This window comes from Silene latifolia, chromosome 7 (assembly GCF_048544455.1).
Source record: "Silene latifolia isolate original U9 population chromosome 7, ASM4854445v1, whole genome shotgun sequence".
NCBI lineage: Eukaryota > Viridiplantae > Streptophyta > Magnoliopsida > Caryophyllales > Caryophyllaceae > Silene > Silene latifolia.
This window is the reverse complement of record NC_133532.1, coordinates 39756594-39825190: the sequence shown is the minus strand read 5'-3', so window position 1 is coordinate 39825190 and position 68597 is coordinate 39756594. Positions and strand designations below refer to the sequence as shown.

At 38.8% G+C, this 68597-nt stretch overlaps 5 protein-coding genes across 5 annotated transcripts; 3 read left to right on the top strand and 2 right to left on the bottom strand.

Annotated features, from left to right (window-relative positions):
- Window positions 1-30514: 30514 nt before the first annotated feature.
- Window positions 30515-30922, top strand: LOC141589987 (protein FAR1-RELATED SEQUENCE 5-like). The gene has a single exon (XM_074410605.1). The coding sequence runs from the start codon at window positions 30515-30517 to the stop codon at window positions 30920-30922; it is 408 nt and encodes a 135-aa protein (XP_074266706.1).
- Window positions 30923-31069: 147 nt separating this feature from the next.
- Window positions 31070-31438, top strand: LOC141589986 (protein FAR-RED IMPAIRED RESPONSE 1-like). Its single transcript, XM_074410604.1, has one exon. The coding sequence runs from the start codon at window positions 31070-31072 to the stop codon at window positions 31436-31438; it is 369 nt and encodes a 122-aa protein (XP_074266705.1).
- A 7266-nt stretch (window positions 31439-38704) lies between these two features.
- Window positions 38705-40612, bottom strand: LOC141589985 (uncharacterized). Its single transcript, XM_074410603.1, has 2 exons — window positions 39558-40612; window positions 38705-39436 (listed from the first exon to the last, which is right to left on the bottom strand). The coding sequence occupies exons 1-2, from the start codon at window positions 40356-40358 to the stop codon at window positions 38705-38707; spliced, it is 1533 nt and encodes a 510-aa protein (XP_074266704.1). The 5' UTR covers window positions 40359-40612.
- Window positions 40613-42975: 2363 nt separating this feature from the next.
- Window positions 42976-43332, top strand: LOC141589984 (uncharacterized). Its single transcript, XM_074410602.1, has one exon. It carries the CDS (start codon window positions 42976-42978, stop codon window positions 43330-43332), a length of 357 nt encoding a protein of 118 aa, XP_074266703.1.
- Window positions 43333-45397: 2065 nt separating this feature from the next.
- LOC141589983 (uncharacterized) lies at window positions 45398-46201 on the bottom strand. The gene has a single exon (XM_074410601.1). The coding sequence runs from the start codon at window positions 46199-46201 to the stop codon at window positions 45398-45400; it is 804 nt and encodes a 267-aa protein (XP_074266702.1).
- Between the last annotated feature and the right edge of the window lie 22396 nt (window positions 46202-68597).

Genomic DNA, 68597 nt, shown 5'->3' with positions numbered 1-68597 from the left:
AAGCAGGTATGAGACATCAAAAAAATAAAAAAATAAAAAAAAAAAACGTCTTTTACCTGCAGAAGGACGGGGCTTCCCAAATACGGTAGATCGCGGTTGGATTTCCTACTATCCAAGCCCAAAATAATCTCCCCTAAGCATAAGCAAGATGGGCTCCTGCGCAGCTCCATCTGCTCAACAAGGCCCAAAAGACGGGGATCACCTCTCAAGTCTTCATCAACATGCCCTTGGAAGACATACACATGCAACAAGCAAAAGCCAAATGCCCTCCGCCTAGCAACATGGGAAACGGTGGGGTCGGCTCTGTTGATGAATCGATCTATGAAGTCCAACATTCTCACGTCTTTCGAGGTAACTAGACGGTCAACCTCAAGTCTAGTCAATCCAAGCAAGTCTCTAAATTTGCTCTTATACCCTTGCGATGTAGAAGGAATGGTAGGCAAATGTTCGGGATCCCATCCACCAATAGCAGCAATTTCTTCAGGAAATGGGCAAATATCACCTCCAGGGAACGCAAAAACATGGTAATTCGGGTCCCAATAGTCAAGGCAAGCATCCAAGAACGGTTTAACAACCTTGATGAGTTTTAAACTCAACAAAGACCCAAAATTATAAGCACCCATATCATGCTTCTCCATATTCGAAAATTCGTTGGTCCATTCCTTCAAGCGGATCTCCAAAGTATTCATGATGAAAAATTTCTTTTGAGAATTTTATGAAATTAGACGAAGAAGAGACGGAAGAATTATGTGAATAAAAGCTCCATCGGCGTTTCTATTTATACTAATTTCTGTTTCCAAAAATCCGTCAGAACAGGACAGCTTGGGAACAGGCGCAGCTCCTGCTGCGCCTCTTCAAAGGGACGCAGCTCATGCTGCGCCTTTTCCTCAGCTTCACTTCTGTGATTTCCGCGTTGGATCTTTCCTAATTCCATGACGAATAATTTCCTATTCCTACGGGTTATTATTTTTTGGTAAATACGAGAAGATTACCATGTTTCAGGTTTCCTAATTTCACGGGCACGCATTTCGAGGCGACATCGACATTTTTGCCATTTTATCACACTTGTATATTTTCATTTTAGAATAATTTTCGTTTTAATATTTCTCATTTAATTCATTTATTTTACCAAATCTTAACATTTCTATATTAATTTCAATTTCTTAATTTCATTTCTACATTTCTAACTTATAGATTTTTTTTTCTTTTTTTTAGGGGGTAACCCTCCCTCTGTCCGGTCATTTCCTGCAAAATTTTTGCATTTTTGCATTCTTTTGAGTCACTCGTTTTGCGCTAATTAAGGCCATATGTATATATAAATGTATGCTTTGCGTGTTTTCTATGTAAATTTTGGCGACATGACGGCGTAAACCGTCATCTACCAAACTGTTCAAAAACTAACTGCAGATACAAGCAACACAACCCAGCAGCAAAGGCACTCAGGCCGTCGTATATACACCAAACAAAGGAAATGTGCAACAAACTGGGGGCTCGAGCCCCAAACAAAGTCCAAAAAATGTTCAAAATGATGATCCAAATGTACAAATGTACAAAATACAGCCAACAAAAAGCATCACAAAACTACTGCTGGGCGCCCTCCAACTCTGCAACTCTTGCCGCAAGAACGACGATCTCGGCGTCCTGAACCTCGAGCTCCCTCAACAAGCGAGCTGTCTCCTCCTGAGACTGGGTCAACTCTCGCTCCAGCTCACGGTCACCCTGTAAACAATAAATTGGCTCATGTCAATCGATTCAAGCAAAATCAGAAAATCAAAAATTAAAAATAAAATAGGCGTAAGGTTCATACCTGACGACCTCGACCGCCGACAAGTGCCTCGACGGCAGTAGCTCGCAGCCGGTTGGCCACCCTCCACAACGCCACAAACCGAGACGGCGCAACCTGCATTTTCAAAAGAAATTCTCAACAATTGAACAAACTCAATCAAATGTTTTCTTACACAAAAGTTATACAAGTTAGAGGCTCACCCTCCGAATCGAGATCTTCGCCGGTCATCCAGGATGGATCCGTCATCACTACGTCAAAGTCACGCAGCTCGGAGATCGTCGTCCTCCCGGTCGCGTCAGTGTACTCGAGGGTCTCGGGGTACTCTGGGGGCTCGATGCCCGCCGCCTCGACCTCCTGCAAAGACAAATGGTTCTCGTTAATCGATGATCTTTCAATATAATTCTCAAAATCGAATCAAGAGGAAAAATAAAAGATGCTCACCACTACCGGCCAGTACGCCAACCTCCCGTAAAGGAACGCCGAGTAGTCCTCGCCAAGAAGAAGAAGGGCGTCACCACTAGCACCAGCCAAGTCCGCCTCCCTCTCAGCCTCAGAAGGCTCCCTAAACATCGTCCTGGAAGGATCGACGGGAACCGTCAACACGTCCCGAGAGCACTGACGAACCAAGCGCTCGCCCAAGTACCACACAGGACCCATCGACGTCCTCAACAGCAGTCGGCTCGAGCTCCTAGGCCGAAGGACCTCAGCCAAGAAAGGAGGCGCTCCAGCGTACTCCGCCCAAGGTCTGGGCACCCACTGTGACAAGATAAAGAAGGATCATTCCTATGATCAATTAAAAGCAAATATAAGAAGCACGATTGAATATAAGTGAGATACTCACGCTGTCCAGCTGAAGAGCGTTCACGTCCCGCCGGTAGACATTGTGAGAAGAACGCTTGCTCTTCGTCCGGCACATCACCCAATCCCTCACCACGAGATAGGCCCTGTCCAGCGGCTCCGTCCTCCTGGGCGCGAGGCTCGGGAAGTAGGAGTACACCTACGCTTGTAAAGCAGAATAATCAATGACGATCTTTTGTGATTTGATAAAGAAAGGAATTAACTTTGGTCTAAAGGAAGGTTCATACCTCCAGCAGTAGTCCAGGTCCGACAGCACCAGGAGAAGTCCCCTTCTCCATCAACTCCGGACGAACCATAGCCTCATGAAGCGGATGAGGACCGCAAAACCAAGATGACCCGGTCCCCAACGCCCTAGGGAGCTCGGTCGAAAGGAAGGGAAGAAGCTTCGTCGACGGCCTCTCGCCCTTGTCTCCGAGGTAAATCGAAGACAGAAACCACCAGAGCCACAAACGAGCCCTCTGCTCAGCTGTGCAGGGAGGAGGAGCCGTCTCCCTCCCGTCAATCGTCACCAGCGCCGGGGTCTTTCCCGCAAAGTAGTCTCGAACGTAGGAACTGGGTATCAAACCCGAAGATCAGAACACCTTCGGCGACAAGTTCCAGCCGATCAATCTCCTCGCCTCGGCCGAGTCCGCCCTCATGGCAGTGTCTAGCCACTCCACCTCCTCGGTCCCGCACGGCAGACCAGAAATCATGCCGTAGTCCTCCAAAGTGACTCCCACATCACCGAAAGGCATGTGGAACGTGGAAGTCGTATCTCAGAATCGGTCCAAGAAAGCGCGGACCAGGCTAAGGTTAGCCCGCAGCTTCCTCTTCGCGATGTCCCTCCAGACCTGCACCAAAGGACCGAACGCTCCACGCTCGATCATGGCCCGCACCTCCGTCGACAGCCGCTCGTAGTGCTCCATCGCTGTCGTGTAACCCGAGAACGGCCGGATGTTCCCGGCCTCCTATTGTGATTTGAAACAAAAGTTATCTTTAGTTTTGAATGAAACTTGGAAAATACATGAGCAAATGAAATGAATAAAAGAGGATGAGTAATGAGTAGTGAATTCCTATTTACCAAACTCTTCACCGTCCTGTAGAACAGGTGACCCTCTACAGCCCACACAGGTGCCTGCTCTCCCAAGTCTCAGCCCACGCAGGAGCACCTCTCAGCTGACGACCTCCTCGCCCGACGTTGGCCCGTCTCGGGGCCTCCTCCTCCTCGACAACCTCCTCCTCATGGACCTCGTCCCCAGCAGCCATCACCGCAGCGGTGAAGGCCTGCTCCAAAGCCTCCTCGACAGTAGCAGCGTCTATCTCCATGGGAGCTCTCCCATAAGTAGAAGCCTCATCACCTGCAACATTAAAGCAAATTTAGGCCGCGTCACGTGACGACAAGCCTTGATTGAGGGATTTTCGAGCCTTCGGAAGCCCTGAAATCGCTCTCTTCTTACCATCCTTGGCCATATTCCCACCAACCCGATCACTCGTGTGGTAATTTGCGTCAAGTCAAGTCTAATTTGAAGCCTAGTCTCGGGTTCGAGCCGAAACTTCGGCAGCATTTCGTTATAACGGCGATTATGCCCTAGAAAAGTGTCCTGAAGAAGCTGTCACAAACCAAAATTCCGAGATGGTAGAAAGTTTACCCATCATTCAAGGATCCCAAATATCAAGTTTCATCACAAATGGGCAATCCTAAGACTATTTTCGAAGCAATTTACGGTTTAGCTGTGAAACCGTCTCAAATTTCATTCAAAGGCTCAAAACTCAACAAAAATTCGAGACAAATGCATGGTTATGTTCCTAATACTACCTACTATCCATTTCTAATGTCAATTTGACAAGGCAAATGCGTTTGGGGGAAAAGCCCCAAAATTTCGATCAAATGGGTCATAAACCCTAATTTTTTCGGCTCAAAATTGGACAAATATGGATGATTAATGCAAGAATGAGACACGTACCTCGATTAGTCATGATTAATGCAAACTTTTGGATCAAACCTTGGCGGAAATGGTGAAGATTTGAGAGAGAAATTGTGTGAATTGTGTTTCGAACAAATGAGCATAAGCCTCCTGATTATCGCGTTTTTACGCAGAAAGAACACTTTGGGGAATAGACGCAGCAGGCGCTGCGCCTCTTCCCTGTGTTCCCTCCATACGGATTTTCAAAAATTCGTTATGAGTTTGTTATTTGTGGGCCCATCTTTGGTGCGCCTCTTCCCCGATGCTATTTTATTCTTTTGGTCCGTTTGACGATTTTCTTTCGTTCCGGCCCGCATTTCCAAGCCAGCAGCAGACTGTCGCACGTCATTTATTGCTTCCAAGACCTTTTGCCTGTCGCAACGAGCATTTATTCCTTTACAAAATTCGACACACCTTCATTATGTCCCCAACGAGAGTAAGCGGATACACTTTCCCTCTCATGACAAGAAGAATAATTCCCAATCATGTCTCCAGCGAGAGTAAGCGGACGTACTGTCCCTCTCAAGATGTGAGGATTAAAATCTACCCAAGCAGATTTCCCCTCAGCAGTTCCCGCCTGTGTCCTGCTACTCGCAATTATTTCTCGAAGACTACCCAAGCAGTTTTCTCTCAGCAGCTCCCGCATGTGTCCTGCTACCCACAATATTTCGTGTTTCCCCGCGAAGTTCGACGAAGGTGTCGTTCTCCAAAAGTTCCCAAACCAATAGAGTTCCTATACCCAACTCTTTAGGTAACCCCTTTTCAGTTAAGTCTCCTTTCAGCCTTACCTTTAAAGAGAATTATCCTTTCAGCCTTCCCTTTAGAGAGAACTATCCTTTCAGTCCTCCCCTTTAGAGAGAGGTATCCTTCAGAGTTAGCCTTCAGAAATATTAAGAAGTTTCTTCATAATCTCTGTGACCCCTAATGCCTTCAGACACCAAATTATCTTCAGACCAAAGAGTTTTGCCGAAGCGTCTTCAGTTCCGTTTCACCCAGAAGTCTCAGGTATGATCTCTTCTTATGGCTGGCGAGCTTCCTTACGTAGTCTAATGGACTCTAAATGACCCTCCCCGATAGTCGACAGACTCTAAAATGTTCCCGACGACAGGTCCTTGGTTCAGACCCCTTGAGCCGCCTCGCGTCGCCATAGTCGTCAGGTTGTAATCTTCGATTGACCTGATGGCTATACTTTGACTTTCGCCTTGTCCAAGCCTTAGTCAAAGTGAGGGCTCTGTAGATAACTCATTTCTGCACCTCTCGCAAACCACCCGGTGATGATTGGGTTGCATGTTTGGTACGCGGAACGATTTGTGACAGTTCGTAAGATTATCGTCAAGTGATTGCTCAAATATTAATATCTACCTTTTAGTTGTCATCTACGTGCCGATACGGTCGTTTTGACAGTAATTATAGTACATTCGGAGTCCGGGCCTAAAACCGTCTCCATTTTCTGATAACCGTTAAATCCCGAGTCAGAATGTTCTGGAATATTCCGGATATTTCTATTCCATATTTCATAAATTTTATCTTTTGGCAAACAATTTCCCGTAATATTCACATAAGATATTAAGGAAAACCGAATTATTTCCGTCCTACCATAACTCAAACACGGAAATCTTTCTTCCGCAGGAGGGAACCCCTTGGGAACAGACGCAGCAGGTGTTGCGCCTCTTCCAAGAGACGCAGTGGCTGCTGCGCCTCTTCCCAGGCCCTTTTCTGCGTATTTCTCGTATCTTTTCATATCTTTTCGAGATTCACTTCCAAAGAGTCTCCGAAACCCTAATTTCTCCACGTGATTAGTATAAATAGGAGCCTTCGCTCCTCATATTTCTCACACGAGTGTCCGCCCTTCTCTTCTCCCTTTGCATTCTAGACTTTGTTCTTACTTTTTGGCGTCTACGTGCTTGAACTTTCGACCACGTAAGATTTATGTCGAAAATACCATTAAAACCGATTTCTAAAACCATGCTTTAAAACCTCTTTTTACGGATTTCCAGTAGATAACCGTTGAGAAAGGACGCAGCAACTGCTGCGCCTCTTTGAAGGAGCGCAGTTCCTGCTGCGCCTCTTCGTGAGGCTACCGCAGTTCCTGCTTCCTTTCTTCTTCGTTCGTCCTCTGTTATTCGTCAAAGTTCTTTTATTTGTTTCGTTTGTTTGTTAATTCTTCACCATGATAGCATATAATTCACATGTATATTATTATTCATCATTAACATGTTTTAAATCATCACAAATCCGACTTAAATCCCTTATAATTCAATATTTGCGGGTTTTCGTCATTAAATTCAATTCCGGGTTGTAGAGATTCAATTCATCAAAATTGGGTTTCTGGAATTCGTCTTTGATATAGTTTTCATCTGTCTTTTGTCGTATCTATCATATATTCGTCATTAATCCATCATATTTAACTTATTAATTTGTTTAATTTGTTATTATTTTTCACTCCTGTAATTAATCCATCTTATGTTAATTCGTTTAATTCCGTCTTATTCATGTTTTATTGTTTTATGACCCTTCATCATATGTAAATAACCTACTAATCACTTTCATCCGAGTAAATAATTTAATCGATCGTTAAATTCACCAATTGATATTAACAACACGCAATTAAAACTTCACGACCCAGAATTCGGTCGAGAACAGACGCAGCGTCTGCTGCTTGCTATTCAAAGGACGCACTCTGCTTTGCGCTTTATTCGGTTGAATTCTGTCCCTGAACTCTGTTTTTCCTTGACATAGTTTAATTAGCTTACGTATTAATTGACTATTACCCGTATTATCACCTTCTGATTTGTTCGTATTTCATTCTTTTATTCTTTTTCTTAAATTATCCGTTTTAAAGATATTTTCGACATAAATCGCCTAACCCAATGTAATTATTGTAATTTTCATTATTGTAATTTATAATTATTGTATTTCTTTTATCATTTGTATATTTTCACATGTAATTGTGCATTAAATCCCTACTTCGACATTAATTGTATGCTAATTACGTGTTTACCGACTTAGTATTAATTCTCACATGCTAGGATTAAAACTTGGATGTTGCATCGCATGCATATAGCCGACGATATATCAAGTATGAATAACTTCCCTAATCATTAGTAGAGGCCGCTATCGAGGCGGGCGGGATTAGGTGTTCGATCAAAAGAGCTTCCTAATACGTACCCTCACCCCTTACTCCAGATATCTGTGAACACCCGTGTTCATTGGCATCCACGAGAGTCATTCTAGACATAGAATGCTAAGGGTAACGATTGCTTAGTGTTCATGTCTCTACTTTGTGTCTTGACATGACACGAGGTATTCGAACGGTTCCAATTTCCCATAAAAATTGGTGGCGACTCCATACAAAAATGCAAACGCTTGTTTCTCTTTTCCTCCCAAGCGCCCCCATGGGCCCCCGCTGTCCACAATATCACCTTACATTTTAAGATTTTTTGAGTTTTTGGATATTTTTTTAGCTCTATAAAGGTCTGATTACCGAATATGGTGTTGAGGAAAAAAATAATTTTTATTTTAGGCTAGAGTTTAACTTAATTCTCAATATGGTGCTCATGAAGGTTTGTATTACTTTCCAAACCAACATAAACACCATATTGGGAATTAAGTCTTAGTAAAACCTTCAAATTGGAAAGACATTACTTCAGTTAAATATTTTCTATGTATTTTATTTCATATGATTTTATTTAGGGATATTCTTACTTGTACCCCTTAGATATAGACTAATCCCGCTTATACCCTTACTTTTCCGCAAAACCCACGTGTACCCCCAACTATCTAATTATACATAATCCGTAACCATTACCGTACACTGTCAACATTGGCGTTAAGTCACACGTTAGCTAATTAAAATAGCTGACATATTTGTTCTCATCCCCTCCCACAAACATCATTTATTCCCCGCAAATTCCTTCATTTTATACAAACCCGCTTTAATTTCCTTACTGCAACATTCATTTTCTTCCTTTCTTCCCTATACTTCATCTTTATAACATTCATTTTTAACCTTTCACCCCATTTCATGTATTAGCTATCTTTATTTACCTATGTTTTCTTCATCATATTTTCACTTCTTAGGACATCAACAATAGAGGTTTGTCAACAAAGGTTTGTGTACTTTTTAAAGGTTTGTTGACAAACCTCTCTATTTTTGGGAATGGGGGTTGAGGTTCATAGATGAGAATGGTTACAATTTTGTATACAGGTTTGTGTTTTTGATTGTGAGTGATAGTGGACCCCGTGTAGTATACTTTTACCAGGTTCGTCTATATTTAAGAGGTTTGTCTATTATTGTATTAGGTTTGTTGTTAGAGAGGTTTGTGTGTTGAGTGATGTGGCATTAGACAAACCTCATTTGGGGTTTGTCTATTGCTAATGCCCTTATAGTGCTTCTAGTGAATAACTATAAACACCAAAATTATACGATGTAATAGTAAAATAGTCAACATTGATGAGAAACTGGAAATTTTTTCAAATAAAATGCTTCACCATTTCCAGCCCAAAATTAACGAGCACTCGAGCAGTAGCAATATTTGACACATTACAATGTTCTCAAGATCTATGCTAATAACCAAGCTAGTAGATAAAAACTTTGTTGGGAAGGAAACTCAAAGAGGATACCTTCGCACCATACAAGGAAGGCAACTCAAAGAGGATACCACTTGGACTAGGGTACAAACCCACTAAAGAAGAAGTTCTCGAAATGCTCGCTCAAGTCCAAAACCGTAAGCACGTAGGAGTCCAAAATGAGACCCTATCTCCCTACTTTAAAGGGGTACTTTGTTCAAGAAGGAAGTCTATAACTCTTTCACGGATTTCCCGAGCCTTGGCATTATCTCGAGAGGAAGCTAGCCGGAATCGAGATCTTTCACGATTGCTACTTTATCCCTCCAGAAACGGTTCCTACCGTCAAAACCCGTCAAGCACCTTGCTTAGACGAGCAAGTTTTTAGCCTATTGTTTAGATTGTTTGGAGAAGATCGATTTGTTAGGGCCGAGCAGGATGAGATCATTACCATGATACTTCAAGACGATCGCTTCAACCCCACCGCATTAATCACAGAAACCAACGCAAGACAGCAGAAAGGATGGAGAAAATCAATCAAGTGGACCAACAATCAAAGAAGACTCTTCAAGCTCACCACTGGAGAAGGAGAGATGTTCAAAGGAGAACCAGAAGACGATGAGTTCGAGTCGGAGTCGGAGTCAGAGTCGGAGTCTAGAGAAGTCATTAGAGAGTCTCCTCTTGTCGTCATCCCCACTCCCTTTGTTTCTCCTAGCTTAGCCTCGAGTAGTCACGAGTTCGGAAATGCCCGAACCACTTTGTCCCTTTGCCGCCACCGACCATGGATCAGTTGGCTTCTTTGTTTCAACTTTACTCAAATTTTAATATGAATAAATCGGGTTCTCGCTTACTCTTTGTGTTATCTTGAGTGCAATTACATTTACGATGATACGAGGATGACCAAGACCCGGACTCGATCGAAATACCTCCCTACGTAGCCAAAGAAATACTACAGAAAGGGGAAGGGGGACCAGTAATAGAGGACACCGAACCCATCAATGTAGGAACCGAACTAGAACCCCAAGAACTTAGGATAGGGACTACCTTGAGCTCTACCGAAAGGGCCGATTTCATAGACCTCCTAAATGAATTCAAAGACGTTTTCGCTTGGTCCTACAAAGACATGTCAGGGATCGACATGGATATCGCTGAACATAGGATTCGATTAAGCCGGGTTTCAAACTCAGAAAGCAGAAGCTTCGACGAATGAGGACAGAATGGGCTCTAAAGATTAAGGAAGAAGTTTACAAGCAATTCAAAGTCGGGTTCATCAAAGTTTCCGAGTATTCTGACTGGGTAGCCAACATAGTACCCGTACCCAAAAAGGATGGGAGAATCCGTGTTTGTGTTGACTTTAGGGACTTGAACAAAGCAAGTCCAAAAGATGACTTCCCTCTACCTCACATCGACATATTGGTGGACAATACTGCAGACCACGCGTTACTATCCTTCATGGATGGGTATGCGGGTTATAATCAAATCAAAATGGCCATGGAAGATATGCATAAGACCGCCTTTGTCACCCAATGGGGAACCTATTGTTATACGGTCATGCCGTTTGGATTGATCAACGCCGGAGCTACTTATCAACGCACCGCAACTACACTCTTACATGACATGATGCACAAAGAAGTTGAGGTATACGTAGATGACATGATTGTCAAATCCAAGGAAAGAGAAGGGCATATTGCGAACCTTCGCAAGTTCTTCGCAAGGCTACGAAAGTACAACATGAGGCTCAATCCTCAGAAATGCACATTCGGGGTAACATCTGGCAAACTCCTGGGATACGTCGTTACTCAATGAGGTATAGAAATATATCCTTCCAAAATCAAAGCTCTGATCGAAATGCCACAACCTCAAACAGAAAAAGAAGTCAGAGGATTCCTGGGAAAAGTGCAGTATATAAGTCGGTTCATATCGAAACTCACAATGATTTGTGAGCCTATCTTCAAGAAACTCAAGAAAATGGACCACACCATGTGGGATGATGATTGTCAAAAGGCATTCGACCGAATCAAGGAGATATTGGCTAAACCACCAGTGCTCATGCCACCACAACGAGATCAACCTCTTGGTTTATATCTCACAAGAATCAAAACGACCATGGGTGTCATGCTGGCTCAAACTGTAGGAAGTGAAGAAAGAGCTATCTACTACCTTAGTAAGAAGTTCTTGGAGTACGAGTGCAAATACTCACAACTCGAAAAGACATGCCTCGCTCTTGTGTGGGCAACGAAGAAGTTACGCCATTACATGCTTAGCTACTCCGTCAAGATATACTCCAAAATGGACCCAGTCAAATATCTCTTCGAGAAACCTGTCCTCAACGGACGCCTAGCAAGATGGACCCTAATGCTCTCAGAATTCGACCTCAAATACGTGCCACTGAAAGTTATAAAGGGTCGCGCCGTCGCCGAGTTTTTCGCAGAAAATCCCATCAATGACGCACAAACAATAGATACTTGGTCATTTCCAGACGAGGATATACTCCAAACTGATCTAGACCCCTGGGACCTTTACTTTGATGGAGCATCAAACTTAAGAGGATTTGGAATAGGAGTGTTGCTCATTTCTCCTGAAGGAGAGCACACACCAATTGCTGTCAAACTCGACTTCGAGGTGACATACAATGCCGCAGAATACGAAGCTTGTCTCATTGGACTACAAGCGGCAGTGAGCTTAGGCATTAAAAACCTCCGAGTACGTGGAGATTCGTCATTGATTATCAACCAAGTTACAGGATCTTGGAAAATTCGAAGCGAAAGCCTCGCACCTTATCAGGTTAGAATAGATCAAGTCGCTCAATTCTTTGATCACGTAACCTACCTACACCTACCTCGGGAAGAAAATCAATTTGCAGACGCTCTTGCAAAACTTGCATCTTTGATTAACATGCCGGATCACATGGTGGAAATGCCTTTGTGCATCGAATGACGGTCACACCGGCTTATGTCCACCAAATCACCGATGAAGAGGAAATCGCGCAAGAACCCTGGTTCCAAGCAATCCTGAATTTTAAGCTTAATGGTACCTATCCACCAGATATGGACAAGAGGGGACAACGTGCTATACGCCTACTAGCTTCCCAATACGTTCTCATGCAAGGAGAATTATACAAAAGAACACCTCTTGGTGTAGTCCTACGTTGCCTTGATCATTCACAGGCACGAAAGGTGATGGAAGAAGTCCATGATGGAGAATGCGGTCCTCAAATAAGTGGGCCCATGATGGCAAAGATGATCACACGTTTGGGGTATTATTGGACCACAATGGAATCCGATTGCATCAAATATGTAAGACATTGCCACAATTGCCAAATCTTCAGGAATGTACAACATGTCCCTCCTTCATTGCTCTATACAATGACATCACCTTGGCCATTTTCTGCATGGGGAATTGACATAATCGGGAAGATAACCCCGGCCGGAACAGGAGGACACTGTTTCATCCTAGTAGCAATTGACTATTTCACCAAATGGGTAGAAGCGGCTTCCTACACTAGTCTTACAGCTAAAAATGTGGCAAAGTTCGTACAAAACAACATCATCTGTCGATATGGTTGCCCACATGAGATCATTAGTGATAACGGATTACATTTCCAAGCCGAGACCGAGCAATTGCTAGCCAAATATAAGATTAAGCATCACCACTCTTCGCCATATAGACCACAGACTAACGGCGCGGTAGAGGCGGCAAACAAGAATGTTGTCACGATTCTCAAGAAAATGATTGACAACTATAGAGATTGGCCAAACAAGATACCCTTTGCTTTGTGGGGGTATCGTACATCTGTTAGGACGCCCACTGGGGCTACTCCTTTCTATTTGACCTACGGCATGAAAGTCATACAACCAAATCGAGCTAGAAATACCATCCTTGCGTATTTTACTCGAAAGCCAAATCCCGGAAGCCGATTGGAAGAGGGATAGATATGAAGAACTCATCCTCCTGGATGAACGTAGGCTACGCGCCTTGCATAATGTCGAAACATATCAAGCACGTATCAAACGAGCTTTCAACAAAAGGGTTAGGCCAAGAAACATCAAAGAAGGAGACTTAGTACTTAAATCGGTTAGAGCTCTTTTACCTAGTGACCCACGGGGAAAGTTTAAACTTAATTGGGCCGGACCATTTCTAGTCAAATCCATACTTCCAGGGGGTGCGGTTAGAATAACGGACCTAGATGGGAATGAGGTTTCCAACCCAAAAAACCTTGACCAACTAAAACGATACTATGCCTAGAATAGGGACAAAAACGCGCCTCGCGTAACCCCACGTGTCGCTCTTGTGGCACTAACGGCCCCTGGCCAAGCTGAAATAAGCTAACGTCACTATGCTCTTGCATTTTGACAAATTTATCATCCTCGTATCATCAAATAAACTAAATTCGCACCTTCGGAGTAAGCAAAAAGCTCATGCTTATTTTCTAAGTTCATTACAAGCTCTTGCTTAGAACAATTATTCTTTTACATTTACTCGAACTACGCGCAAGGGTTTGATTTCATTTTTTTAAGTGAATACGTAGGCAATCCTTCACAGGATTCAACCCATTATATCTAAAATGTAAATAGAAGAACATTTGCATTGCATTTGGAATTCGACAAGAATAATAAATAGAAAATCACAACGGTTTCATAACCATTTAACCTTTTTTATTTCATCCATTTTCTAATAATAATAATACGCTACATAATAAAAATAGAATAGGCTAGGATTCTAAAAACCCCACCTTTTTATTACAACAATAAATAATAATAATAATCAAATAATAAATAAAGACTCGGGCTATTCCTCCATCTTCCCCTTGCCCTTGTCATTCTTATCATATTTCTTGTCACGACCTCGAGCCGGACGCTCTTGCGCCACTTCAGATCTGATCACCAACGGTCTTTCTCGAGGCCTAGCTTTTCCATTCTTGCCAATCACCATTTCCGCGACAGGAGTAGTCTTTGGTTTCTTCGAAGGATGAACAACTTGAAACCCGGCTTCTTCTTCTCCCTCTTTCAGATGCTTCTCTTTCTCTTTCTCTACCTCGCGTACCTTGTAGTCAACGGGCTCGCGCTTCCTCAATCTCTCGCGCTCTTCCAGAGTAGTAGCCTTTCTCCATCTCAGATAAGAATCCGACACCCACAAGGCATTGGCGGAGAAATTCAAGTACCACATGTTTTTTTGGGCCCATTTAATGGCCCACTCTCTTCGGCTCTCCGTAGTAAGCGTCATAGCAGTCTGCGGGACGGTATCAAGCTTCGGGATTGTCTGCTTTAGCCCAACTTGTCTCATCGGCCTTTCCGGGAAGATGCACACCATAAACTCCAATCCAGGAATGCGCACGGACCTAGTGGGATCCAAAGAAGACACTCCAGTGACGGATTTGAGGTGCCACCACGGTACGACCCACCTAATCAAGGGACCATCGTCGCTCTTCAGCTTGTTCTTCCAGTAATCACAGACCCGAGTGAAGTTCACCATGTACAACCTCGTCCTCATCGCAATCGAGCGGGCATGATAGGAAAGCACATGAACTGGGGGCTCGATCAATCGGAGCCGTTCCATAAGCCAAACCTACCAAAAGCGGGTATTAGACATACAAAAAAAAAAAAAAAAAAAAAGCGAAAAAAAAAACGAAAAAAAAAAAGAAAAAAGAAAGTGCAAAGATATCTTTTACCTGCAGAATGACGGGACTTCCCAAATACGGTAGGTCGCGGTTGGATTTCCTATTATCCAAGCCCAAAAGAATCTCTCCTAAGCATAAGCAAGTTGGGCTCTGCGCGACTCCATTTGCTCAACAAGGCCCAGAAGACGGGGATCACCTCTCAAGTCTTCATCAACATGCCCTTGGAAGACATACACATGCAACAAGCAAAAGCCAAACGCCCTCCGCCTAGCAACATGAGAAACGGTGGGGTCGGCCCTGTTGATGAATCGATCTATGAAGTCCAGCATTCTCACGCCTTTCGAGGTAACTAGACGGTCCACCTCAAGTCTAGTCAACCCAAGCAAATCTCTAAATTTGCTCTTGTACCCTTGCGAAGTAGAAGGAATGGCGGGCAAGTGTTCGGGATCCCACCCACCAATAGCGGCAATTTCTTCAGGAAATGGGCAAATATCACCTCCAGGGAACGCAAAAACATGGTAATTCGGGTCCCAATAGTCAAGACAAGCATCCAAGAACGGTTTCACAACCTTGATGAGTTTTAAACTCAACAATAACCCAAAATTATAAGCACTCATATCATGTTTCTTCATGTTCGAAAATTCGTTGGTCCATTCCTTCAAACGAATCTCCAAAGTATTCATGATGAAGAAAAAAAATTTATTTTGAGAATTTTATGTAATTAGACGAAGAAGAGACGGAAGATTTGTGTGAATAAAAGCTCCATCGACGTTTCTATTTATACTAATTTCTGTTTCCAAAAATCCGTCGAGAACGAGAACACCTTGAGGGCAGGCACTCCTGCGCGCTTTCAAAGGGACGCAGCTCATGCTGCGCCTCTTCCTCAGCTTCACTTCTGTGATTTTCCGCGTTGGATCTTTCCTAATTCCATGACGAATAATTTCCTATTCCTACGGGTTATTATTTTGGTGAATACGTGAAGATTACCATGTTTCAGGTTTCCTAATTTCGCGGGCACGCATTTCGAGGCGACATCGACATTTTCGCCATTTTTATCACACTTGTACATTTTCATTTTAGGAAATAATTTTCATTTTAATTCATCATTTTAGGAAATAATTTTCGTTTTAATTTTACATTTCTTAATTTAATTCATTTATTTTAGAAAATGATTCGCAATTTACCGAATTTCAACATGTATATATTAATTTTTTAATTTCTTAATTTCACTTCTGCATTTCTAACTTATAGATTTCTGTTTTTTTCTTTTTTTTAGGGGGTAACCCTCCCTACCGTCCGGTCATTTCCGGCAAAATTTTTGCATTTTTGCATTTTTTTGAGTCTCTCATTTTGCGCTAATTAAGGCCATATGTATATATAAATGTATGCTTTGCGTGTTTTCTATGTAAATTTCGGCAGCATGACGGCGTAAACCGTCATCTACCAAACCTGTTCAGAGCTAACCTGCAGATACAAGCAACACAACCCAGCAACAAAGGCACTCAGGCCATCTCATATACACCAAACAAAGGAAATGTACAACAAACTGGGGGCTCTCGCCCCAAACAAAGTCCAAAAATGTCCAAATCGATGTCCAAATGTGCAAGTCTACAAAAGCCACACAAAACTACTGCTGGTCGCCCTCCAACTCTGCAACTCTTGCCGCAAGAACGACGATCTCGGCGTCCCGAACCTCGAGCTCCCTCAGCAAGTGAGCTGTCTCCTCTCGAGACTGGGTCAACTCTCGCTCCATCTCGCGGTCACCCTGTAAACAACAAAATTGGCTCATGTCAATCGTTTCAAGCAAAATCGAAAAATCAAAAATAAAAAATGGAATAGGCATAAGGTTCGTACCTGACGACCTCGACCACCGACAAGTGCCTAATCTGAAGCCTAGTTCCGGGTTCGAGTCGAAATTTCGGCAGCATTTCGTTATAACAACGGTTATGCCTTAGAAAAGTGTCCTGAAAAAGCCGTCACAAACCAAAATTCCGAAATGGTAGAAAGTTTACCCATCATTCAAGGATTCCAAATATCAAGTTTCATCGCAAATGGGCAATCGTAAGGCTATTTTCGAAGCAATTTACGGTTTAACTGTGAAACCGTCTCAAAATTCATTCAAAGGCTCAAAACTCAACGAAAATTCGAGACAGATACATGGTTATGTTCCTAATATTACCTATTATCCGTTTCTAATGTCAATTTGACAAGGCAAATGCATTTGGGGGAAAAGCCCCAAATTTTCGATCAAATGGGTCATAAACCCTAATTTTTTCGGCTCAAAATTGGGCAAATATAGACGATTAATGCAAGAATGAGACACATACCTCGATTAGTCATAATTAATGCAAGCTTTTGGATCAAACCTTTGCAGAAATGGTGAAGATTTGAGAGAGAAATTGTGTAATTTGTGTTTCAAAATAATGAACATAAGCCTCTGATTATCGCGTTTTTACGCAGAAATAACACTTTGGGGAATAGACGCAGCAGGCGCTGCGCCTCTTCTAAGAGACGCAGCTCTTGCTGCGCCTTTTCCTTGTGTTCCCTCCATACGGATTTTCAAAAATTCGTTATGAATTCGTTATTTGTGGGCCCATCTTTGGTGCGCCTCTTCCCCGATGCTATTTTATCCTTTTGGTCCGTTTGACGATTTTCTTTCGTTCCGGCCCGCATTTCCAAGCCAGCAGCAGACTGTCGCATGTTATTTATTTTTTCTAAGACCTTTTGCTTGTTACAACGAGCATTTATTCCTTCACAGGATTCGATACGCCTTCATTATGTCTCCAGTGAGAGTAAGCGGATATACTTTCCCTCTCATGACATGAAGAATAATTCCCAATCATGTCTCCAGCGAGAGTAAGCGGACGTACTGTCCCTCTCAAGACATGAGGATTGACATCTATCTAAGCAGATTTCCCCTCAGCAGTTCCCGTCTGTGTCCTGCTACTCGCAATTATTTCTCGAAGACTACCCAAGCAGTTTTCTCTCAGCAGTTCCCGCCTGTGTCCTGCTACTCACAATATTTCATGTTTCCCCGCGGAGTTCGACAAAGGTGTCGTTCTCCAGAAGTTCCCAAACCAATAGAGTTCCTATACTCAAGCTTTAGTTACCCCTTAAGTTGAACTTATATTCGGCCTCCTTCCCGTCGATGCTTTCCTTTAGGGCCCCACACCCTAGCACAATCCTTATATATCCTTTAGGTTTTAACCTTAGCTCCTACGCTTACCCTTAGCTCATACGCAACTCCGGAAGCATCTCGAGAAGAAGTCTCAGGTATGGTCTCTTCTTATGGCTGGCGAGCCTCCTTACGTAGTCTAATGGACTTTAAACGACCCTCCCCGATAGTCGACAGACTCTAAAATGTTCCCGACGACAGGTCCTTGGCTCAGACCCCTTGACCCGCCTCGCGTCGCCATAGTTGTCAGGTTGTAATCTTCGATTGACCTGATGGCTATACTTTGACTTTCGCCTTGTCCAAGCCTCAGTCAAAGTGGTGGCTCTGTAGATACCTCATTTCTGCACCTCCCGCAAACCACCCGGTGATGATTGGGCCGCATGTTTGCTATGCGGAACGATTTGTGACAATTCATAAGATTATCGTCAAGTGATTGCTCAAACATTAATATCTACCTCTTAGTTGTCATCTACGTGCCGATACGGTCGTTTTGGCAGTAATTAGAGTACATTTGGAGTCCGGGCCGAAAACCGTCTCCATTTTCTGATAACCGTTAAATCCCGAGTCAGAATGTTCTGGAATGTTCCGGATATTTCTATTCCATATTTCATAATTTTTATTCTTTGGTAAACAATTTCCCGTAATATTCACATAAGATATTAAGGAAAATCAAATTATTCCGTCCTACCATAACTTAAACACGGAAATCTTTCTTCCGCAGGAGGAAACCACTTGGGAACAGACGCAGCAGGTGCTGCGCCTCTTCCAAAGGACGCAGTGGCTGCTGCGCCTCTTCCCAGGCCCTTTTCTGCGTATTTCTCGTATCTTTTTCATATCTTTCCGAGATTCACTTCCAAAGAGTCTCCGAAACCCTAATTCCTCCACGTGATTAGTATAAATAGGAGCCTTCGCTCCTCATATTTCTCACGCGAGTGTCCGCCCTTCTCTTCTCCCTTTGCATTCTAAGACCACGTTCTTACTTTTTGGCGTCTACGTGCTTGAACTTTCAACCACGTAAGCTCGGATCCTTCTGAGTACCAGCCTCGTTTGCATGACCGACCAATTTGACCAACTCCACCATAATCAACTTTAATTAATCTTAATTCGTTTTCCTCTTACGAGGGCACTTTCGTTACATTCGAGTCGAGCATCACTAATCGTAAACTTAGTTCATCTCGTTTCGTCAAACATGTAAGTCTGAGGGTGTATAATCCCTATTTTATTATTGTTATTTACTTTTGTAATCAATATTGTAAGATTTATGTCGAAAGTATTGCTAAAACCGATTTATAAAACCATGCTTTAAATCCTTTTTTACGAATTACCAGAAGATGACCGTCGAGAAAGGACGCAGCAACTGCTGCGCCTCTTCGAAGGGACGCGGCACCTGCTGCGCCTCTTCGTGAGGCTGCCGCAGTTCCTGCTTCCTTTCTTCTTCCTTCGTCTTTTGTTAATTTTTTTGTTCTTTCTTTTGTTTTCAATCGTTCGTCGTTTCTTTGACATAATAACTCAAGCATAATAATTTGACATGTATTATCAATCGTTCATTCATGTAAATAATCCGTCTTTCCGTCTCATCCATGTTTTATTGCTTTCATGATTCAATCACATGTAAATAATGTGTTAATCACTTTCATCCGAGTAAGTATATTAATTAACCATTAAAATCACCAATTTACATTAACGATTTGCGATTCCGCTTCACGACCTAACTCACTCTTGAAAACAAAGAATCGCTGCCTCTTCCAAAGGGCGCGATCTGCTGCTTTTCTCCAGGTTGAATTCTGTCTCTGAACTCGTTGTTGCTTGACCTAGTTTAATTAGTTTACGTATAATTGACTATTAGTCGTATTATCGCCTTCTGTTTCGTTCGTTAATTCTTTCTTTTATTCTTTTTCTCAAGTTATCCGTTTTAAAGGTATTTTCGACATAAATCGCCTAACCCAATGTAATTATTGTAATTTTCATTATTCTAATTTATAGTTATTGTATTTCTTTTATTGCTTGAATGTTTTCACATGTAATTGAACTTAAATCCTACTTCGACCCAATTGTATGTTAATTACGTGTCAACCGACTTAGTATTAATTTCTCACATGCTAGGATTAAAACTTGGATGTTGCTTTGCATGCATATAACCGGCGATATATCAAGTATAAATGATGTCCCTAATCATTAGTAGAGGCCGCTATCGAGGCGGGCGGGATTAGGTGTTCGATCAAAAGAGCTTCCTAATACGTACTCTCACCCCTTACTCCAGATCTCCGTGAACACCCGTGTTCATTGGCATCCACGAGAGTCATTCTAGACATAGAATGCTAAGGGTAACGATTGCTTAGTGTTCATGTCTTTACTTTGTGTCTTGACATGACACGAGGTATTCGAACGGTTCCAATTTCCCATAAAAATTGGTGGCGACTCCATACAAAAATGCAAACGCTTGTTTCTCTTTCCTCCCAAGTGCCCCCGTGGGCCCCCCGCTGTCCACAGTATGAAATATGAGAAAATACATGCATGTCCAAATGATTGCATATTGTATCGGAAATTATATTAAAACTTAACCAATTGCCCTTAATGTTTGGAGTGGTGTTATAAGGATAAGGAAGGGATCCCGGCTAAGGTGTTGTGGTATTTTCCATTGATACCAAGAGTCATAAGGATTTATGCGAATTTCGATGATGCAAAAATGTTAACTTGGCATGAAACAGGAAGAATAAATGGTGGAAAGCTAAGACACCCGGCAGATGGTATGCAATGAAAATCGTTCGTCGCTAAGTATCCCGAGTTCGGCAATGAACCTAGAAACTTACGTCTAGCGCTGTCCACTGATGGAATGAACCCACACGGAAACATGAGTAGCCAACATAGTACTTGGCCAATAGTGTTGGCTATTTATAACTTACCTCCATATGTGTGCATGAAAAGAAAGTATTTGATGTTATCGTTGTTAATTTCCGGCCCTAAACAACCTGGAAATGATATAGATGTATATTTGGAACCTCTTCTAGATGATTTGCGATTGTTGTGGGATAGTGGGATAGAAGTATTTGATGCATATAAGAACGAAACTTTCAATTTGAGAGCGATGTTATTGTGTACAATAACTGACTATCCGGCTTATGGCGACCTTTCTGGGCACACAGTTCTTGGGAAAGAGGCTTGTCCATTGTGTAGGGAGGATATCGAGTCTGAATACTTGAAGTCTTCTCGTAAGTATGTGTATATGGGAAATAGGAGGTTCTTGTATCATGACCATTGTTATCGCAAGATGCAGAAAGCATTCAATGGAAGACAAGAACTTCGTCAACCTCCTAGAATTTTGAGTGGGCATGAAGTTTATCAGAAAGTAAAGCATATTGAGATAGATTATGGGAAGAAGAGCGGCTCTAAATTGTCTACTCGTGGGTATAAGAAAAGATCCATATTTTTTGATAAACTTCCATATTGGCCTGACCTGGAGGTCAGGCATTGCCTCGATTTCATGCACATTGAGAAAAATGTCTTTGATAATATTATCAATACCCTTCTGAATGTTCCTGGTAAAATAAAGGATAACGCCACAGCTAGGGAAGATATGAAAATGATGGGTATTAGGCTAGAGTTGGCACCACAGAAGAGAGGTAATCGTACATTTTTACCGCCAGCAGCTTATACCCTTTCACGGAATGAGAAAAAAGAGTTTTGTGCATGCTTGAATGGAATTAAAGTGCCACATGGTTATTCGTCGAACATCAAAAGCCTAGTGTCGATGCAAGACCTAAAACTCACCGGGTTAAAGTCACATGATTGTCTCACTTTGATGCAACAATTACTACCTGTGGCTATTCGTTCCATTTTACCTGAAAAGGTAAGATATGCTATGACTAGATTCTGTCTCTTCTTCCAGTCCATATGCGAGAAAGTCATCGATCCCGATGACGCGGATTCATTGCAGGACCTCGTTGTAACCTCTCTTTGTCGGTTGGAAATGTATTTTCCACCCTCTTTCTTCACTATCATGATTCATCTTACCATTCACTTGGTTAGGGAGATTTTGTACCTTGGGCCCGTGTACTTGAGATACCAGTATCCTTTCGAAAGATTGATGAAAGTCTACAAGGACTATACATCTAATCGGTATCGTCCGGAAGGTTGTATTCTTTGAACGCTATTTTTAGACGAAGCTCTTTCATATTGTTACGCTCATCTCTCCCCTGAGGAGTTGATTGGCGTTCCTAAGAATCGTCATAGTGACTGGATGGCCGGAAAAGGTATTAGGGGCCGGGTTGAAAAAATTGTGACACGTGAAATGTTGTATTTAGCACACACGTATGTGCTAAACAACGAAGATGAGGTGCAACCTTATATTCAACAACACAAAGATGAGCTCAAATACGATCACCCAAACAAGACCGAGAAGTGGATTGCGAACGAGCATACGAAGACGTTTGCAGAGTGGTTTAGGAATATTGTCTTAGATTGTACGGATCAAACTAGTGATGAAATCTCTCCTAGGTTACTACGTCTTGGTTTAGGTCCAAATGTCAGGGTCACCTTTTACAACAGTTTTGCCATTAATGGATATACTTTTTACACCCGCGAGCAAGATGAGTTGAGCATAATGCAAAATAGTGGTGTGAGTTCTGAATTTGAGGCAATGCACTTTGCTACTTCAAAAGATAAAAAGTCTATTTGGAGAAAATGCCTTTATTATGGTGTTATTCAAGAAATATTGGTACTAGATTACATTGATTTCACAATACCTTTGTTTCGATGTAACTGGGTTGATAACAACATCCATTGTGTCTGAAAGGATAAGATGGGATTTACGTTGGTCAATCTGAGTAAGGTTGGCAATAATAAGGATGATCCTTTCATAATGGCATCCCAAACTAAACAAGTGTTCTATGTCACCGATCCTATGGATAAGAAGTGGTCTGTTGTACTGTCTATAAGGAGTAGAAGTAGTAGTCCATCCGATAATGGTGATTATGATCAGGATGTCGTTTTTGAGGGAATGGATCACTCTACCACTGTATCTTATTTCGACGATGTTTACACTGATCATGAGGACACTGAAAGCATATATATGCGTGATGACCATGGTGAAGGTATTTGGGTTAACGAAGAAACTATGACATCCAAGAAACGTCCCCGATCCTGAGATAGTTCATCAGGACACAGTGATATGGACGACCAACATTTTGAGTCATTTTCAGACCAATAATTTGATGGTTTAATTTATTGGTAAATCAATAATGGTCATTGTTAAATAAAAATTCCCAAATTTGCATGGCATGGTAAATCCTGTAGCTTAGATATGCAAATGTATGCATGCATCTTTGGTGTTGTCTTATTTTCTTGATCTTATTATTAGATGTGGATCTTTGGTGTTAAAATTGCTTGAATAATGTTGCGATATGGTGCTTCACATTACGGTATGTATTGTTACAGGTTTGGACTGTAATGGAATTACAGTAATTTTTCTAAAAAAAAAAGGTTCAACAATAACAACGGTTATATTTAAATTACCCGTTGTTAATACTTTCAACAACGGTTATATTGAAATTACCCGTTGCTATTACTATCAACAACGGTTATAGTGACACTACCCGTTGTTATTATTTTCAACAACGGGTAGAGGTACCTCTACCCGTTGTCAATGATTTTTTTGACATATTTCATTTTGGCGCAAATTTGGTGAAAATATATTACAACGGGTATATTTTAACCGTTGTAATAAAGTTTTGACAACGGTTGACTTTTATTGACCCGTTGTTATTAACATATAACAACGGTTTTGCTTTGAGAACCCGTTGTCAATAGTTTGTCTTAATAAAAAACTAATTTACAAACATATACAGCATACCATACACAAACACACACAACACCAGTTCAACCGTTGGTATCCTGAGTTTATTCTTCTCTCTTCCTCGCTTTTTACATTCTCGTCGCCGCCGTCGCCCATTTACGCCCGATTCCGTTACCTTCCCTTATCATCCTGCTCGTTCTCTTTATCATCATCATCAACAGGTATGTTCACTTTAATTTTGTGTTTCGTCATTAGGGTTTTAAGACGATCATCTTTTTTCTTTTTCATGTATCTGTTTGTTTTTCGTCTTCTTTGTTATCTTTATCATCCCGCATCATCTACTTCACTCCTCTTATTAGGGTTTAGGATTTTAGAAGCTCAATCTGTTGTTTTAAATTTTCATTCCTATTAGGGTTTAGGGTTTTAGATAATACTCTGCATGTACGTACGTTGTTAAGTTGTTCATTTCCTATATCATTCATATTTGGGTTTTAGGATTATCATGGGTGAAAAACGGAAAAGAAATCAAAAGAACAATAAGGCTGGGGATAATAAGCCTGGGGAGAGGGGTGCTACGAAGTGCCAGAGATGCCTTGCAGCTATAGCCGCTAAAGAACCGATGGAAATAACATAGAGTGAGAAGGGTTTCCCTACTGGTCCAAATGCGGGTTTTTTATCCAGTTGGATTGGATGTTGCACAAGACAGTTTGTGCCTATCCATTTATATGATTTTATAAATTTGAATTCAAAATTGGCGGAGTTATACTTGGCTCGTGTAAATGAAGACTTTATTATACCCGATGAAAGCCATGATAAGTATTTTATGCATAAAGCAGCGGATGTCCACAGGCAGTGGAGGTGTGACGTTGCTAGGGATTGGTTGTATGTGGACAAGACAACGGGGGAGATGCGTAAGAGCCCACCGGGAGACAATAAGTGTCCCACCATCAGTCAGGAACAATGGGATCTTTTCAAAGAGATGAGAACTACTGAGAAGTTTCAGGTTAAATATCCTCGCCTTTTAACGATTTACCTATCATTTTTTTAATTAATGAGTCCTTTATATAATATTTTTATCATCTCATCTACTTGCGCTTTTATATAATTATTTGAAGGCCGTTAGCAGAAGAAATCGTGCTAACATTTCATGCAAGAAGGGGAAATGGTATGGTTCTCGAGGCGGTTACAGAAAGATAGAAGAGAACCTCGTAAGTAGCATGCATTATTCCCCTGTGAGACTTTATTTTTTTAATCACACTTGGACTTGCATTGATACACATTTACATGTATAAATGTTACCATGTTAATGTATAGGTGGCAAAGGGAGTGACCAACTTGGATCGCCATGTAACTTATAAAGAAGGGCACACGCCTAAAGGATCCCGGTCGCGTGACAAATATGATGAGGAGGTGTTGGCCAACATAGTAAGCATTATTTTATTAAGACGAGTTCATTACTAACTTTATTATTTTAGTCACAAATATAATTTGAAGTTTATTTAATATATTATAGGACAACGTATTGACAGAGGTAGAAGAAGGGAAATTCACTCCCTGTGGTCGTAATGACGTTCTTTCTAGAGCGATCGGCCGACCCGAACATCCAGGTCGTTTGAGGGGCGTCCCGTTACAGGTTGGAGTAACGAAATATTATGGGACAACTTCCCCGATAAAGAAGAAAAGGAAGACTAAGTCTGAGAAGGCTGACATGGTACCATTTATTCTATTATTTTCATTTAAGTTCAATTCACATGTTATTGTTGGGATAAAAATTGCTGACACATTACATTCTTGGCACGCAGCCTTGATTAATGGCATCCGTACTACTAAAGTCGAATCTTTGGAGGCAAGCTTTCCGAAGAAGAAGTGAAGATGATGGAGGATGTCATTTCTAAAGGGGGTAATAATAAAGGTACAACAGATTGGTCAAGAGGCCTCTACTACCTTGGCAATACATGAGAAGGAAGTATCGGTCAACGAGATTCAGAAAGATCAGGTACCTAATGCTTCTGAAGTTGTAACAACTAAAGCCGATCAGGTACCTAATACTTCCTTATTTTTCTTTTCTTTTTCTTTTTGGGTAAGATCAGGGGGTGTGTTCCCTGCCAGCTCTAATGCTATAACTTCTGACATGGTGCCATTGGTTAATTTTATTAGGTAAATAATGGGTCCGAAAAGGAGATGCAACTTGAGAAGACGGTGATGGAAAACAAAGATACATCCCCTTCAAGTCGGTTCCTGTTTTCGAAGGCATGCATGAAGTGTTTAATTAGTTAAATTTATATGAATTCTATTAAATTTTGGGATATAATAATGTATGTGTATATTCTTCAGGCCGTAAACAAGAGGCCAGTTATTCTTCTTCGACCCTAAACCGAAAAGCCACATGTGCGTGTTGGCCGGGTCTCATAGAAATGCACACCAAATCTGCGCAGCGAAATCGTAGTTCATGGCGAAAAACTTTTGCCGAATCATAGAAAAGTAGAGATAACTACAGTCTTTCCAGGCCATGAAAACTTTCAACGTCACTGTCCCAGATTCGTGACGACATTACCATTCTCGGAGATGCGGTTGGAAGTTTCATCCAATAGCTCGAAACTCACATCTACTTGGCTCGCCGTCTCCGCCTCAAAGAAAAAGCGATTGGGGTTTGAAGAAATACCTTTATATATATGTTACATTTTTAATTGTTGAATGTTTTTATATGTTAAATTTATATGTTATTTTTTTTTGTAGGGAACAAAAAAGGCGGCTTTGGCGGATAAGCCTAAGTCCACAGACATGCCAACTACCTCGTCAAGACAACAACTTGATGAGGTATTTAATTAACTTCTCCATTTTTATGAAAACCTCCCTTTAATTTTTTTTTGTTTCTGTATTTCTAAAAAGCATGAAAATTTTTTGTATGTAGGGAACAGAAAAACCGGCTAAGGCGGATAAGCCTAAGTCCCCGGACATGCCAACTACCTCGTCCAGACAACAATCTGATGAGGTATTTAATTAACTTCTCCATTTTTTTAAAAACTTCGCTCCCTTTATTTATATTTTGTCTGTATTTATAAAAAGCATGGTAATTTTGTGTAGGGGACAAAAAAGACTGATAAGCCTAAGTCCCCAGTCATACCTGCTACTACTACCTCATCATTGAAAGAGCAGGTTAACGAGGTATTTAATTAAGTACGCTTTTATTTTTATTACTCCAACTAGGATATGTTACCTTTGGATTTTTTATTATTTTAATTATCTACATGTGTAGGCTGGTGGTAGTAGCACAAAATCAAAGAATCATTATTTCCCCGACCTGAAAGAAGTTAGGAGTTTAAACTCCACACAATATACTGGGAAGGATTACATGCAAAAAGTAAGAACGGCGACGATGAGGAAACTGCATGAGGAGGCTTGTCGTCGCATAGCAACCGAGCAATTGATAATTATTCCGCTCGAGGAGGATATTCTAGGGGTTGAGCGCGAAGCACTTATGTCATGGGATATGCTAGCCATTTGGGCTGGCCTAGACCAGATTGATGTCCAACACCTATTTGTTTGGATGAAGTAAGTTTCTTAATAAATAATTTCATATTCTAATATTCTGACTACTAGATAGTGTTTTACATAAAGGAATTAATACCGTAATAATGTAGGATATTGAAATTGAGAGTGATCCCCGAGAAGAAGATTCCAGTTGATCAATACGGATTCCTGTGCCCCTATGTTTTATCTTTATTTATTACGGAATTCTCGTTCGAAAATCGGGTAGATTATATTGCTCAGCAATTGGCGACAACCAAGAAGCTGATTTTTGCAGCTTATAATGAAAAAGGGTAATAAACAAATTAATATTACGTTTCCCCCTACAATTGCATTTTCATAACTAATATATGTACTTGTTAATAATGATGACGTCTCTTGATGTAGGACTCATTGGGTGCTAGCAGTCATCATGCCGACAAAGAAGAAAGTTTTCTGGCTGGACTCTTTACATAATCAACCAAGCGAGACTTTTAAGCGCTTGATTAATAAGTAAGTTTATAATACTGATTTATTTATAATAACATTAAGTTTCAATTTTTATTTATAGCAAAAAGCTCATTTTTGCCCCTAAAAAAAATGAGTGTCTGCCTCCTTTTGTTTTTTTTTAAATAAGGGCCTTTGAGAAGAGAAGAGCTAACGAGCAGGATCAACCCACGAAAGATTCTGATGATGGCCCTAATTATATTACGATAACAGGGGTACGTGCTCAAATATAATACATTAAGTGCAAAAATCTGTGTTTAATACTAATACAATACCTAAAGTTCAAGATTCTGATGTGAGCCTTCTCTCGTCTGTTTGTTTTTATGTAATAATAGGCCCCTCGCCAGCCAGATAACATACAATGTGGATACTACGTTTGTCGGTTCATGTTGGAGATTATTAGGCGAAGATATATCCTTATTCCAGAAAAGATTTGTAATTTAATAATGTGTTTATTACTTTTTTTAAATTAGAGCTAATGTTGTCTTACTTGCTGCTATATATACCATGATGTTGCTATGCAGTAATTGATGTTGTTACAATAATGTCTTGTCTTTGTTTTTTCCGCAGTATGTAATCAACCCGTCACCAGAGATTCAGCAGTACTCAAGTGTAGATATAGACGAGGTAAGGGACATGTTGGGCAAATACGTCTTAGAAAATAGAAATGCATGATACTCAGAGTTTAGATCAGCTTATTAGTAAAAATTTTGTTGAAAAGGAATGATTAGTTTATGTAAATTCAACTCCTTGTAAGTATATATATATATATATATATATATATAGAGGTAAGATCTAATGAGTCCCTTACCTCACTTAAGTCCTTAAGTCCTTATAAGGACCCTTAGATGGACAACATCTATGGTGGAGATTATTTACAAAATGTAGGCCAAAAAAAAAAAGGGAAAAGCATGGCTATGAGAGAGGACAACAATTCCTTTCAAAACAATTGTTCTTACCAATGATTATTTCCGGTTACAAAAACATATATCCTTTGTACTATGTTTCCACTTCCCACATTCTTCCTTCCTCAACACACTTAATTTCAGTCTTTTTCTTTCTTTCTTCTCTCTAAAACTGGGTTCTTTCATCTCCAAACGAAGATAAAGTTCTCTCTAAATCCTCCAAATCAGCGTAAACATGCAAATAATAGATGGCATCAATGGTATTTCTTCATTTTATTAATTGTTTTCAGTCACATTTTCATATTTTTCAGTTGAATAGGAAGGATGAAGGTAAACATTACAGTTTTGCATATTTGCATGTCATTGAATTTGTTCATTCTTGTTTTGATTATTTGTTACTGGGTTTGAAATGAACATTGTTAGAGTTAAATCTTCCCTCACAATGGTTTACATTAATTTGGGTTTAAATTTGCATGAACGCATCCTGACAACATTTACATGAACATTTTAGTTGTAGTTTTACATTTACACTTTTTATTGTTATATTTTTTATGTGAGTTAGCATTCTGACAACATTTACACTTTTATTGACATTTACACTTTTAAAGCGTCACATTTACACTGCATTATTGCTCACGTTTACACTTTTCCTGTACTTTTAAATTTACACTTTTTTATTGTTATAGTCAACTTTGCATTTTAATTGTTATATTTTTATGTGAGTTAGCATTTTTTCGACAACATTTACACTTTTATTGACATTTACACTTTTAAAGCCTCACATTTACATCAATGCATTATTGCTCACGTTTACACTTTCCCTGTACTTTTAAATTTACACTTTTTTATTGTTATAGTCAACTTTGCATTTTAATTGGTATATTTTTTATGTGAGTTAGCATTCTGACAACATTTGCACTTTTATTGACATTTACACTTTTAAAGTCTCACATTTACACCGCATTTACACGCTCACGTTTACACTTTTCCCGTACTTCGTATACATGCACACTTTACATCATAATACATTTTCACTTGAATCCCCTATAACTTAACAATTACACTTCTAATTACTTAGCATTTACACTTTACAATTCATAACATTTGCATTTTTATTGTTATATTTATGTTGACATTTCCACTTTTGTTGACATTTACACTTTTAAAGCATAACATTTACACTCGCATTCTTTGCTCACGTTTACACTTTTACACTTTTGTTGACATTTACACTTTCAGACAATCACATTTACTCTTTTTGCTATAGTTTTACATTTACACTTTCTGTTATAGTCACCTTTTAATTGTTAATATTATAGTTTTAATTTGTGTTGGCATTCTGAAAACATTTACACTTTTGGTGTACTTTACACTTATAAAGAATCACATTTACACCGCATTTCTCACGACATTTACACTTTTGCTGACATTTACACATGACATTACAAAGACATTTACACTTTGTTTCTACTGACATTTACACTTACACTTTTGGATGTTTACTTTTACTATAGTTTTGACATTTACACTTTTTCTGACATTTACACATGACATTACAGCACATTTACACTTTGTTTCTACTGACATTTACACTTACACATTTGGATGTTTACTTTTACTATAGTTTTGACATTTACACTTTTGATGACATTTACACTTTCGAACAAAAGACATTTTCACTTTGTTTCTACTGACATTTACACTTACACTTTTGGATGTTTATTTTTACTATAGTTCTGACATTTACACTTTTGATGACATTTACACTTTTACAACATTTGGAAAATTTACACTTCATATCTCGAGAACATTTACATTTACACTTACACTCTGCACGTTTACGGACTTGGTAAAACAGAATGGGGTTCAACCCGACAGTGCAAGAGCTGTGTAAGGAGGTGGAGAAGAGGTTTACACCGTACATCGGCCAGGAGTTTGGGGGTGTTGATGATGCAGTGACTTTTTATAAGATATACGCCATTGCTTGTGGGTTTGATGTACGTAGGTACACAACAAAAAAATGGCGTGGCGGTGAGATCAAGTCAAAGCTCGTTGTCTGCAATCGAGAAGGTTTCGCTCACAAGAAGCCCAGAAAAGATCAGGATGGCGGACTGGATGGGGAGAATTCAAAGAGGATATTCAGGGTCACTAGAGTTGGGTGTAAAGCGAGGATACGACTATATATGAAGAATGGTGTTTTAGTAATTGACCGGTTCCACGAGGGTCACAATCACGAGCTTATCTCACTTCGGACGATGGTTCCATAAATTGTCGCGTAACATAACAGATTATCACAAGATGATAATCGTGTCAAACTCAAGGGTTTGTAATACATAATCACTCTCTATACTAAATAAATAATTCCATTCATGTTATTTTTATCCGACGTATCTCGTTAATGATTAATTGGCAAAATGAAGATAGGAGCAACAAAAACATACAGAATCTGCAAAGAACAAGTGAATGGATACGAAAACATTGGAGCAAGCTTAAATGATTTTAAGAACTTCCATAGGGATGTTAAATGTTTCATTCACGAACGGGATGGTCAGTTGTTTGTTGACCATTTCAAGGAAATAACTCAAACAAGAATAGGTTTCTACTTTGACTATGACCTTGACGATGATGGCAGCCTACGTAGGGCCATATGGGCGGACGGTACCGCCCGAGATAATTACAAAATTTTTGGTGATGCGGTGTCATTCGACCCAACTTACTCCACCAATAAGTATTCTATGGTATTCACACCATTCACAGTGTTGACCACCATAAACGATCCGTGACGTTCGTGGGGCTCTAATTGCAAGGGAAGATTATGAGTCGTTTAATTGGGTTTTCAGCCGGTTTTTAATAGCAATGGGAGGTAAGGAACCCGAGTACATAATTACGGATCGGACCTGGTATTATCAAATCTGTCCCTCTTGTTTTCAAGACAACGCCATCGCTTCTGTATGTGGCATATAATGAACAAAATGCCAAATAAGTTTGGCGTATCGAGAAGCGACTATAATGACTTCATCTGTAAAATTGATGACATTATATGGGACGATGAGCTTGAGGCAGCAGAATTTGATGGTCTCTGGGAGCAAATAGTTCAAGATCATGGTGTTGGCGTAAATGATTGGTTTGCAGATACATATGCTATAAGGGGACAGTGGGTGATGGCGCATTGCAGAGACTTGAGGATGGCGTCGATTATGAGGACAACTCAAAGATCAGAGAGCGAAAATAGCTTTTTCAAGAGGTTTGAACACAAGTCAGGAACATTGGTTGAGTTTTGGATGCGTTTTGAGAGCGCTATGGACCAACAAAGACATACACAAAAGCAGCTTGACAACATGGATAAGCACTCGTCCGCAACAAATAAATCAACACATCTGGCATTAGAGATTCATGCTGCAAAGGTGTACACATATTCAGCTTTCAACACATTCAAACAAGAAGCCTTCTTCTCAATTGATACATGTAGAACAGAGGTTTCACCGAGAGAGGCGAAATAGAGATAACTATTGTCAAAGATTCAACCAGAAAGAAGAATTTTGAAGTTGTGTACAGACATTTAGTTTACACTTCCTATGACATTTACACTTTCTGTTTTTACCTCTTTTAAATTCCTATAACTTAACATTTACACTTCCTATAACTTAACATTTACACTTCTAATAACTTAACATTTACACTTCCCATTAGTTTACATTTACACTTCCTATTAGTTTGCATATACACTTCTATTAACTTAACATTTACACTTTACAATTGATGACATTTACACTTTACATCATATGACATTTACACATGTAAATCCCCTATAACTTAACATTTACACTTCCTATTAGATACCTTAACATTTACACTTCCTATTAGATTACATTTACACTTCTAATTACTTAGCATTTACACTTTACAATTCATGACATTTACACTTTAGTTCATTACATTTACACTTCTAATACCTTAACATTTACACTTCCTATTAGATTACATTTACACTTCTAATTACTTAGCATTTACACTTTACAATTCATGACATTTACACTTTAGATCATTACATTTACACTTCTAATGACTTCACATTTACACTTTACAATTCAATACATTTACACTTTACATAAGTCTCACTGTTTTTAACGTTCACACTTACATGATAGCTTTATCTGATGACGAAGGTACACGTAGAGCAAGCTGCAGTTGTACGATGTTTGAAAGAACCTAATCCTATGCCGCCATATAATATGGATTTTTTCAAAAAGTGGGCTAAAGACTATACCAGAAGATTATGTTCTGAATAGATGGATGAAAGAGTATCTCCGATTAAGGATTTTCACATCTAATGGTGAAGGAACAGAAAACATGCAAGTCATCGATGAAAAACAAATTGCAATGTCAATAATGTGGTCAGAAGTTCATGAAGCTGTAGGACTCCTTCGAGACAAAGGAATAGCTGATGTTGACAGCTTTTCCACTGTAATTAGATCATTTAGACAGTCCCTCTCACCATTAGAGGAAGTGTTGAATAAAAATCAACAAATGGAGAAATTTCTGAATTGTACGGCATGTGAGGTAGTGACGATATTGCCACCAAAGAATTCAAAAACAAGGGGACCGGAAAAAGATTGCTTTGTCGACAAAAAAAAAGCAATGGTGTTGGCTAGGAAACCCAAACGTAAGTGTAAGAATTGCAAGAGAATGGCAAATCACGACAAGAGAAACTGCCCTAACCCCTTCTCAGCACACACACCATTGTGCGAAGGGTCGTCTGAACCAGAAGAGGATGAAGGAGAGGAGGAGGAAGAGCTGGAGTCAGGAGAAGAATAGACGTCGATCGGTGACAAGTGTTGCTTTATATATTTTGAGTGTGTAACTTAAAACTTTGATGTGCTATAACTGGAGCGGGCGATAAGGAATTGGTCTCATGGCAACAGAAACTTTGAAATGCAGTTGGTGTAACTTTTAGTAACACCAACATTAGAGTTACACCGCATAAGACCAAAATCTCTCTGTTTTATTAGATAGCCAAACATTGTGTTACTTGAACTTATTTTGGATTACTTATGTTATTTCAAGTAACAGTTACACTTATTTTCAAATAACTGGTGTTAACATTTACACTTCCCATGTCAGCACATTTACACTTCCAGTAACTTCACATTTACACATACTATATCCTCACATTTACAATTTGAATATCTTCACATTTACACTTCCAATTTACTCGTGTTAACATTTACACTTCCCATGTCAAAGACATTTACACTTCCAAAGAACTTCACATTTACACATACTATATCCTCACATTTATACTTCTCCTATATTCAAATTTACACTTCCTATTTGTTGTTAGTTACACTTTTTTGTTCACATTTACACTTGGGCTGTCACCACATTTACACTTCCCATGTCACCACATTTACACCGCATTCAATTTAAATTCAGGTGTGTTTATATTCAAACTTTCAGTATGTTAAAGTTGACACTGACATTGTTAACATTTACACTTTAAGTGTGTTAACATTTACACTTAAAGTGTAAATGTGACTAAATTACAAGTGTGATAACAGTTACACTTGCAATTTAGTCACATTTACACTTTGAATAAACTATGACTATAAATGCCAACAATTACACTTCATTACTGTAAAGCTTCATTAGTGTAATTTACAATTACACTTCATTACTGTAAAGCTTACACTTGCAAAACATTATTTACTAAGTTCAAGAGTGCCAAACAAAATACATTTAAAAAAAAAATGTCCACAAATTGTTCACTTTTTCGACAACACACCTAATTTTGCGCTTCTTTTGTAACTTGGCCCATAAATCTTCTTTTCCAAATGATAAACCCATTCAACTTTGCTTCAAAAATGTCTCTGTTGACATTTATGTCAGCTAGAACAAGCGTCGCCACCAACTCGACTACCAAGTACCGTCGATTCCTCTTCCTCTCCAAGTCCGGATGCTCAAAAGGTAGACCCTCGTACATCAAAGATATACATCATACGAAAAACCCCCGATTCTCGTTATGTTAGGAAGGGTGTTTGGCGCCTGAACGGGATTTGCCGATGCTCAAAGCTAGTAATCTCATATCCCCCGTCCGTTCGACGTCCAAATAATCGCTAACAAATGATGCCACTTGGCGAGTAACATTGCACATCTCGGGCCGATCCCAGTTGGCATGATGTTGGTAGTCAAGGAGATCCACAGTTTGTTGTCCAAAATTTATACACACGCATGCAAAGTGCCCACCAATGTTGACAAGTACGAAGATAAACTCGGCATTCAGGTTGAAAGTTTTATCACGATCCTGGATGAAGGTATCCCAAATGTGATACAACCGATCGGTGATGTCATTAGATCAGAGCCTGCTTCACGTATATCCATAAGCTTGCATGATACATTCCTGTCGGGAGTGAGTGAGACTTCATAATAAAAGAAAGAACTAATGTATAACTTTGAGGCTTTGTGCGCCGGGAGAAGGGGGGGGGGGTGTACCATATGACGTATCCCAAAGAAGGCCATCCTAGGAAGTAAGTGTTCAGCAGACTCCAAATGGTTCAAAGAAAAACAGCCCACGACTCAATGACAACAGCGACATTACAACCTCGGAAGCATGGTCATGATGTCGGACCGGCCATGAAATCGTCGCATGCCCTCTTGTACCAAGAGATTGATTCACCGAATAAAACACACGTATAATAGTAAGAAATTGAGAAGTAGTTACAAATTAAATATCGTAACGAATTGGCCCCGTTTATAAGAGACAGCGAACTAACGAATTTTCAAAGTTGTAGTCGTCTAACAGGCAATAGTCCACCGCATGCTTTCGACGTGATCGAATACCCCTGACCAGACTTTGATTGTTCCGTAAGAAGGTCGAGACAACAAGAGTTTGCGTACCAGCAGCCCCACACGATCAATTGAGCAACCCAAGCCATCCCCCGCCCGGGACGGCCTCCGTACGGTGACAACGGTTGGCTACCCGACGATCGCGGACGCTGAACAACAGCGGGTCGCTTTCCGCTGTATGGCTACGATTGACCACGGGCTTCCTTCTACGCGTTTAGGGGTGGGACTCGCAACACGAGGTCGTTTCATCGTACGTAATCTCTTCCTCATCGTCCGTACTCCGCTCGTGCAACATTGGAGACCAGGTTTTCCAAATGGGTTCGACCTTGACCATACTTTTCTCTGAATTGGGTTATCCTTGAGCGAACGCTCTCCCTCACTTTGTTATGGTCACTCAGGATAAGAATCGACACCACTTCAGCCCGGACGAGGTTCAGAACGTCCATCTCACCTAAGGCGCAGTCAAATAGCTTCCCATTGAAAAGCAGCATGTGTATCATCATGTACACCCCGCAATCAAACGCAGAATAACCCGTGCCTTGCCATTTAAATTCGACATTCACAAATTTGAACCCAGCAACCTTTGATCCTCTGACAAACCCTTTAGACTCCAGATACGCACCCATTAAATCACACTGTAAAAGGAATTAAAAAAAAAAGTCAATTGAAAAACAGTGTTTACAATTCCAGAATACATCAACACTGAAGAACAAATTACGGAATGCTATTTATAATTATTACCGCAATGCGGGAAATTCCAAAATATGGAAGCTTCTCAAAATCATCGTCGTATCGACGGTTGTCCAAATACTCTATCTCGCTTTAAACGAAGTTTATGCATGCACAAAATGTAATGATCATTATTGCCGATAAGATCGGGATGAAGACTCAGCGGGTGTGACAACAAAGACATAAAAGATACACTCAGTAAAAAATTCAGATTTACTTTTTCAATAATTCGTCACATTTACAGTCCCTGTGTCATGACATTTACACTTTCCATATATTCACATTTACACTACATATGTCATGACATTTACACTTCGTATTTAGTCACCTTTACACTACCCGTCTCATAGCTTTTACACTTCACTATATCTCACATTTACACTTCCAAACTGCTGACATTTACACTTTCCATATTCACATTTACACTTTAAATGCGATCACATTTACACTTCCTGTTTAGTCACCTTTACACTCCCTATGTCATCACATTTACACTTTCTATATGTTCACATTTCCACAATACATACATCATGGCATTTACAGTTCACTGTGTCTCACGTTTACACTTCATATGTCATGACATTTACACTTTACATATTTTCACATTTACACTTTATGTGTGCTGACATTTACACTTTCTATTTAGTCACCTTTACACTCGCTATGTCAATATATTTACACTTTCTATATAATCACATTTACACTATACATCATAACATTTACACTTCACTACGTATCACATTTACACTTCATGTTCCATGACATTTACACTTTCTTCTTAATCACATCCAGGCATTTACACTTTCTGTGAAAATCACATATACACTTTCGGTGTGATGACATTTACACTTCACAATAGGTCACATTTACACTTACCATATCAGATCCAAGTTGAAATGGAGACAAACAGGATTGAATCCAAGCATCCCACCCAGCCCAGATTTCGTCCTTTTTGTCAAGAACAATGCCTTTCTTCTTGGCTTTCCAAATTTCCAAAGCGGGCTCTGTTCAAACAAACGGCAGCGCTATTAAATTTAGACACTTACTAATCAATTAAATTGGAACTATAAAAATTGCATTGAGTGAGGATAGGGCAAGTACAGTGTGACTAAGCCCGAAGAAACAACGAGAGGATGCAATCGTGCGGTTTGGTCGTACATCATCTTATTGATTAGTAGGCACCAACAATCGATTACAGAATTCATAACTTCCTGTCCAGGTTCAAGGGTTAACATGTCTTCCCGTGACACGAAGAAAAAGTCTGAAAAAACTGCCAATTCTTCCCTACAAAAAAAGTTTGATTTATATAAGGCAAACATGGTTACGACAACATATAAGTATTAATATGTTTAACATAGAAATTAATCGACTCACCCTTTCAACCAAGCTTCTGATTTATTAAATACGTAGTCCAGGACGTATTTCCTTTCCTTAAAAACACCCCTAAATAATTTCTTATTCAAATTTGCAGTCTCACAAGAACAAAGCCCTGCTCGGCATGGGTTCCCCACAATCCATGGTGCAAGTCAGATTCTCAGGGACCACTTCCATGCACTGTAAGGGCTCAGGTGAATGAAATAGGAAAGGGTGGTGATCCATATTACTACGGGGGACATAAATTTCCCGACCATCCGCGGGAACGGCTGGTTGAGAAGGGCCTGCCACATCAGTCTTTCCAAAATCCTCACCGAACCCCCTTAAACGCCTCGGCTAGCTCTGCAAAGAGATATAAACGTACACTGAAATTCCGGCAACTTAAACTCGGAGGATGGTGCTTCAACAATAACCTTATCTGAACCCTCTGCAACATCCATGGGCTTGTCATCATTCTGAAATGAACCAGGGCAACCAGGTTGTTCAGTAGGGCCCTCACCTTCCTCGTTGACCATGCCACTACCAATCTCTAAACCTTCTTGCGATGCATCTTCACGCACTGTGGTCGAAACAACGCCAGGCTCACCATCCGGTGCTTTCGTACCACTGACTTGGTGTCGGTCAACGAGCTGTTCCACTCCCGGTGCACCGCTAGCTTCCACAGCCTCACCAGGCACTAGTCCAACCCCGAGTGGTTCGGGCCGCGGCAGGCCCCCGCTCTTGGGACGGCTCCATGTCCATGCCCTGCACAGCCTCATCCTGGACTGTCAGTGCACCACCCTGTGCCACTTCAATGTCACCGCTGTCTGACAACTTTTTCAGCGCATTATCGATATCAGCTGTCGCTATAAATTTCAACTCAAATGAAGATGATCCATCTTCAATTGACGGGACTACCACATCCACACCCACCTTGTTTACTACTTTTGAAGAAGACGGCTCCCCTTCGCCAAAACAGCCCCCGTTCTTGAGCCACCTCCATATCCATACCCCCGCACAATCTCATCCTCACCTATCCGTACGCACCCTCCGCCACTTCACCACCACCATCCCCAACATCTGCAAACCTTGCAGCGCATTATCAATATCGCAAAAAATAAATTTTAGTTGAACCAAGATGAACCATCTTCAGTTGACTGACCTACCACATCCGCATCACCCTTATTCGTTGCTTCTGACTTACACTTCTGGACAACATCTTCAGTTTTCTCTGGGCCACCACTAGTGTCAGGCACTTCCCCTCCCAAACTTTCCTGCTCCTCGTTCAATGAGGACTTTGTGTACGCTTCTTCAACTTCATCCGGGCTATAAATTTTCTCTAGAATCTGCCGATCAGTGTATTGAGTCAAGTCGTCGGTTAAATCTAGCCCGCATTCCTCTTCCTCTCGTCGACAGGCTTCGTTAAGTTCAGCGGTGTTGTAGAAATCAGCGGTCTCCATTACCTCTGACATCGCCGCATCACCTGCTTTATCATGTAAATCAGAATCTTCTGCAAGTGATACAGGCTCTACAGTAGGCGTAAACTCAAACTTAGGAGCCTTCGTCTTTTTTTTCTTGCTTGCCTTTGTTTTTTTCTTGGCCACCTTCCCAACATCTGACAATGAGGGAGCGTTATCATTATACTTTTTCATTTGGGAAGCTAAATTTCCAACTTCTTCAACATATTCCTTCACCTTTGCTCCTTCAAAAAAAGCTTGCGTCGCTTGTGAAGGAACAAGATCAGTTGAAGAAGTAGCACCTGTTGTTAATTTCTTAAGCATTTCAGCTGCATCCGTATACCAGGAATAGAAGGCCACAGCGTTCCTTTGAATCTTCAAGTACAGCTCGTGTACACCCTACAGTTGGTAACAAAAAAAGATTTAAGACTCTAGATACACAAAATATACCTGCTCAATATATATATATATATTAAATAAAAATATGCGATTAATTAAACATTCATAACATAAATCTTACATCTACAGCCCTAGCTTTCAACTCATCGTCATCTTCAACACCGGGAGGGAGTTCAATCTGAATAAACTTCTTATCGGGTGATGTACCCGACGTTGAAATCAGAAGAGGCGTGGGGCTTGCCAATGGCGCCTTGGGCACGCCAGCTATAGCCAACATCGTATTACCAGTGTCCTTCTCATCAGGGGTCTTGTTTTGACATCGCGGGTACATCACCTTCGACAAAGTTAGGCGACCCAGTGGACCCACGTCCAACTCATCCTTTAACCTCTTCGATAGAGTTTTCAGATCCCAATGCTGAATAAGTGGAAGGCCATCTGGGCAACTCTTGCCACGGTAATCATACCGCTGAAAATAAGTAATCATAAGGAAAGGGATACAACCAAGCAGATGTGACTGCACATTGCGAGCCTCGGCTGCAGCATTAGCTAGACATTCCAATACATACGAGCACCAGTCATACTCCGGTATGGCACTCACATCTTCAACCACTTTCAAAAGTTTGATTTCAATGCCGTTGTTCAATGTCGGCGCAAGGAATGATGAAATGCTAAGAAGCACAAACAAAGTGCGTAATTCATCGCCTCCATCTTTGAATTGCTCTGACTCAATATAATTGAAGACGTCTCCTAAAGGAATAGAATCAGAATTTGATTTCACTTTGAACTTTTTGCGCCACAGTTGTTTTATGCGCACATATTTTTCATCTTTAGCACCAGGCATGTGTCCAGTAGGTACTATTTCCATCTCTCTCTCACCAACAGGTAACATGAAACAGTCATAGACATCGTACTTAGTAACCATAAACTCCTTCAACTCCGACGCCCTGAAAACATGAGAACCATCGCTAAAAGCCTCAAGAAATTCAGGAACATGTGAAAGCGGGAAACTTCTGAGTTTAAGATGAAGCAGCCCCCCAAATCCAATCCTCTGTACAGCAGCTCGTTGGGCAATGTTAAGCTTACCAATAAGCTTGTGAAGCCGGTTGGGGCGACACTTGACGGAAACAGTAGGGGTAACTTCTGGTTGTTGTTCACCTCCGGTACTTCTCCATCGATACCATCCGAATCAGAACAAAAAGTACATAAGAAATGCACAATGATCGAGTCAACCTATAACAGTCTACACATTTACATTTACACTTACTCTATCCTCACATTTACACTTCCAGTATCTTCACATTTACACTTCCACTTTAGTCAGATTTACCCTTTATTTATTCACATTTACACTTCTCCTACACTCACATTTACACTTTCATTATCTTCACATTTACACTTCCACTTTAGTCAGATTTACCCTTTATTTGTTCACATTTACACTTACTCTATCCTCACATTTACACTTCCATTATCTTCACATTTACACTTCCACTTTAGTCAGATTTACCCTTTATTTGTTCACATTTACACTTACTCTATCCTCACATTTACACTTCCAGTATCTTCAAATTTACACTTCCAATTTAGTCAGATTTACCCTTTATTTATTCACATTTACACTTACTCTATCCTCACATTTACACTTCCAAAGATCTTCACATTTACACTTCCAATTTAGTCAGATTTACCCTTTATTTATTCACATTTACACTTCTCCCCGCACTCACATTTACACTTTCATTATCTTCACATTTACACTTCCACTTTAGTCAGATTTACCCTTTATTTGTTCACATTTACACTTACTCTATCCTCACATTTACACTTCCATTATCTTCACATTTACACTTCCACTTTAGTCAGATTTACCCTTTATTTGTTCACATTTACACTTACTCTATCCTCACATTTACACTTTGAATATCTTCACATTTACACTTCCAATTGAGTCAGATTTACGCTTTATTTGATAACATTTACACTTCTCCTATCCTCACATTTACACTTTCTGATTGTTCACATTTACACTTCTCCTATCCTCACATTTACACTTCGGCTGTCCTCACATTCACAGTCCCAATTACATCACATTTACAATCCCCAAAAACAGGCTCGATTAAAACCCTAACAAATACATTGTCACTACCCATCAATTCAGATTTACACTGTGAATTTAATTAAATATTCAAACACACAATAAAATCACAGAAATTGAAACACACAATAAAATTGAAACACGCAATAAAACAATTACGACTGAAGCATAAATTGCAAAATAAAAAAATTTAAACAAAGAAAAGAATAAAGGATGATCAATAAATTACCTTCAAACTGAGATAAAGAAACAAAGATAGGAACTACAAAGGTTTGAATGCGATAGAATACAGAAAAGAAATGGATTTGTTGTATTTGGTAAGCAAGAGAATGGAACAAAGAAGGAATAGAAAAGAAATGAAGAAATGTGAAATGAAAGACAGGAATAAGGAAGGACGGTTTTTTGAAATTATGAGGAGGTTGTATGATCAAGTGGAGGGAAGTTGAATAACGTGCAAGTGACTGAGGGGAAACATACATGCAGAATGAACAGTAAGTCTAATAGCCTAAGGAGAGAGGTAATTAGTCTACATATTATTTTAATGTTATAAGTTGCTTTTTGGTGTAATCTTAGCCATTCATCCTCACAATCTAAGGGCTATAAATGGGACTTATGGACTTAATGACTTAAGGTGGACTCACTTGATCCTTCCTCTATATATATATATATATATATATATATATATATATATATATATATATATATATATATATATATATATGATGTCTTGTTGTGGTTGAATTGAATCTATTGAGTTCGATGAACCCAACTGTGATTTATGCTTTGTCTTGGTATATGGTGCTGCTGATATATGCAGGTTTTTGAATGGCATGAAACAAATTTAATTTTTCAAAATATTAGGAGTTCGTAATAAAAACGGTTACTAAAAAAAACCGTTGTGAAGACCTTTCACAACGATTAATAAAAAAAACACCGTTGTGAATACCTTTCACAAATACCGCGCATAATATTCAACAACAGGTTTTAAAAGAAGAACCGTTGTTAAAAGTCTTCACAATTTTGGAGGGAAAGTTACAACAACGGGTTTTAAACTAAGAACCGTTGTTACTAACACTTTCAACAACGGGTATGTAGCATAAACTCGTTGTTAAAAGACTTCACAATTTTGGAGGGAAAGTTACAACAACGGTTATACATATGACAACCGTTGTTATATTATTCCCTCCAAATTTTTGAAACACTTTCCACAATGGCGTACACCCAATAACAACGGCTTTTAACCGTGGTGAATACTTTCGACAACGGTTTCATTAAATAACCAAACCGTTGTAAATACCTTCTACAACGGCCGCTTTAACAACGTCCGCTTTTTGTTTTTACAACGGTTTTTACCCGTTGTTATAGCCTGTATCTGTAGTAGTGTTCCTATCACATATGTGGGAGAAAAGATTGGTTTTCTTCTTATGAAGAATGTGAAGGAAAGATGGTTAGTTTGCCAAATGGTGATAAAGCAAAGATTGAAGGGATTGGTGAAGTTAAGGTGAGACTTCATGATGGCCAAGTTAGAAGATTTGGTGATGTTAGATATATACCAAACATTAGTAGAAATTTAATCTCATTAGGTAGATTAGATTCTAAGGATTGTACCATTCATGTTAAGAGTGGTGTTTTGGAGGTCACTAAAAAGGGTAAGGTGATTCTCAAAGGTAGAAAAGGTAAAACTAACTTATTCACATTTGATGGAAGATGTGTTGAAGATGGGTTAGTTCAAGGGGAGGTACTCTCAAGTGAAGGGGAGGTGCTTCCAAGTAAAGGTTTGGTCGCTCCGCTCGATGATTGACAAGTCCAAAGTAATGTTGGGCTTAAGGGGAGGTTCGTTGGGAAGTAATCCCAACATTAAAGATAGTAACATATAGAGTTCTTAATATGTTTAAGTTATGTTTAACTTACTACTATTTATGTTTTAGATGTTTATATAATTAGTAGTATGTAAATGTTAGGAGTTAGATTAGTAAGATATTAAGGCTCGTAATGTGGCTATGTTGGAGTTAGGACTTAGGACTTGTATATAAAGGTCATTAGTCAAGTTGGATTAGAAGTGAGTGTATGCTTAATATTCCGAGTTAAGCATAGTTGGAAATCTTGGCTAGTAGCTAAGTGTTTGAGGTTTGAAATTGTATTATTGTTAAGATTTAAGAATACTAATACAAGTTGGGTTGTGGTTAAGTCCATAACAAAATATTGTGTCTTTGCATCTTTATATTATTTGTACCAAAAACCCCAACAAACTTAACAGAAGAAGTAATCGTATAATTTGTATACTCAATTGTGTCTAATACAAAGAGATTATAGTTATATTTATACAAAGTAAAGATTGCGTATATACGGAAAGAAATATTAAAATTGTAAAGGAAAGGAAATAATCCCAAATTGCCATGTATAGAGGATTTGAGCCAATGGTTCTCTTGGTTGCAAACGGCTCTTTGATGGCAATGCTATTACCCCCCTTCAAGTTGGAGCGTGGAGGTTCGAGACGCCCAATTTGGACAAAAGATGCGTAAATGAAGCTCTTCCGAGGGCCTTGGTAAATTTATCTGCAAGTTGTTCCCTTGTATGGAGATATATTGGTGCGATAACACCCCGTTGAATTTCGTCGCGGATGAAGTGACAATCAACTTCTATGTGTTTGGTCCGTTCATGAAAGACCGGGTTTCTTGCTATATGTAGAGCGGATTGACTGTCACATGATAAGGAAATGGGTTGGGTGTGAGGTGTGCCGAGAAAAGCAAGGAGCCCTTTTAACCATTTAAGTTCACATGTTGTATAGGCCATAGCTCGGTTTTCGGCTTCGGCCGAGGAACAAGATACGGTCGTTTGTTTCTTGGTCTTCCAAGAAATGGGAGATGAGCCAAGGAACACGAGATAAGCCGTGATGGACCTACGGCTAAGAGGGCAGCTCGCGTAGTCCGAATCACATTAGGCATGGAGAGCAAGGTCGCTGTCGGAGCGGAGAAGAATACCTTGACCGGGAGAGTTTTTGATATAGCGAATGACTTGGATAGCGGCATCCCAGTGCTCGGTTGTGGGAGTGGTCATAAATTGAGCGAGAATATGGATGGAGTTAAGGAGCTCAGGCCGTGTAATAGTAAGGTAGACGAGGCGCCCGACTAAGCGTCGATAGGGTTGAGAATCCTTCATTGGTGGTGCGGTGGATTCGGCCAAGTGGTGGTTGGGTTCCATAGGGATGCTAGCGGGTTTAGCACCGAGCAGTCCGGTTTCTTGGATGATATCGAGGGCATATTTTCGTTGTGAGACGAAGATACCTGTGGTGTTCCGTGCAATTTGGAGCACAAGAAAGTATTTCATAGTAGCGAGATCTTTCATGTGAAAGCATGAGGAAAGGTAGTCTTTGAATTGGCGGATCATTAGAGTATCGTTACCGCAGATAACCAAATCATCAACATATATAAGGACGTGGACTACAGTTTTAGTGTTGGTCATGGAGTAAAGGGAGTGATCATACGGACATTGCTTGAATCCATATTGAGTGAGGGCCGAAGCAAGCTTGGCATACCAACATCTCGGAGCTTGTTTGAGCCAATATAAGGATTTACGTAGTCGACATACTTTACCCGCCGCGGATGAGGAGAAACCGGGGGTGGCTTCATATAAACTTCCTCCGTCAAATTGCCATGGAGGAAGGCATTATGGACATCCATTTGATGGAGTTCCCATTTCTTAGCGGCAGCGAGAGCAAGAAGAGTGTTGCGCACAGTGACAAGTTTGACGGTCGGAACAAACATTTCATTGTAATCGACACCTTCAACTTGTCTATTTCCCATAACAACTAAATGGACTTTATACCGTTCAATTGTCCCATCGGCGTTGTACTTTATTTTATAAACCTATTTGGAACCAATCGCCTTTTTATTCGGGGGTAATTGTTCCAGTGTCCAAGTGTTGTTCTTTTCCAAAGCATCAATCTCGAGTTTCATTGCATTTCGCCAATGGTCATCCTGCATTGCATCATTAAACGTGCTAGGCTCGTAATTTTTAGTCACGGCCGTCAAGAAAGCTCGATGATTAGTAGAAAATTTAGAACTATTAATGTAGTGTGAAATAGGATACCGTGTACCTGATGATGATGAAGCGAGGAGAGAGTTGGTCGAGGGACGAGTAGGATTAACCACGAAATCTTTGAGGTTCGAGTTGGGAATTTTATTTCGATGACCACAGCCTAAGGTAGTGTCCGTAGGTTGTGGGTCGGGTATGGGAGGTGGGGTAGTGGAGCTGGTGATAGTGTCGAGAGGAGAGGCAACGGGGTCAGGTGAGCTGGTAGATGGAGCGGTAGTAGTGTCGATGATGGTGTCGATGAGGGTGTCGATGGGAGTGTTGGGGGGAGTTGTTTCGGGGATGGATGAGGTGACAACAACAAGCTGATCAACCGGCGTGAGGTCGTTGTCGAGGGAGTGAGTGATATAGTTAGGGTTGTGAGCATGGAGAGCAGCATAAGGAAAAGTATTTTCAACAAAAACAACGTCTCGGGATTCAAAGTATGTACCCGTGTCAAGGTCGTAAAGCCACCATCCTTTCTTGCCAAAAGGATATCCAATGAAAATACATTTACGACTCTTAGGGGCAAATTTATCGCGAGCCCGATTGAGAGTTTTCGCATAGGCAAGACAACCAAAAATGCGCATATGATCCATGGGTAGTGGTTTGTCAAATAACAATTCGTAAGGTGTCTTTCCATGAAGAAGGTTGGATGGGGTTCGGTTCATTAAGTAAACGGCGGTTAAAACGCATTCCCCCCAAAAATATTTTGGTAAAGAAGCTTGAAATAAGAGAGCTCGGGAAACATTTAAAATATGATGATGTTTGCGTTCGACCCGTCCATTTTGTTGAGGGGTGTCAACGTTTGAAGTTTGAAAGAGGACCCCATTTTCGTTAAAGAAAGGTAGAAGAGTCGAGAATTCGGTTCCATTGTCGGTACGTAAACATTTGATTTTCTTATTAAATTGTCGTTCTACCATAGCAAAAAAATTTAAAATCTTTTGATGAGTATCATTTTTGTGACGAAGTAAATATACCTGAGTGGAACGGGAAAAATCATCAACGATAGTTAAAAAATAGCGAGAACCACATGATGCGTTTTCAGAATAACGACCCCAAAGGTCACAATGAATGAGATCAAAAATAGAAGTAGCATTAGTCGAACTTAAAGGAAAACTAGAACGACTTTGTTTCGCGAAAAGACAAATTTCGCATGTTTTGCTGTGAAACGATGAAATAGTTTGATTATTATTATGCAAAAAAGGAATAAAACGATGAATGTTGGATGAAGGGTGCCCCAACCTTCGGTGCCACAACTCGCTTTTGTCAATGGAATCGACCAGGAAAGCTTTGGCCTCCTCACGTCGAACCCCTTTCAGGTAATACAATCCCTCGCGCTGCTCACCCGCTCCAATCACCATCCTCGAGAAACGGTCCTGGAGTAAGCAAAGTTTATGAGAAAATAGTATAGTTAGAGTATCATCAATAAGAAGGCTAGAAACGGAAATTAAATGACAATGTAAATTAGAAGCATATAATACATCTTTTAAAATTTAACGTGGTGATAGAACGATGTCCCCGCATTGAGTGGCACTTGCGCGATCACCATTAGGCAAGCCAACAGAAAGCGGAGATATAGTTCGAATATTAGTAAAATGAGAAAGGAATCCCAACATGTGGTGGGATGCTCCAGTGTCAATTATACAAGACGAGAGAAGGATATTACCGTTTAACTGATCCGTGGAGCATGCTTTATGGGACTGCCAAAGGTGAGCTAGCTCATTAAGCTCGGTTGGATTAAGAGTGTTTAAATCAATCTTATCGAAACCCGCAATAGGTGTCGATGTGGACGGCCCTGAGACGTAGTCTCGCCGACCATGTGAGCACGCGGAGGATGAGCAGCCTGGCATTTTTGTCTACTGCGTTCGTCGGGAACAAAAATTGCTTGACTCAAGTCAGTGGCGTCGGGACTGATATAAATACGGTCGTGTGGCCTATCTCTCCACCAATCCGAAAATTTGCCGGTGACACGAAAACAAGTTTTAAAATTGTGGCTGGGTCGTCGACAAGCAAGGCATGAGGGTTTAACGGGTTGAGAGGTCTCAGTGTTATCAAGACGAGGTGGTTGATTGGCCCTGTTTTCCCGAGACATCCCCCATGGATGTCGTCCCCCATAAGATGCAGTGGTGGCAAAAATCATAGGTTTGGGACGGGTTTCAGTTTGGGAATTGGTAGTATTACGCATACCTTCCTCTTGTAAAAGACGACTATAAATATGGTTCATATTGGGCAAGGGATCGGTGCCAAGAATATGAGATCGAAGGACAGTGAATTGGGCATCGAGACCCATAAGAAAGGAACGTACCCGTTTCTTTTCATGACGACGATCTAACAGTGTAACCAAATTGCAAGTGCAAGGATTACAAGCACATGCCGGAACGGGATCGCTTGTAAGCAAGTCGTCCCATAATTTCTTGACACGGCCGTAATACGACATGATTGTGTTGGAGCTTGTGTCCTCCACAAATTAGTGTGATAACATTTGTAAATCTCTTACAGGTTCACAAGGGTATACTTAGTATTTTAATCAGTTGATTAACGATTACCTAATAACGGTTGGCTTGCTAGAGAGTGACGTTATTATCATACAGATGGCGGTGATCAACTGGTCCCTAAAGGTCACACCTATAGTATGTGTTTGAGAGATGTGGTTATAGAAATATAATCACATTGATGCCTTATATGACTAAACAGTTAGTCAATGTGTTGATGAGACAATTATTTAATGAAGATTAAATAATATTAGTTGAGACGAATTAACTGTCAATTCGTAAATTGAATATAATAAGTTATATTTAATTAAATGTATGTAATGTTAGCTTGGACGAATTAATATGTTAATTTGTAATTAAATATAATCGGTTATATTTAATATCAACAAGATGAATGTGTCATAGTGGTAATAGTGAGGGTACTCAAACCAAGAGGTTGTGGGATCGATCCTCACTAGATGACAATTTATATTTAACACATTTTATACATTTTTGGAATAACCGAAAATAAGGAAATTGTAATCCTTATTATTTCGGTTTATGGGCCGAATGAAGGAAAGAATAAGATCTCGATTTGCCTTCTCTTTTTTCGGTTTTTATTAAGAGAAAGGTGAGATGTTTTTTCAACCCGAATTCATTCCAACCTAATCCTTGCCTCTCATCTCTACGAAAAACACAAAAACCTAAAAATTAATTAGTTAATTTTTGGATCGATTCTAGCATAATCAAAGGGCATTTCTCATATCGTCTTGGGTGCAACTGATAGGCGAATATCAACTTTGATATTGTTCTTAGGCCGTTTTGCTAGGACCGAAGGTTATTTCTTAATCCTTTACAATTTTGTTTATGCAATTTATTTTATGACTAGTTTCATCATGTTATAATTCGTTATAGTCCTAAAATTTAAAGGGATGCATACAGATAAATCCCACAAGTGGTATCAGAGCCAAGGCCACGAATTTTAATTTTGATGATTTTCATAAAATTGTTTGTAAACAACATAAGGGTTTCGAAAAAAAAAAAATAGGGTTTCGGTATAAAAAAAAAATTTTGCCGATTTGTTTTTTTTTTCTGCCGAGTTTATGCCTTTGTTGTTGATGATTATTTCCATTTCGATTTTTCATATTGTTGTTTAATCAGTTAACATAAACATAAGATAATGGAATCGTCATGTTGATGATATAAAAATTGTTTTTGCTATATAGTTTTTGGCATATAAAATTAATCATGTTTTATTAATTCATATGCTAATCATGTTTTAATAGCAACTATAAACGATTTTCTTCATCGAATTTATGTTTTAGGGCATTTTTGCCACAAAAGAGACATAAAAGAGGCATTAGGGTTCTTGTTTTAATTTGAGCCATGAAAAAAAAACTTTTTGTTACTGTTCACGTCTCGGTTACTATTCACTGTGGGCAGAAAATATAAAAAAAAAAATTTGTTGTTTAGTTTCGGTTTTTACAGAAAAACCGTGAAGAAGAAAAAAAAAACGGGTTGTTTTTGTTTTTTTTCAGTTTTACCGAGAAAAAAAAATAAATAAATTTTTTTCTGTTTTTTTTTGTTGTTTTTGCCGAGGCAATTAAAAAAAGGGGGGGTTAATTTTTGTTTTGTTTTGGCAAATTAATTATTGTGAAGCGGTTCATAATTAATAGATACCTAATTATTTTAAAGCAGTTTAAAATATTGATGGATTAAATTCATATTACAAGTTTAATATGAATTAAGTTTGAAATTAATGTGATTAATTGAGGAATTGTCACTTAATCTATAAAATATAATTAAAAGGCTAATGTTACATGGCAAATTAATTGTGACGTGGCAAATGTGACATGGCAAATTAAATGTGACCTGGCCAAGTAAATTGTGACGTGGCATGTGACATGACAAATTAATGTGATATTATTATTATTATTATTATTATTCTTAACTTATATATGTTTATTAAATACTCCATATGATATTATTATTATTATTATTATTATTATTATTATCATTATTTTAAATTATATATGTTTGTTAAATTTATGATATGATTAATTAAAAAATTAGAAAAGTGATGCTACAAATTCACCTATAAGTTTCATAATTTATCTATCTATATATCTATACAATATAATAAAAAAGACAACTTGAGTGTAATTTTTACTCCATATGACATTGCTAACAAATATAAAAAAAAACTTCAATAAGTAGCTTATTTTTTCAATTCCACAATCAAAACTTACTCTCATAATTAATGGTAAAATAAATTTAGAAAATTGAATGAAAAACCTTTTAAAATTCCACAATTTTACTTTTTTGAACCATCATGGAATAATTAATTTTTACAATTTACAATATAATTAAAAAGGCAACTTGAATGTCATTTTACTTCATATGGCATTGCTAATACATAAAAAAAATTAAATAAGTAGCTTATGTTTTCAATTCCACAATCAAAACTTACTCTCATAATTAATGGTAAAATAAATTTAGAAAATTGAATGAAAAGCCTGTTAGAATTCCATAATTTACTTTTTAAACCATCATGAAATTAATCTTTTCAATTATATCATTTGCTTTTCTCATTCATTTTTTTCCTCAATTCCCACTATTTGTCTTTCTATAAGTGCTTTTTTTTTATATCATTTATGTTACTACTTTTTTTTAAGGTGATTGATGGTCTTTAACCATTAATTTGTTATCAAATATATAATGTTGTGTACTTGTGCTATTATACTTTCTTGATCAACCTAATAAAATTGATATTTTTCTATTCATATGTTTAGTCATCTCTAACATATATGTTTTTCCTTTTCATTTGATATGTACCATTATCAAGGCATGTACGAAAAGGAAGCGTTCATGCACCTTCAGATAAATACTCAATAGTATGTTTTCTAAATTATACTCCGTATATTTTTTTGTTTATATGTTTTTTGAAATAAATTCTTTTATAATCTTTATTACTAATTTTTTTCTACATAGGATCATTTACTCAAGTTTAACAAGATTTCGATGAAATTCTTGTACTAACAATAAGGAATTTAACAAAGTTTATGAACCTTTTGGATTTCGATTGTGGGAATATCTTCTGTAGATTTATTTGAAATGAAAGCTCAATTCATATTTTATGGAGTAGAGACCGTTTGAATCATTTCTAATTTTTTTATATCCATATAATAAAATTATTATTATGATATTTTGTCAATAGAATGCATGTTACTAGATAATTCTTAGTTCTTTATTTTAGAATATATAAAAAATTTATGTGATTCAATCATAGACTTCAATCTAAATTACAAGATTCACGCATAAATGTTTATCTAATCATGTTCAACGACTTATTTTGCTCTTAGATAATGTTCAATTATTGGTATGCATGCTACATTCTTCGATTATTTTAGTTTTCCATTATTTTCATATGATAACGTGCATATGTCTTTGATACCTTACCATTAGAAATTTTCTGTCGCGCACACACACATATAAAATGCATTGTTTGTACCAATTCCCATTTGTCAAGTTTTTAAGACGGGTAGTTACCCATTGTCGTTTGCACAATTTATTTTAAAAATCTCGTGAAATTTTATTATATTTGACAAATTATAATGTGACGTGGCAAATTTTAATGCGACATGGATTATTAATTTATAGTTAATTAGCATTGATTTAATTCATTAATCTATAAATAAATATTTACAATATAATTTAAAGGTACCAAAAACGACAAATTTTAACGTAATATGGTAAATCTATACAATATTATAAAAAGATAAAACTAAGCATTTCACTAAGCCATGTCTCCTATCAAAAGTCATCTTGAATTTTCATGTGTCACATGCATGTAATTAAAGAAAATAAAATAAAATTTAAGTTGTACAATAGAATGTAATTTTTTTTAGCTTTTCTCTCCTTATTTATACTACCTAAACACATTGCCATATTTTTGTCTACAATTATAATCTCTTGCATTACCAGAATGTTTCAATTTCTCTACCTTAATACACCTTTGAGATTTTATTTCATATTTAAGCTTCCACAACCAATTCAAGATTATTTTTAGTTCACATAAAATCCTAATTGAATTAATTAATTCAATTTAGTTTTTATTGTATTTGGTTTTATAATAACTTTATGTAGCCATAATATATTTTGTGTTCGTATTTTAATTATAAATCATTCTAAATAATTAAATTAATTTTTCAATTTTCAATTTATTATTATAGTTTGATTGACTTTTAGTTTTTTGGCGGGTACATCTTCATTGAAGCGACATAAAACATTACATCTGACAATTCTTGGAAGATTTATTGCCAAAAGTTTTGTGAATTCTCCCAGATTATCTTTGCTGCAATAATTTTGCACGTAACACCTTTTTTTCCTTAATTTATGGTCAATGGGTCACAAGCCAAATAACTCAAAGTGTGTAAAAGATTATGCGCGAGTAAGTCAATAAGCTTAGACATTTTTGCCAATATAGTTTAAGGAGATATTTTAGAGTTGTAACTAATATTTTTACAAAGTATAACAATGTTTATTAGGTATACGTAAATATTTGTTACTTGTGTCATTCATAAGATGCATAATTAATTTTGCTCATTTATAGTAATAATTGTTCGAAATTCTAAAGTTATATTCTTTTACTTTACTCCTTTTGTTTTCCATAAATATAACCATACAACGTACTCGGAATAATTTGGGACACAAATATTTGATTTTTAATTATTTGATGTTGCGGGGTATTCTACATATTTTTAAAATATAACAGAGAATTTTAAAGAATATAAAATCCATTGAAATTGAGGGAATATAAAATTGTTGTAATATATAAGAAGTATAGCCGTTGTTAGGTACTAAAAATTTAGTACGTACTTGCAACACTTACACAATAATTTTAAAATGTTACCCTTGATCAACTTTTTATTGGTCAAGTATGAAGCTATTTGCACTATGAAATTGCCACGCGGGGCTTTAAAATCCTATCTATAATTAGAGGTCTAAAAACTCCGATTCATTCAATAAATAAAGAGAAATTAAACAAACGCTTAAGTATTTGTTGGTTAAGAAAACAATGCATATTCCATAATCTTTAAGTCGATTAAAACAATAAATTATTAACGATCCCGTGGTTTCCACGGGTTTCAAAACTAGTTTGTTAATTTAAATAGGTGGTTTGGATAAATTAATCAACATAATTAAGGAACTGTGTCATGTATGTTTAATTTATTTTTAGTTGATGCATTTTAATTTTGTTGAATGAATCGTTGAATGAATTAATTTACGTATTTTTACAATCGGTTGTAATTTGTAATACTTAGTGTGGCCTTAGTCAAATTATGTTTTCGTAATGAAGGAAACATAATTTTTTATGTAATTATGAGATCTCGAATCTCCTTTATTTTTCCTTTAGTTTTGGGTTTTGAAATTAGAATGTAATAAATAGGTTTATTATGTAAATTTATTTATTGTAATTTTCGAAGAAGTTAAAGATGGAGATTGGAGCTCACTCCCGCTACATGGATCAAGATGGAACATCGAGACAAGCATCTCGGGTCCAAGGATGGATTCCAAACTTGTATTTAATGTTCATTTTGATAGGATAGGCCACACTAGGACTTTTTATTGTTTTTACGTTTTTCATTCCTATTGCTTTTCATTCACATGATAGTTTATGCATCATATTCCGCCTAAAACTAAACCACCTACTACTAAAATGCATTAAAATTGACACATATAGGTTGTATGTTAGTTTTCATTAGACATACAGATGTCACATGTTTATTAAGCCATCATCTTAGTTTAATCATTCACGCATGCTAGATATTAGTTCACTTAAAATGAATTAAAATAAAGTTGATGGGATCTTCCTCTAAAACGGAAATTGAGATTAGTCTTTATAAGGGTAAACAACTATGAATCCCTTCTTCGTCGGTAGGCATAATATGACCCCTTCTACGTTGGGTAAGTAGTTTGTGTTGACTTAGTTTATCTCAACATTATAGTCCGAAGAGTTTCTCGTGATTATGATGGACTAAAGATAGAATTTACAGAAATTTATCGACCAAGAATTCTAACGGTAGAATTAGCTAAAAGGTTAGCTTATCAATTTACAGATAATTGAGTCTTGGGATCATTTATATAATTCTTGAGGAAGGTCAATTGTATAAATGTTTTGAGTCTTCGCGTTATGACACTAGTTCATTAGACTTAAATTAAAATCGATGCACATGCTTATTATTTATTCTTCTTTTTGCAGTGTAGAACACGTATATTTTACTGTTACAACAAAAATGTCTGGAAATAACGCAATCCAAATGCCTAGTGCCACACTTGGACGCGAGTCCTGGCTGAAAATATTCATGGACCAAATGAATCAATTCGCACGTCTGAAAAACGACGGGTCCAACTTTGCGGATTGGGAGGCAGCACTACGGAATGCTGCCATTGCTGACGGTAAGCTGATGTACTTAACTAAGCCAATTCCGGTAAACTCAGGCCCCAATGCAAGAGTCAACGAGTCACTCGCTTATAGTGACTTCGCTATGGAAGCGGGTGCGATAAAGAACGTACACATCTTTGCAATGGAAACCAATTTGCAGAGACGCTTCATTGCTCAGGGTGCAAACAAGATTTTCACCACGCTCACTAACGAGTTCTCAAAGGCACCGAGAATCGTTACTTATGAGCATACCTGTCGCTTCTTTGATGCGAAACTCCAGAAGGGCCAACCGGTTAGCCCACACATTCTTCACATGATTGAGAATGTCGAGAAGCTGGAGGCACTTTATTGTAAAATCAGTGAGAGCATTGTCATAGACCGAATGCTTCATTCTCTTCATGATGGTTTTGCCCTTTTCAGGGCGAACTACTACATGAATGACTTGAAAAAGAGTCCTCATGAGCTACACTCCCTTCTCGTACAGACCGAGAAGGATATGAAATTGAGTGGGAGCATGAAGCAGGATGTTCTCACGATTTCCAACAAGGGTAAAGGTAAGGGCAAGGATCATGGCGACCTAGCTGTAGGTAAGCCAAAATTCAAGAAGCCGGGAAACGGTAAGAGTGGGCCCGGTGAGACTAGTAGCTCACAGGGCAAGGCAAAGAGCAAGGGCGGTGACATTGAGTGCCACCATTGTCACAAGACTGGACATTGGAGGAGGAACTGTCCCGTCTACCGTGGGGACATCAAAGCAGGCCGCGTCGTTCCTGTTGGTATATCATCTTATATTCATATGATTGAGATTAACCATGCAAGTTTCGGAACTTGGGTACTTGATACCGGTTGTGGTTCTCATCTGTGTAATCATTTGCAGGGCCTAAAGAACATCATACCTCTCGAAAAAGGTGATGTGGACCTGCGAGTCGGGAATGGAGCACGAGTTGCTGCTGTCTCGAAGGGAACATATGTAATCCAACTCCCTAGTGGTTTTGAGTTATTTTTAAATAACTGTTACTATGTACCCAGTTTGTCTAAGAACATTATTTCTGTTTCCGTACTTGCTAAAGACGGTTTTGTATTTTCAATAAAGGATAATAGCTGTATTTTCTCTTTCAATGAAATGATTTATGGCAAAGCAGTTTCCATGAATGGAATTTACATCTTAGATCAAACCACAGAAGTATTACAAATGAATAATAAGAAATTAAAGGTTGGTGACAAAGATCAAACCTATATATGGCATTGTCGAATGGGACACATAAATGAGAAACGCGTAAAGAAACTCGTCGATAATGGGACTATTCCCGCATTCGAATTTTCTACATATGGCACGTGTGAATCATGTCTCATTGGCAAAATGACTCGAATTTCCTTCAAAGGTGTTGGAATGCGCGCTAGTGACCTATTAGGACTCATACATACTGATGTTTGTGGACCTATGTCAATTACCGCTAGAGATGGCTAAAGATATTTTCTCACTTTCACGGACGATTTGAGTAGATACGAATATGTCTACTTAATGAAGCATAAAAGTGAGTCCTTTGAGAAATTCAAGGAATACCAGAACAGGGTTGAGAACCAACTGGGTAGAAAGGTTAAAGCACTCCGTTCAGATCGGGGTGACAAATATCTTTCAAATGAGTTTGATCAACACCTTAAAGATTGTGGAATCGTTCTACAGTTAACTCCACCTGGAACACCTCAATTAAATGGTGTGTCCGAACGGAGAAATCAAACCTTACTTGATATGGTTCAATCCATGATGAGTCACACGGTAGTGCCTGATTCATTATGGGGTTTTGCTCTTTTGTCAGCTGCTCTTATACTTAACCGAAGTCCGACTAAAGTCACGACAAGACTCCATATGAAATGTGGAAGGGAACGGTCCCTAACTTGTCCTTTATTCGGGTTTGGGGCTGCGAGGCTTATGTCAAGTGGAGACACGAGGATAAGCTCGGCCCGCGATCGGTTAAGACATACTTTATAGGTTATCCAAAAGGAATATTTGGTCATTACTTCTATTCGCCTACCGAACATCGAGTTTTTGTTGCGGCTAGTGCGACGTTCTTAGAGAAAGAATTTCTCGAGAACAAGACAAGTAATAGAACCTTCGAGCTATCGGAGATTCCAGAACCAACAACCGAGGAACGGATGGAGGAAGTTGCTCCTCCAACTGATGATACGGTTAATATTCCTGAGGAACCTAGGAGGTCGGGTAGAGTCTCTCATCCTCCGGACAGATACATTGGTATGGTCGAGGAGAATGATGTTTTACTCCTAGAGAGTAATGAACCCGCTACCTATAAAGGTGCTATGGCCTGTTCCGACTCAAAGCTATGGCTCGAAATCATGCAATCCGAGATGGACTCTATGTATGAGAATGACGTATGGGATCTAGTTAATTTACCTAATAAGGTAAAACCTCTACAGTGCAAATGGCTTTACAAAATAAAGCGTTCTGTAAACACGCAACCAGATACCTATAAGGCACGACTAGTGGCAAAAGGTTTCACTCAAGTGCACGGATTGCATTATGATGAGATTTTTGCACCTGTAGTCATGCTACGTTCCATTCGGATAATCTTAGCGATTGCCGTTTTTCATGATTATGAAATTTGGCAAATGGATGTGAAAACCGCTTTCTTAAACGGTTATTTGGAGGAAGAGTTGTACATGGTACGTGCAACCCGAAGGTTTCATAGATCCTGAACATCCTAAGAAAGTATGCAAGCTTAAGCGCTCCATTTATGGACTTAAGCAAGCTTCTCGGAGTTGGAATCATCGTTTCGACCAGGTGATAAAAGAGTATGGTTTCACTCGATCGGTCGAAGAACCATGCTTATATATCAAGTCGAGTGGGAGCAAGATTGTATTCTTGATATTGTATGTCGATGACATACTCCTGATTGGGAATGACATTCCTCTCCTGTCTTCGGTTAAAGAATGGTTGAAGAAACATTTCCAGATGAAAGATCTGGTTGAGGCACAACGCATTTTGGGAATCCGTATCTACCGAGATAGATCACGGCGGACGTTATCACTTACTCAGGAGTCTTATTTGGATAAGATTCTTGAGAAGTTCAGCATGACCAACTCCAAAAAGGGGAACCTTCCAATGACGTTTGGGATGCAGCTGAGCAAGTCTCAGTCACCCACGACGCCTGAAGGGATTGAGCGCATGAGTCGTGTTCCTTATGCATCTGCAATAGGATCAATCATGTATGCCATAATATGCACACGTCCAGACGTGGCATATACATTGAGTATGACGAGTCGTACCAAAAGAATCCAGGTGAAACATACTGGATAGCTGTTAAAAATATCCTCAAGTACCTACGGAGGACTAAGGATAGGGTATGACTTATGGAGGCGATTCTAAGCTATGCGCAATCGGTTACGCAGATGCTAGCTTCCAAACGGATCGAGATTATTCAAAATCTCAGTCCGGGTTCGTCTTCACTCTTAATGGTGTTGCGGTCAGCTGGAAGAGTTCCAAACAGAGTGTTGTAGCAGATTCTACTACTGAATCCGAGTATTATGCCGCTTCGGAAGCAGCTAAGGAAGCGATATGGATGCGTCAATTCTTACAAGGACTTACGATAGTTCCTAGTTCGAATGACCCGATCACCATCTATTGTGACAATAGAGGTGCCATCTTCCAGGCTAAGGAGCCTAAGTCTAGCAACAAATCTAGACATGTACATTGGAAAGCTCACCTGATCCGTGATTACGTGGAGCAAGAAGAGATAGTGATTGACAAGATTGCGACGGATGATAACATCGCAGACCCTCTCACTAAACCGTTGAATTTTGATAAGCATGAAGGGCACGTTATTTCCATGGGAATTTTGATTATGGATTTGATACATTATCTTTTTCATATACTATTTATAACTTCATCGTTTTATTATAATATTTTGTTTTTCATGTGGATTGTACTGACAACATTGAACGCCACAAAGTGAACTGAATTACATTATATTTGTTTGGTCCGTAATCGCCCATGTGAGCTGATAACTCAGGCTATTATATTGTGCAGTCGATTGATGGTGGGTTCAACGAGCCATAAGTCAAACGGTTGACTGATCGTTCACAAATACGAGATTATAACGATACCTCATAGGACAATTTTTTTGTGACAACGGAATGGAGTCTTAAATGTTTAAAACATTCGGTGCCAGGTCGTGGATAGGATATCCATTGTGTTCCTAGAGTCGATTCTTTTGACTATCGACTGTCTCTTGAGATTAAGGTAGTTTTTGGGTGACTTTGGTTTCTTTCTCACGGTCTGCCGTAACTGAAGGCTAAGTAGATTTTTTCTGGGTCATTTCATACTGTGCTTACATCTGCAGGATTCGAGTTGAGGAAAATATCCAACCCTTATCAGGTATAGTTATTTCTCATGGCCACTCGAATAGTTGTAACTGAAATGCATGGCCATGCTCGAATGTTGATTCGTTTATCAGTTAAGTTACTCTCTAGTCGGGGAAACCACTCTTGATGCAGATCACTTGTAAAATACGACCTTTGTGAATACAGATTTTGCAAATTATTTTACCTTGAGTGGGAGAAATTTTGGGATATGAGAATCGGTTATCGCACATACACTTGTGAGGACAAGTGGGAGTTTGTTGGAGCTTGTGTCCTCCACAAATTAGTGTGATAACATTTGTAAATCTCTTACAGGTTCACAAGGGTATACTTAGTATTTTAATCAGTTGATTAAAGATTACCTAATAACGGTTAGCTTGCTAGAGAGTTTGACGTTATTATCATACAGATGGCGGTGATCAACTGGTCCCTAAAGGTCACACCTATAGGATGTGTTTGAGAGATGTGGTTATAGAAATATAATCACATTGATGCCTTATATGACTAAACAGTTAGTCAATGTGTTGATGAGACAATTATTTAATGAAGATTAAATAATATTAGTTGAGACGAATCTCAATTCGTAAATTGAATATAATAAGTTATATTTAATTAAATGTATGTAATGTTAGCTTGGACGAATTAATATGTTAATTCGTAATTAAATGTAATCGGTTATATTTAATATCAACAAGATGAATGTGTCATAGTGGTAATAGTAAGGGTACTTAAACCAAGAGATTGTGGGATCGATCCTCACTAGATGACAATTTATATTTAACACATTTTATACATTTTTGGAATAACCGAAAATAAGGAAATTATAATCCTTATTATTTCGGTTAATGGGCCGAATGAAGGAAAGAATAAGATCTCGATTTGCCATCTCTTTTTTCGGTTTTATTAAGAGAAAGGTGAGATGTTTTTTCAACCCTAATTCATTCCAACCTAATCCTTGCCTCTCATCTCTACGAAAAACACAAAAACCTAAAAATTAATTAGTTAATTTTTGGATCGATTCTAGCATAATCAAAGGGCATTTCTCATATCGTCTTGGGTGCAACTGATAGGCGAATATCAACTTTGATATTGTTCTTAGGCCGTTTTTGCTAGGACCGAAGGTTATTTCTTAATCCTTTACAATTTTATTTATGCAATTTATTTTATGACTAGTTTCATCATGTTATAATTCTTTATAGTCCTAAAATTTAAAGAGATGCATACAGATAAATCCCACAGATTGTCTCTGTGGGTCCCTGCTTACAAGCAAGAATGTCAGATTCTAATTGAAAGATATGAGCGTCGTTTACCAGCGTGAAACGGTGTTTGATATAGGCCCAAAGTTGCGTTGCCTCATGACGGAGCGAAATAGAATTTTTGAGATTGGGTTCAATGGAATTAAAGATCGAAGCCGTCACCAACGCATTCGCTGACCGCCAGGACTTGTAATCGGGATCGGTTGTGGCTGGTTTCGAGATTGTGCCGTCAATATAATCCAACTTTTCTTTGGCAAGGAGACCTAGACGAAGATCGCGAGACCAAGCATCATAGTTTGCACCATTAAAAATGATTTGAGTGATTTTAGTGTCGGGGTTTTTGACTGGTACAATCGAGAAAGAAGAGGTTTGTTTTTGATCGACAGTAGAGATTTCGGTGTTCATCATTCCACCAATCCGTGGTTGCGAAAGACGGAGGCGAAAGATTTCAAAAAGAAAACCCTAAGCCTGATACCATAATAGAAGAAGTAATCGTATAATTTGTATATTCAATTGTGTCTAATACAAAGAGATTATAGTTATATTTATACAAAGTAAAGATTGCGTATATACGGAAAGAAATATTAACATTGTAAAGGAAAGGAAATAATCTCAAATTGCCATGTATGGAGGATTTGAGCCAACAGCTCTCTTGGTTGCAAACGGCTCTTTGATGGCAATGCTATTAAAACTTAAGCCAAAAAAAAAAGGAATGGTGCATTACGCAAAATAAAATCTATTGAATTAGGCAAGAACGGTCCATGTTCCTTTCAAGCCGTTGTCTTCCTTTTTGTCCCCTTGCTTGAAGTAGAAGCTTGAGTGCATATTTCCATACTTGTAGAAGCTGATTTGGTAATCTTACATAGCATCTGCCTTTATTCTTTTGCGGTGTACCCTCCTTAGGCTCCTTTACACGTCCTTGTGTAACGATACATAATTAAAAAATTAATTTATATTATCAACACCATAATCGGAAATCACTCTCTATAAAGTTTATAAATTACATTTTAGTTTTCTGATGTCAAAACACAAATTTTTATGAGTTTATATGTAATTTTTTGAGTTATAATGTATTTTTTGAGTTTAATGTTTAAGTAAATAAACTCAGAAATTTTATAATAAAACTCATAATTTAAAAAAAAAAACTCGAAAACTTTTTCTTAATGCTAAAAAATTATACCATTGATGTAGTATATCAGATGTATAGTCCACTTACTGTAAGAAAAACCTTTATTTTAAAAAGTAAGGTCACAAGTTTCTTTAAACCTTTATTTAAAAGGTGTTTTTAAAAACTATTTGATTGAAATGAAACCGTTAATTATTACTAGTACTATATGTATAACGTGACTTCACTGACTTGGGAATTCAGATGTTAGAATAGTTTTTGCAGATGAATACGTCTAACGTAACATTTTACTGCAGGGGTGACACAATCTTTCTTTCGGAAAGAAATTACTTCTAAGCACTCAAACACGTTGGAGGAGTAGGAAAATATAAAATCAAGGCAATACCTTGATTTGTATAAGACCGACTCATATTAAATTTTGTAAAAATTAAATAAATATCGTCATTTGGACACAACTTCCTTAAGAACACGTCGCTAATATTGCGTACATGAAACAACTTAACCCAGTCACGGACAACAGACATTGAGGCACTGCCTATGTTAATGTTCAAAACGTGTTGTCGATTTAAATAGAAGCGGATTGAATTTGGTTACGATTGCAGGTTTCCACCATCTGTAAATTATTTGTCAAATTGGTGGAAATCTTAATAGAATTGTACCCAGGAATCCAGGATTGAGATGTTTGTTACCAACATTACTGATACCCGTCGTTGTGAGTACCAAAAATAATATTTATAATACCTATTAAAACTAACAGAAGCTAGTGGTAACAGGATCGAACCACAGAGAGGCAGATGTAATTATTAGTTGTCTAATTTCAGTCTAAGGTAAAGAATGTGGGGGTTGATTGATTTGAGTGATCTATAGCTAAGGCGATAAAAGTAAAGTAAACTAAACAGCAGATGAAATCAAGAATTAAAAGGGTGCTAAGATGGTCGATTCACTATAGTTCGGCGGCAGCATATTAGGTAGGTCTAAATCAAACACGTGAGACGAGAAAATAAGAAGTCATCTCGATCCACTCTCACAAGTAGCATCTTTCGATCTCGCTACAGGTCCCTAATGTCACTAATACTAACTTTCGTCCTGAAAAGTGACTCGAAAGGCTAAACTAGCATATCTTTCGATCTTGCTAATCTAGTCGTCTTAATTAGGCAGGCTATCTCCCTTCCCTATCTTTCAATCTTTATTGGGTCGGTCAAATCCTAAACATTCAACTAGTCGCGTGCACTCGATTCGTCAAACAAAGCAATTAAATTAATTAAAACGAAGCATATCTCACGAGGCCAGTCGATCGACCAGGGTACCCGGTCGATCGACCATGGCGCGATTCATGGTCCCATATTCTAATGCCGCCTAATCTACAGTTCCCCTACATCCTAGCACAAGCTATTTAGCTACTCATACTGGGAATAATAACAACAATAAAATTGACTAATAAAACTACAGAATTCATGATTAAAACGGCTAAATAAACGATTAACATAAGATGATAACTCGGCTTTGGGAAACTGATCTAGCAATTCTAAATCTATGAATGAAAGCAAAACAATTGAATAAAATCAGGAGAGTACCGTGTGGAATTGCGAAGGAAAAGAACAAAGCCGAACGCGAAAGTGAATTGTATTGAATACGAAATAATATCGAAAACCCTAATTCTCAATGCTAAACTAAAACTGAATAAAAACTCGACAAAAGGGAACTGCCTTATGCTGAAACTAAAGCTACGTTATATAGGAATACAACGTAGTTCTTATTTCCTAAAACCTAATACCATGGGCTTCAAACTTCTCGATCTTTTAATTCACGTCTGAAAGAGCGTCTTGGTCGATCGACCAAGCAAGGCAGTCGATCGACTGCTCTTCGCTGAACAGTGGCTACTGGAACTTGTGGGTTGGTCGATCGACTATGGGTAGCGGTCGATCGACTGAAGTAGCTGATATTTGACTTCTAACTTCTCGTGGATTTGTCTTCCGGGCCTCGAAATGCGCACCAAGCTCGTTCCTTGAGCAAATACTTCACGTCAAATGAAATGCAAGATACTCGGGGACGGATTTGGCTCAATATCTACTCATTTCCGCATAAATCTGCAATATTACAATAAAATACGAAAGTAGACGAAATGGGGCAAATAGTAGCCTTAAACCACATAAATGAACTCTGAAATGTGTGTAAAATAGGGTGTAAAACATCATATAATTGACACGCATTAATTACCCAGCAGAAAGAAGGCGATGCAGGCCACGAACATGAGTTTCATTCAGGAGATATACACTGATTGTAGTATATTTGTGTCAAAGCAATTTGTATCAGGATTGAGATGTTCTTGACCCTTGTTTTTCGAAACTAGTCTCTTCGCATTAAATCAGTGAAATGCCATACCATCTACGCATGAATCATGATCGATTCAATGTACTCCCTCCATTCCAAACATTTATTTAGAATAAGGAAAGGTAAATAAATAACTGAGACAGAGAAGTCAATCGTTTTCTATTCTCGTGTTCTGAACATGTCTGCTACAATTAGGGGTGTTCAACGGTCCAGAACCGGACCGGACCGAACCGCACCGGTTCAGACCGGAGACCGGAACTCTATAAAACAAAGAACCGGAGACCGGACCGCCAAGTCAAAGACCGGATCCCACCCGGACCGGATTTACCGGTCCAAAACCACAGACCGGACCGTTAATCCGTTCATCATCCTTCGTTGTAAAATTTAAATCACAAAAAATTGAAGATTATATATCGAAGCACAAACGTAATAAACATAAGCATTAAAAATTCATCGAGTTTCTATAAATCTAACTTTTTGTAAAACAAACGCCAAAATTAAATAGAAAAAATTCGCGTTATACATTAAAAGCAAGAAAAACACAAATTTGCGCCCTTATTGTCTTGTTTTTGTTGTTGGATCTGACTACACATTTTACAATACTGAAGATGAAGTTTTGAGAGTTGACGAAGAAATAAGTTGAGCCAAAGATGCTGAAGATTAAAGGCATAACAAATTAATCATGTGCAAGATACAATATTGGAGATCTGGAATTTCAAGGTGGAAGGAGGGAGAGATGGACATAGATGAGAGTGAAACAATAGTTTTTTTTTACAGTAAAGAAATGATAGTTGGAGGCGGAAGAGATATCAAAGTAAAAGATAGATTCTTTCTTGGTGACCTAAGGGTTATATCCAACCGCCACATGTCACTTTTTATACAACATCTAGAGTTAAATTACGAGAAAGTTTCGTGAACGCTCTTACAGTGGTCTTCGGTCCAGTTCGGGTTTCAACGGGTTCGACCGGACCGGACCGGAACCCGGAATACTAATTTTTGCAGACCCGGGGACCGGACCGGATGGCATGTGGTCCGGGTCGGTCTGGACCGGCCGGTCCGGTTCGGTCCGGTTCACCGGTCCGGGCTCATTTTTGAACAGCCCTAGCTACAATAGCATCACAAGCCTTACCCGGCAAAATTCTTAATTTCGTTTACTCAATTACGACTATTATAAGTTATTAACCATGTCAAACGAAGAAAAAAACTAACTTTAATGTATCTTAGATGCAGAATGCAGTGATTCCACAAACTAACTTTAATGTCACAAATATGAGATAAGACGTCTAGTCAGAGCCAAATTAAACGGCAAATTGTGCATTTTGACAAACTAATGCATTTTTGGTGAAGTGTTTTGTATTATGATCGACCGGCTATTGGATGCCCTCGGTGACTTGAGAAATCAAAGCCACCATAGCCAACAAAGTCCCAACCCTTTTGGAACAAGTAAACAATCAAGCGGAGATCGGAGGTCAACCTAGTAAGCAATAAGGCCACTACTTCATGGTGAACCTAGACGAGAATTCTGGTCAAGGAAAGTCAAGACAAGGACGAAGGTACAAGAGCAGACTCCTATCTTGCGGCCTGGACTGAAGGGACCGCGGCACATCACATGTAGCAGCGGAAGACAGAAACGCGGTCCTCCTGAGACCTATTGCATTTAAAAAACTTGTAAAACTGGGTAAAGGGACACATACTTTATGCGTAGACAATAAATTGGTCTAACCTCGAAAATACGGAGTCTCTAGTGTATCCACACCGGTAGATAGACTAACGTTCTCAACCCTTGAGACGACCTCGGAATAATATAGAGAATCACTTTCTCACTTTTATTGTAAGTATGAGAGTAGACGATATCCGAACTTGTTACTGTTGTGTATTCCTTAAAAAAAAAATACACGAACATGCACTATTTATAGCCAAAAGATAACTTAGCCCTCAAGTAATGTCATTGCCCTCATTGGTGCACGTACACATACAAAATCAAACTTTGCTAAGAAAACCCTTAAATGAATGGCACGTAGCTGTGAACCAACATGTAATGTTATAATTATCATTACATGGATATACATGCCAACGTGGAGGCCTCCAAGACCTATCCACATTTCCGTCTCGATCTCTCATACAACTATTTTTCCGATATTAACTATATTCCCGTGTTAGCGAGCAATATAAAAATATGTCGTCGAGATTATTTAATTAATTATCTCATAATAAATTAAATAACCGTAAACGTTAAATATCACACCGTAAGTGTGTGACCACATAGGTTCATCGCTAAACCGGTAACAATTAATCTCATTAATTATTAATCGAGGTTGGCGTCTAACAACACTCCCCGACGGCCAGATAGCGTGAATACCAATATTCACTGTACTCGAACCCGGTAAAGGACACTGTATTTATTTCCCTCCGTCGTTCCAACTCCGGATCGTCCTAGGGTATGGTTTGACTGTCAACCCCCACTAGACGACCACTATGTTACATGTCTATCATTATTGGTCGGAAATGACTTTAAGAAACTCCTTTCTTAAATCATTCGACTACCCTGGCCAAGGTTTTGATATGACCAATAAGATTAATGACAACATAGAGTTCAAAACTCATTACCTTGAGCTGACGGATTCCATTTTGACTCACCACTAATTGCATAGGTACTCAATTATACCCAATGACCATTCAACTAGCATTTTTACATACTAGGTGTCCGGTATCTAAGTACAATAAGTAGTCTATTAACTACAATGATGATCTCAGGTCAAAGGATAAAATATACAACTACTCCTTAAGAGAATTTCCACATTGACAACATAGGTAATAATAACCATATGGGAAATCTCACTGTTGATCACGTTCAATAACCATATCTCCATATGCATTATTTATATTATAACTTAATGAATGAGATCCATTAATACTCATCCTATGAGTAACGTTATCAATATATTGGTCTATCCGGATGATCATAATCCCGTTCTGATAATCACACGACCAAGAACACTTTTAGACTAAACTCTATAATACTTGACTCTCATTATCATAATCTCCATTATGATGTCAAATATACCAGTTTAATCAAGGACTTATCATCATATTAATACCTTAATAAGATAATAAGAAAAATGCCATCTAATTATTAATCTCCATTAATAATTACACTGTATGAAATTTGTTCAAAAACGTTTCATTAACGATTGCTCTGGGACATAATTCCAACAATCTCCCACTTGACCTAGAGGCAATCGGTCATGAACCTTGATCCTTGATCCCACTTGCACTTGTCAAACTCCTTTGATCAAAGTGCCTTAGTGAAAGGATCGACATCGTTTCTTTCCCTTAAACCTAATGAATTTGAACATCTCCATGTTCGAACATTTCTCTAATTAGATGAAATTTCCGAAGAGCATGTTTAGATCGTTGGTGGTCCCCTTAGCTTTTTAGCCAGTACAATAATTCTTTATTGACACACAATAGAGGATTACCTTCCTCCACTGAAGGAACAACACCAAGTTCAATTAAGAACTTTCTTATCCAAACGGCTTCCTTAACAGCATCACATGCAGCTAAGTACTCTCTGTCGGTTACTGAGTCAGCTACTATAGCTTTTATGGAACTCTTCCAACTCACTGCTCACCATTTAAGGTTAAAGCATAACTAGAGATAGACTTGCTATCATCTTTATCCAATGCGAAACTTGCATCAGTACCGCTAAACACTTTTAGCTTACAATTTCCAAAAAATGAGGAATTGGTCCTTAGTCCTTCTCAAGTACTCAAGGATGGTTTTCACCAATTTCCAATGTTCCTCACTCGGATTGCCTGTTGCCTACTCGCTACTCCTAGTGGGTAAGCCACATCAAGCCTTGTACAACATCACAACTGAGTGTACAAAAATTGGGAGAGCCCAAGCAGCTTCCTGAATCTATCTCGATAGATTCTTATTCCAAGAATATAAGCCGCTTCTCCCATAACCTTTATGGAGAACTGTTACGATAGCCAAATCTCTGTCTCCTGCATGGCTAGCACACCATTTCCTATCAGCAATATGTCAACCACATATAGTACTAGGAAAATGACTGTACTCCCACTAGCCTCCTTTGAGAAATATTAATCGGAAAGAAAACAATCCAAATAAGAACATAATCATACATCATCATGATATGGACTTCCTCATAATGACATATAAGAATTTTAAAACATGCATGAGCCCCCTGGTTGTCAGGTCGTTTCCCATCATAATTAAAATTCATCTGATTTTATCTAATAAAATCATTTCAGGCTCTACACTACATAGTCCCCTGGTTGTCAGGTCGTTCCTATCAGTGTAGTTGATTTTATCCACTCTAGTGACAGAAAATTAATAAATGTCATACCCTCTGGGTTGTCCAGACTAAAAGTACAAGATTAGTTAACTTTTCTTCACCCTCGTATCATATACAATAGACAATATTATTATATCTCCGAACTACAAGCCCCCTGGTTGTCAGGTCGCTTCTTGTAAACGAAAATAAAATAATTTTATTGTCTACCTGAGTGGCAACCTTTGACAAAATATCTCATATTTTATCAATTAAAAACTCAATAATCTTTAACTGGTCAAGTTTTAATGTCACTCAAACAATTTGAATAACACGAGTGCTTATATCGTATATTAGCACTAACAATTATATCTAATATAACTGTCGTACACAATTATCGCATAACCGTAGTACTTCATGTTTTATGTGTCATTTAAACAATTTAATAACACACTTGGCTATATCCAATATAACCCAACTGATAAGACTGACCCTTATATCCCATACAAGAGTCGGCTTCTATCACCATATACTTTGCATGCTAAATAACAATCATAAGCTTTAAAACAGCTTACCCACTCATATGTTACTCAAACATTACAATGACATTATATTACCAATAAATGATAAAAAATGTAATGATTGAAACAATGATTATCATAAAAGTGGAAACGCCTTTTATATCCACATAATAGACA

Bases quoted from the DNA above. Each gene is read 5' to 3' on its own strand.
- LOC141589987 (XM_074410605.1), top strand. From the start codon at position 30,515: ATGGGGTTCAACCCGACAGTGCAAGAGCTGTGTAAGGAGGTGGAGAAG.
- LOC141589985 (XM_074410603.1), bottom strand. From the start codon at position 40,358: ATGGTTACTAAGTACGATGTCTATGACTGTTTCATGTTACCTGTTGGT. The intron at 39,437-39,557 runs GTAAGATTTATG...TACCAACTGTAG, and splicing joins TGAAAGCTAGGGCTGTAGAT to GGTGTACACGAGCTGTACTT.
- LOC141589983 (XM_074410601.1), bottom strand. From the start codon at position 46,201: ATGGATCATATGCGCATTTTTGGTTGTCTTGCCTATGCGAAAACTCTC.
- LOC141589986 (XM_074410604.1), top strand. From the start codon at position 31,070: ATGAAGATAGGAGCAACAAAAACATACAGAATCTGCAAAGAACAAGTG.
- LOC141589984 (XM_074410602.1), top strand. From the start codon at position 42,976: ATGGTTAGTTTGCCAAATGGTGATAAAGCAAAGATTGAAGGGATTGGT.